At 36.7% G+C, this 71,488-nt stretch overlaps 8 protein-coding genes, 1 long non-coding RNA gene and 1 other non-coding gene across 11 annotated transcripts in view; 5 read left to right on the plus strand and 5 right to left on the minus strand.

Moving 5' to 3' along the window:
* The first annotated feature begins 21,510 nt into the window (after positions 1-21,510).
* Positions 21,511-23,095, plus strand: LOC113274596. The gene is made up of 2 exons (XR_003323094.1): positions 21,511-21,710; positions 22,068-23,095. It is a non-coding gene; the product is annotated as an uncharacterized LOC113274596 (long non-coding RNA).
* A 3,056-nt stretch (positions 23,096-26,151) lies between these two features.
* LOC113273424 (hydroxyphenylpyruvate reductase-like) lies at positions 26,152-27,183 on the minus strand. The gene has a single exon (XM_026523142.1). It carries the CDS (start codon positions 27,091-27,093, stop codon positions 26,152-26,154), a length of 942 nt encoding a protein of 313 aa, XP_026378927.1. The 5' UTR covers positions 27,094-27,183.
* Positions 27,184-27,978: 795 nt separating this feature from the next.
* LOC113273425 (egg cell-secreted protein 1.2-like) lies at positions 27,979-28,629 on the minus strand. Its single transcript, XM_026523143.1, has one exon. It carries the CDS (start codon positions 28,596-28,598, stop codon positions 28,122-28,124), a length of 477 nt encoding a protein of 158 aa, XP_026378928.1. The 5' UTR covers positions 28,599-28,629; the 3' UTR covers positions 27,979-28,121.
* A 586-nt stretch (positions 28,630-29,215) lies between these two features.
* LOC113271821 (UPF0481 protein At3g47200-like) lies at positions 29,216-30,662 on the minus strand. The gene is made up of 2 exons (XM_026521745.1): positions 30,087-30,662; positions 29,216-29,920 (listed from the first exon to the last, which is right to left on the minus strand). Exons 1-2 carry the CDS (start codon positions 30,660-30,662, stop codon positions 29,216-29,218), a joined length of 1,281 nt encoding a protein of 426 aa, XP_026377530.1.
* Positions 30,663-32,252: 1,590 nt separating this feature from the next.
* Positions 32,253-32,760, minus strand: LOC113273426 (egg cell-secreted protein 1.2-like). The gene has a single exon (XM_026523144.1). The coding sequence runs from the start codon at positions 32,712-32,714 to the stop codon at positions 32,289-32,291; it is 426 nt and encodes a 141-aa protein (XP_026378929.1). The 5' UTR covers positions 32,715-32,760; the 3' UTR covers positions 32,253-32,288.
* A 563-nt stretch (positions 32,761-33,323) lies between these two features.
* On the plus strand, positions 33,324-33,395 carry TRNAC-GCA. The gene has a single exon. It is a non-coding gene; the product is annotated as a tRNA-Cys (tRNA).
* A 132-nt stretch (positions 33,396-33,527) lies between these two features.
* On the minus strand, positions 33,528-37,043 carry LOC113273427. Its single transcript, XM_026523146.1, has 2 exons — positions 36,405-37,043; positions 33,528-34,510 (listed from the first exon to the last, which is right to left on the minus strand). The coding sequence occupies exons 1-2, from the start codon at positions 36,710-36,712 to the stop codon at positions 33,775-33,777; spliced, it is 1,044 nt and encodes a 347-aa protein (XP_026378931.1). The 5' UTR covers positions 36,713-37,043; the 3' UTR covers positions 33,528-33,774.
* An 884-nt stretch (positions 37,044-37,927) lies between these two features.
* LOC113273428 (sugar transport protein MST6-like) lies at positions 37,928-49,232 on the plus strand. 2 transcript variants are annotated; one of them, XM_026523148.1, is made up of 2 exons: positions 37,928-39,430; positions 49,200-49,232. In XM_026523148.1, the coding sequence occupies exons 1-2, from the start codon at positions 37,928-37,930 to the stop codon at positions 49,230-49,232; spliced, it is 1,536 nt and encodes a 511-aa protein (XP_026378933.1). The 2 variants fall into 2 exon arrangements, with proteins under 2 accessions (XP_026378933.1, XP_026378932.1); XM_026523147.1 differs by lacking the exon at positions 49,200-49,232 and having other exon boundaries at positions 37,928-39,657.
* An 18,219-nt stretch (positions 49,233-67,451) lies between these two features.
* Positions 67,452-70,353, plus strand: LOC113274597. Its single transcript, XM_026523984.1, has 4 exons — positions 67,452-67,711; positions 68,400-68,454; positions 68,857-69,217; positions 69,989-70,353. The coding sequence occupies exons 1-4, from the start codon at positions 67,487-67,489 to the stop codon at positions 70,008-70,010; spliced, it is 663 nt and encodes a 220-aa protein (XP_026379769.1). The 5' UTR covers positions 67,452-67,486; the 3' UTR covers positions 70,011-70,353.
* Positions 70,354-71,212: 859 nt separating this feature from the next.
* LOC113274598 (5-amino-6-(5-phospho-D-ribitylamino)uracil phosphatase, chloroplastic-like) overlaps positions 71,213-71,488 on the plus strand; it is a 1,973-nt gene continuing 1,697 nt past the window's right edge. Inside the window, exon 1 of the mRNA XM_026523985.1 lies at positions 71,213-71,372. The gene's annotated coding sequence lies outside the window, so the exon portion shown is untranslated. The remainder of the gene's footprint in view (positions 71,373-71,488) is intronic.

Here is a 71,488-nt window from a genome sequence, read left to right on the forward strand (position 1 = left end):
AGATGAGTTAAATGCCAAGAAAAATATATAGAAATATGCACTTTTTAGCACTCATCATACCCTCATTCCCATACTTTTTCAAAAATGGTTCTTCAAGCAGGATGGAAAATTCAAAAGAAATTCGATAGAATTCAAGCATAATTTAAAGATAGAGGTTTTGCAATATATATTCCTCCCAACTCAAAACCTACTTCTGCTCTCAACCCCAGATGGTTTTTACTTGATAACTGGAATGACCAGAATATCATCATTTCAGTCGGTCAAATTCTCGCTGGTCTTCTTATCCCTCTTTATAATCCCCAGATTCCTTTATTTTATAGGATTCTTTCGGATGCGAGATTCTCGCGTGCGGTCTTCCAACTGAGTGGTGATAGTATCAGAATTATGGTAAAGTACGCTCGGCGTGCGGCTGGGTTAGAGTCCCTCTATCCCAAAAAGGTTAGAAAAGCTGAGTATGCGGATGTAGAGATTAACCCCGAGGAGTATACAGTAAAGAATTTTTTCCCTCATTATAAGATTGTTATTATGAAGAACGAGTCATCTCGCTGGGGTGTTCGACTGCAAAGGAAGGACGTCATCGCATAAGAGAATATGATCATGCGAGATGTCGATTTCCTGATACCACTAATAATACTGCATGATATTCGAAGGACGATCGCTGGAACGTTTTCCCCATCATCATGAAAGTTCCTTCCATTGTTGGTATTCATGCTGATGGATCAATTAATTCTCTCCTTGAGGGTTTTCCCGCTTACAATCCTGGGGAATTCAAATGGACTGAGAGAGAAGTTGTGATATGTTATTCATAACTCCGCTTATTTACTTTTCCCTTATTTTCTTTTCATTATTCATTTCATTCCTCATCTTATTAACCTTTTTGATTTCAGATTACCAAGTTGAAGAAGAATCCAAGGACTTTTGGGAGTTTGTTCGTATCTTTTGTTCCTCTTGTAATTGTCTATTCTTGTAGAGATTTATAGCCTAACTGACGAGAAATCTTCTTTATTTCGCTCCCTTCATCCTCCTGTTGATGATGATATTCTCCTTGATTATCTTAACGCTTCTCTTAATAACTTTGCTGATGACAAACTAAAATACCTTTCTTTGGAGGAGCTCAAGGCGAAGTACCGACTTCTTAATATTGATCACATGAGTGCTTTGTCTACTCGTAATCATTTTAAACGTCACTTCTTGGAATCCAAAGAAAGGAATAAAGCTTTATAAGCCAGGATTAGTATTCTTGTTACGGAGAAGGATGAAGTTGCTCTTAGAGGCGCAAAATATTTGAAGTAATTTCAAGAAACCATCATTCAAGTTCAAATAGAGCAGGATCTAGCTATAAGTGAGAAAGACGCACTTGTTGAACGAGGGGATTTGATCCGTTCTGAACTTCTTATAGAGAACGATGCTGAGTCTGAATGGGCATCTAGGGTTTTAGATAATGCCAGAAATGATTTTGCTGTAAATGTTAGTCTCGAATCTAATCATGCTGCATTGGTTAGAGATATCATGTCTATAAAAGAAGGTTGTTTATAATTCTTATTCCTTTATTATTTCTTGATAAGGGTTCTTATGCGGTCTTTTCTTCGCATAGGATGAGAAGAAATTATGTGATAAGATTGAAAGCCTGGAGGCAAAGTTTGCCACTCATGATTCTAAGTATCGCAGGCTCAAGAAAAAGCTCACTACAACCGTTTCCAACTTGAGTAATGATGTTGTTCGCGTTCGTGATGCATCTATTAAGAAACTTTGTGCGGATCATGGAATTCCTCCTTCAACTTATAAATTCGCTGAAATTCCTCCAAATGAAGAAGATTCTGATATCTTTGACAGTGAAGGAGAATATGAGTATGAGGAGATTGAGGAGGAGGACAACGATTCTGAGGTTGAAAAGATCAATGAAGAAGACACAAATGGAAAATAGTTGATCTTTCTTTGCACTTGTAAATCTTTTACCAATTTCTTATATATTAAATTCCTCATGTGTAAACTCTTAAGCATCTGAAGCTTTTTCAATGTAAATTCTCCTTGTCTTGCACCTGTATTTGTAAAACTTCAAGTATTGTTCTTTAAATCTCTAATGTTTCGGGGTTAATCCAATGATAATAATCATGTGCATTTTTATGAGGGTATTGTATTCATTATCATGTGCGTGAGTCTATCATATGGAGGCGACTAACTATCCTCTATATGCTTGCATTCTCATACTACAATTAGTCGTTTTCGCGGCCTCTTATCCTTCTGCCGATATGGCTTATGGTTACAAGACCGCACCCTAAGTGGGGTTTCTTCGGATCGAGTGCATCATAGTCAAGACTTGTCAAGAGCGGCCAGGTATGCTCCAGACGCCCAGGCACTCTTGACTCAACCGTGTACCTCGGCGCCTTGATCGATTTTATGCACTCCTTAGTAGAGAGCTTCCTACCTTAGTCTTTCAACTAAGGCGCTCTACTGGATGGCTTTTGTTTCACCCCAAATCTCCATGACTCAGGCTCCATGGTCGGTGTAGCTTTCACCTGAGCCATGTTATCTAGGTTTTCTCAATATGACGCGTGTTAGGTATTATTATTGCCTCTTGTTATATGTGAACTACGGTGCACTCCATAATTGGATACCTAGCCTACCTAATTAGAGGTTTTACGTTTGTAGCCTTCTATTAAGGTCTTATCATAAGGTCTTATTTTTGCCTTTTTGTATGACATCATCATAAAACTTTCATTTGCATTCATACTCTTGATCAATACAATGGTTTCATCTTCTTTTTTTGCTTATTCGCCCACATGATTACTAATTTTGAACCATCTCATAACCAAGATGAATTGTCAGTCTCTTACATATTCTGTACTTTATTGAGTTCGCATATGCTTTTTAATACATTTTCTCGCATACGTTCTTCATTTTCTGATGTGCTACGACTGTCGCACGGATCATATTTCTGCAAGTACACTTGGTTCCATAGCTCATCAGATGGTGCTCCTTCATTCTCTCCTGCTAATGCATACATCCCATTTTCAACTGCCTTCTTGATTCTGTATGGCCCTTCCAATTTGTTCTCTAGCTCTCTCTTATTGTTTTTCTGATAAGGCGATTTTTGTCTCAATACCAAATCTCCATTTTTGAATTTTCTCATGGTAACGCATTCACTTTCTTGTGCAGTTGTTATCGCCTTCACTGAAGTTGTTGTCATCTCACTTTCCTTGTTCACAACATCCACCATTAATCGCTCACTTCTCTTGCTATCTTGTATCTGTTGCTTCCAATTTCTTCTCTTGCTTGCGCGTTCTTGACATTTGTCGACATCAATGTCATGGCAAGTTTTTTCATTCATTTGGATCTCCTCTGATTACTCCAACACCTTGATGTAGCGGGAACTTTATGCATTGATGGAAAGTTGAAGCCACTCCTAGAATACCATGCAACCATGGCCTTCCTATCAAAGCATTATAAGGTGATTCTACGTCAACAACGCAGAATACTATTTCTGTTGATATACTTCTTAAAGGAATTTTCATCTTTACCTCTCTCTTTGGCTTGTTGGATGTCCCGTTGAAACCATAAGTTTTGTATGTTGAGGGGATTATTTCTTCATCTCTACCACCCATACTCTTGTATGTGTGATAAAACAGAATGTCTACTGAACTCCCAGGATCTATCAGTATTTTGTTTATAGACCATGTGTTCACATCCTCCTCTTCATCGTCATCATTCTTTACCTTTGAATTGATTTCTAACTTGACTACCAATGGGCTCTCATGTTGTTCTCCTCCTCCTGGTACTTCTTATGCATTAAAGGAAATAGGCTGCTTCTGCCAATCTTTCAACGGTGATATTTTCGCGAGGTTGAGTATCTCCCTTCCATCATTATCTCTCGCATGAACTCGTCTTAATACATTATCATGGAAATCTTCTATGTTCCTGAATGAATGTATTATCGAATTACAATACAAATTCTTCGCCTTCGCTCCAACCTCTATCACATATGTATGCCTTCCTGCCTCTCCTTCTTGTGCATGCCCCATAGGTGGTGGTGCTGGTAGATTTTGTGTTTGTTTCACTAAGAAGTGATCTAACTTTCCTTGATCAATCATTCTTAGTATGATTTTATTTGTGTTTATACAGTTATTACTTGTGTGACCATGGAAACGATGATAAGCGCAGAAGTCGTTACTCCTCCTCTCTGCTGGCGGGTCATCTCCCATATTTGGTGGTGCTGGTATTTTTTCCATCCAAATTATTGTTTCCCATATTTTATCAACCGTGGTGTTTAGATGCGTCATCTTTATATGCTCCCAAACTACTCTATTGCTTCCTTGGCCTTGGTTATAATATTGCTTTCGTTCTCCATATCCTTCTGCCTGGTAATCGAGTCTTTAAATCTTATTGTTTCCTCCGCGACTATTTAACTGTCTTTCTCTTTCAAATTCTTCTTGGTCCCTACTTCCCATAGCCACCAATTTTTGTTCTTCTTCCACTATCTGATTTCCATTGCTCCCCTGAGATGTACTCGTGACAACATTAGTTGTTCTTAAGAGTAGGTTGTTGTTTCCTGCGTTTGTAATCGTTACTGGATAAGATTCCATCTCTTTTTTCTTTTCTTCGAGAGCGACGTATTCCTCTTGATACTCTCGTAATTCTGCCATGGTTATCGCATCTTTTATCCTAAATATCTGGATATATAGCAAATCAATTGCGAATGGTGCATTGATGAAGGCTAATATGAGGCTTCTCTCATCTACTATTCCGACCATCTCACTGCACATGCTTCTCCATCGTGTGGTTAACTTTCGCAAACTTTCATTGTTTCTTCTATGTAAGCTGAACAATTTTTCTATCCTAGGTCTTAACATATTATTGCTGATGTAATTTCCTAGAAAGATGTTTTGTAAGTGATGAAATGATCGAATAGTACCCACTGGTAAACCTTCAAACCATTGCAGAGCTTCTCCATTTAGGCTTGCAAGGAAATATTTACAGAGTATCGCATCCTTTGCTTCCCATTGCAAGAGAGATCTGCAGTAGGATCTTATATGTTACACCGCACATGTGCTTCCATCAAAGATGTTAGTAAATGCAGGGAAATTACACTTAGGCGGAATGACTGCACATTGTATTCGCCTATCGAATAGTGTTCTTCCAGCTTCTTTTATCACTTCATCCAGTTGTCGTCTGCCTCCATCTGTTCGCGCATACATCATTTCTATCATCTCTGCTAATTCTTTGAAAATTTCCTCATTCGTGATTTGGTCTTCATTTTGCTGCATAGGTATTTTCAACCTCGCTTTCCTTATTCTGTTGTCATGATTATTTTGACGCGTAGCTTCTTGTATCTCTCTCTCTTCGGCTTCTTCTCTTATTTGTCTGCGTCTTTCTCTTTCATTCCTTGCATGTATCTGTGCGATGTTATATCTTGCATCTTCTTCTTCGCGTTCATGTTGATCTCTTATCATTTATCTTCCATGCAATATGATTCTTCCTTGTTCTTCATCATCTTTCTCATACTGGTCATGGTGAACGCGATGCCTCTCGCCGTGTCGTTCGCGTCTATTGCCTCTGTTATCTTCTCGCGCGCGATACTCTTCTCCATGTTGTACGTACCGGTCATCAACTGGTTGTTGTTCTATATGATGATCACCGCGTAAACCTTGCAAGTCTGCATTTGTTAGAGCATTGCTCGGTCGAACTCGCATGTGTTGCTATCTCAAGCATGTTTGTCAATGTTAGTGATCAAAACTATAATTCTTGGTTTCTAATCTACTATTGCTAAGGTCTCGTACTAGGATAGAAAGTGTAGTTAAGATCAAGAACTCCATGGAAATCATCATACAAGACGAATGACTACTCAAGGAACCGGTGGATCTTCATCGACTAAAAGGTATGTGGAGACTTGAACTTATCTATCACTCAAAAGTCTATTTATCTCATATCTTGAGACAAAAGTCGTTTTGTTATATAGACTTAGATTATACACATTTCCTATTTCGAGCTGAGTTTATCTCGCCTATCTATTTATCGAAATATGTGTTGGTAAGCTTTCGCTTTAACCAAGTTCATCTTTACCTAGTGACGAAAGTCATGACAAGTTTCAATCACTTTGGAAATTGCTTACTTTGACGAAAAATAGTTTGTGAATAACAACTATAGAATATCAACGTCCTCTAAGAATGTTCCAATTATTGAAATGAGAGTTTAGATTATATAACCATTGGAGGATACCATCATTGTTGTGGAAACACATATATGTATAAGTCCTTATTCCTTGAACCGAAGTTTGCGAACTTTGTTGATCAAGAGAACCGGCATGGTGGAGTGAGCCAAGTCCGCAAACTTAAACTTGCTCAGAAGACCGCTGTGGTATGTAGGATCTTATCTCATCTAAGAAGTTAGTTTCCAAGGATAAACCAAGACAATTAAAGAAGAGAGTATGGTCGAATTGTTTTGATAGACAGAGGTCTGTGGATTCCTCTCAAGAGGAAAATGGTGGACAAATTGTTGTTCACCGCAACGCAACTTGATTGTGTTGTTTTGAAAACCTTGTCTCATGTGCCTGATCAAAAGAGACAATGATTTTGTACCTATCAAGCTTTAGGAAAAGTTTTCTTTCTTCTTTTCTTAGTGTTTGTTGTTCCCTGTCTATCAACAAAGGAGGGTTATTATCGACAATTCTACTCTTTACAGGGTTGTGAGTTGGACGTGTACGAACATGTTTAAAGGTTTCGAAACCCTACATTATTTTTCCTTCCTCAAAACCTTTTTTTATCTCAAGACTACTTGTTGAGTTCAATTTGTGTTTTCCTCTCACAAACTCATTCGTATGGATACTCCAAGGATGATGTCTTCTGATGGAAAAGATGTTAATATGATTGTTAAGCCATCAATCATGAAGGAAAAAGAGAAATCTCTGTTACCTCCTACCTTGAAAAGAAAAAGAAGGAATGTGAGGAATCCAAGAGCCGTTCCTTCAAACTCTCAGAAGTTTTCTGGTGTTCTTGAAGAGTTGAAGTAGATGCGAAAGGAGATTCAACAAATAAAGGCTTTTGTGTATAAGACTCATGAGATTAAGAAGGCCCTGGTTCTAAAACATCAGCCGAGAAGGTTTATTGATATAAACTCCTACCTTAATGAACCTTATGTCCCAATGGCTGTTGACAACAAGGAGTTCGGGGACGATAAAGAATTCTTCAAAGGTCTTATTGCCTAGTAAATCTTCTATTTTCTTTTTTTAGAAGAATAACTAGTGTTTGGAATAGCCATTATTGTGATTATACATAGCTATGTCCAATGTTTCATCTTCATGTTTTTAGATTTATTGGTTTAAATTCTAAATTTGTTTGGAAGATGATTTTTGCAGTATTAATCTTTATGGTTTATATATTGCAAATTTGTCATGGGATTTGTGTGTTTACGTCCGTGAACTATGATCGTCCCATACCTTGTCAAAAGTAAAGTCTTTCGTATGTCGATATGCATGTATTGATAAAATAATGAATAGACTTTTGACAAATACAAAAGTTAAGCCTATTATGTCAATTATTGATGGAAGATATGTTAAAATATTTTGTTTGCAATGACTATGTCTATTGATTGTCGTCATGCTTATAGTGATAGAAAGTAGAATGAATCCTTGTGTATTTCGTAGTATTGATCTTCCCTGATCCATATTTTATGTATTACTGTGAGGCTCCGTAAAGTGTCTTATGTTGAGCATTGAATGACCAAGTTGATTATTCTTATGATTAGCTATGTTGTTGTTTTGTGAGGTTCTTTATGTCGAGCATATTTAACTTAATTAATCATCTTGTTTGGTTATTTAGTTGTTGTTCCGTAAGTTTTCTTATGTTGAGCATGACCAATTAAATTGATTACTTTTGTGATTAGTTTGGTTGTGTATTTCGATTAGATTAATTATGGGTTTTCTTTTGATTAGTCTAATTGTTTGTTTTTTAAGTCTCCATAAGTTCACTTATGTTGAGCATTTGTCGATTAAATTAATCATGGGTTCTCGTGTGGTTAGTTAATTGATTATTTTTGGATTCAAATTCATACTTGTATGTGATTCGTTATGTCCAAATAAATCCTTCTTTTCTTTCGAAATTAAGGTCGCTCTTGTTTTTTTTTCGGGAATGACATTTTATGGGGGAGAGTTATTAATTGAACTTGTGCTTAATTGCTAAATCTTTGTGGGGAGTGCAGCTGTGGAATATTATAGGGGTTATCTTGTATCTTTACAAACTCCTTGATGAATGCATTTTGCTTCGGATTTATGATTCCACCTAAATAAGATGATATATTTTTACTTTCTTTTGGTCAAGAAATTTCTCTTTCGGAAATTTCATTAGGATCCCGTTCTTGTACCTTTGCCAATTTTATTGAAAAAAGGGGGGGGGGAATTAATATGTAGTTCACACTACAAATACATATGGTTTTCGGATCATTATGTAAGGGGGAGTGGTTTCCATGCGAGATGGAGTATTGACTAAGGGGGAGTGATACATATCACCATAGTATTGTTTTTGAAGTTGTGATACAATTGAACTTTGACGCTATGTAATGATACTGTGACACTGTATAACAATGATTGAGAACTCTTTTTTCTCTCGTCGTTATAGCTATGGATTTTCAACAACGATGATGCTGAACTTACAACCTTTGGGATCATTGGAGTACTAGGAAGTGACGAAGATTTCAAGTAATGTTGAAGATTACGCGTATGGAATAGGATCTACAAAAGTTAATTTATTTATTTTTTTATTCCGTATGTATTGATAGTTTTGTCACTAAAATTGACAAAGGGGGATATTGTTAGAGCATTGCTCGGTCGAACTCGCATGCGTTGCTATCTCAAGCATGTTTGTCAATGTTAGTAATCAAAACTATAAGTCTTGATTTCTAGTCTACTATAGCTAAGGTCTTGGACTAGGATAGAAAGTGTAGTTGAGCTGAAGAACTCCATGGAAATCATCATACAAGACGAAGGACTACACAAGGAACCGGTGGATCTTCATCGACTAAAAGGTATGTGGAGACTTGAACTTATCTATCACTCAAAAGTCTATTTATCTCCTATCTTGAGACAAAAGTCGTTTTGCTGTATAAACTTAGATTATACACATTTGCTCTTTCGAGCCGAGTTTATCTCGCCTATCTTTTCTCGAAATATGTGTTGGTAAGCTTTCTCTTTAACCAAGTTCATCTTTACCTAGTGACGAAAGTCATGACAAATTTCAATCACTTTGAAAATTGCTTACTTTGACGAAAAATAGTTTGTGAATAACAACTATAGAATATCAACGTCCTCTAAGAATGTTCCAATGATTGAAATGAGAGATTGGATTATATAACCATTGGAGGATTTAAGCATTGTTGTGGAAACACATATATGTATAAGTTCTTATTTCTTGAACCGAAGTTTGCGAACTTTGTTTATCAAGAGAACCGGCATGGTGGCGTGAGCCAAGTCCGCGAACTGGCAGAAGTTCTTGTCCCGAGAATTTCTGCTGGAGTTTGCGAACTCCATCCGGGAACTTAATTCCGCGAACCCAGTCCGCGAACTTGAGTAGGTTATATCTAAAAATAATTTTTGTGAACTTATTCTTATATAAACTAAGGAATGCAAATGCAAACCATGGCTATATAGTTCATGAACCGGTTCGAGTGAATCAAATCGTTTTTGCTTCGATTGTGTCTTGTGTAGTTACATAAGATTTCCTTACAATTGAACAACTCTCTAACTAGTTCATTTGATTCACTTGAACTAGTTATGGTGAGAAGAATACGGTTGATATGAAAGTGATCATATGGCTAACCATTTGGTTGACTATTGTTGAACCAACAAAGGTACAAGTTTGGGTACGGTTACACAAGCCTAGAAACGTGCATTTCATTTGTGTGTAACAAGCTAGTTTTCGATCTAACGGTTGAAATATATTAGCTTGAATTTAAATCATGTTTTCATCTAACGTTGAATATTGAATGCTTTCTTACCAAGCTAACATTGATTGCAAACCCTGATTTGAAATACTATATAAGGGAGAACTCTAGCAACTAGGAAACCTAATCCCCACACCTTCTATGTGATACTAGTTGTGCTAATCTAGAGTCGATTATCCTTTAACCTTTGGTTTCTTCTTCTAAACCAGGTTAACGACTTAAAGACTTCATTGGGATTGTGAAACCAGACCGATACTACTTTATCGTAGTTGTGTGATATGATCTTGTTGTTTCTATAGTACGAGTACAATTGTAATAATTGGCTTGAGATTGATATCTCTGATAGGCAAGATATAAGATTAATCACAAACACTTCGTCTCATTGTTTGTGATTCCACAATATCTTTTTTGGCTTCGTCGATTAGGATTATTGTGATGTGATTGATAATACTAAGCTGTTCTTCGAGAATATAAGTTCGATTTATCAATTTTTTCCTGTTCACCTTGATTTATCAAAAGACGGAACAAAACTCGTAGGTATATTTGTGGGAGACGAATTTATCTATTATCGTAGACTTTTCTGTGTGATACAGATTTGTTTATTAAAGTCTTCGACTTTGGGTCGTAGCAACTCTTAGTTGTGGGTGAGATCAACTAAGGGAATCAAGTACGTAGTATCCTCTTGGTATCAGAGACGTAGGAGCATAATTGTACCTTGGATCAGTGTGAGATTGATTTGGGTTCAACTACAGTCCAGACAGAAGTTAATTTGGAGTAGGCTAGTGTCTGTAGCGGCTTAATACAGTTTGTGTTCAATCTGGACTAGGTCCCGGGGTTTTTCTGCATTTGCAGTTTCCTCGTTAACAAAATTATGGTGTCTGTGTTATTTCTTTTCCGCATTATATTTTGTTATATAATTGAATTATCACAGGTTGTGCGTTGTTCAATCAATTAGAATATCCGACATTTTGGTTGTTGACTTAAATTGATTGACACTTGGATATTGGTCTTTGGTACCATCCAAGTTATGTCTCTAGTATTTGGTAAAGACTCGCAGATTTCTATTTGGTTGAGTATATATCAAATCGAGAGATTGAGATATAAACTTTTTGATATACTTTTTATCTAGATTGAGTCTGTCTGTATAGTTGATTCTCTAGAAAGTATATTGGAGTTTGTCCATACGAATCGTTAAGCGTAATATTGGGTGTGGTTTTTGTACCCCCACTTTTTCAGCATTTATCTGGAAGTTTTCAGCAATATTATCCACAGGTGACGCTTGTATGATATTTCTTTTACCAGATTGGTTACGCCTGGATGTACTCCTGCTTGTTCTTGACCTTGAGCTTGCACGTGTGGTGCTTCTTGATCTCTGCTCTTGCAATCTTATATTTTCTTCTCTTAAATCATTATTCTGGCGCGTCAAATTCGGACGCTCTTCATCTTCCCTTCTTCTTTCCGCAATCAACCTTTGTTGATTTCCTCAATTGTCATTTCTTCTTCATTTCTTTTTATTAAATAATGGAGCTCCACTTCTTTCATCTGCTTCTTCTGTTGAATCTGTATTTTCGGTATGAACGCTTACTCTATCATAATCGATAAGATTTTCTTGCACTGGCTCGTTTTGAATCTGAGTTTGATCTTGACCTCCTCTATTATTTATTTCTCCCATTCTTGAGGATTCGGCGATTTCGCTCCTTCTTCTTCCAGCGATTATTCTACTCCTCCTAATTGCTATTGCTTAATCTGCTGCAGTTGTTTGTCTCACCATCTTGTTTATCTGTGAAAATTTGTTTTGCTATTCAAAAATACTCTCTTAAGAACCAAAGATTTATCTAATGAAAATTGTTTTTCTTGACACTAAAGGCTATTGACTGAATTTTTTAGATCTAGACTTCCAAACTTTTCCCAAATTATGAATATCTTCTAACTTATTTTTAAGAACTTCCACCGACAGGATACATCATTCTAAGCTGATTTCTTAAGGTAGGATGAAATCCTTTACTCTCTCCCTGTTTCTGGACGCCAAAATGTAGTTGCAGGAAATCCTACAACCACACCCCTACTAAATTCTACAAATCAATCTTAGTGAACTCCATAGAAACCACAAGAATATTCATTAATATCTTCCAATTGGATAGATAGTAATAAGAAACCCCTAACTTGGGAAGAAAATAACCTTTCTCTTTCCTAAATATCTTGTCTAAACTCTCCAAAAAGCTCTCCCCAATACAAGGTCGCTCGGCTCTTTATATAGGGATTTACATAGTGGATGACAGCTAATAAAGCCTTTATTTTCGGATTTGTCGTGCGTTAATAACGCACGATTACATTGACTCTTATCACACAGACTCTATAACATCGCACGGTTCTTCACACTTTACTCGTGATTAAGCTGACGTCATGTAATCCGTCATTTGGATAAGCAGTACGTGATCGTTTTCGCTCAGTCTTGATGATCATTATTTTAATCTACAATGCGATAAGATTAAAATATAAGAACACTACAAAAGGACTCAAAACAAGTAGATAAAACCTAGTATTAGCCCTTCCGGGGTATCATTCCTTAATTATATCTATCCAACCACTGCTGGGGGAGTACTTTGTCCCACGAAAAGTAATTGAGGTGGAAGCATATTATCGGGTGAAGAAATAGGTGTAGTCGAGTGTGAAGCATCACAATAACCACGTAAAATGTCACCCTCTTCAGCAGTAAAGCCTACAGGGGAATACTTGGTCCCATAAAAAGTGTCTGAGCAGGGGTCTGTACCGGTGGAAGCATAGTAACGGGTGAAGAACGAGGTGTAGTCGAGTGAGAAGCATCACAATAACCATGTAAAATGTCTCCCTCTTCAGCAGTAAAGCCTATGGAATTAAGCATGGAAGGCCTACATTCACGAGTTATGATACAGATGGCTCTACAACACTCAATTCCTAAATACATCTCTCCATCCATGAAGAAAAGTATAATTTCATTAGTGCACGATCGTAACTCATATAGTGCGTTCAAGCATTCAGCCATTCCAACGCCCTCATCTTCTCCATTGATACGAGCTGCTAAGTTAAGACCAACTGAATAACGAACTGTTGTTTCCAAGTCCCTAACACCGATTACTGTTGTAGCATTGGCCATAAGAGCTGAAATTACCAATACAAGAAACAACCTTCCATTGATGAGAGCCATTGTTTAGTCTGGGAGTGTGATCAGTTAAACTGGAAAAATGCAAGAGATGAGAGGCAGTGTGTGAGGAAGTGGTGTTTATAGGTTGGATTATATTTATATAGAGGAGAGTGGGGCATGCTCCCATTATTGTGCTAATTGTAGTTGCGGAAAATCCCACAACTACACCAGATGAGATGATAAGAGCACAAAGTCTAAGTCATGGAGATAAACTTAGACATTAATGATATTATACACCACTTGACACTAATATGATCTTCATACAAGCTTTGTATTGAGGATATGATGTTCTTACAAATATTACAAAAATTAAAATGTATGACAATGGAGATGATAAGTAAAAGGTTAAACATTAATGGTTTTTTCTCTCCTTTTAGAAGTTCTTGGTTTTATTACTTGATTGAATTCTCTCCTTTCTAAAAACCGCCCCTCTCTCTTTACCATGTGAATCTATATATAGAAAAATGCACCAGTAGAAGACAACTATGTTCACGTGCAAGATCTCTGAAGACGGATTTGATATCAGTTTATCTTATTCGCCAGGCTTCTGAGAGTTGTATGTCGCATTGATGCTTCGCACTTTCTCTGATCAGTGTCGCTTCATTCTTGTCGTGTGATTATCTTTCGTGCATTTCTCCTTGTTATCGCATAATTACTATTCGCCTAGTTTCCTTCCTCTTCATGTTGATGGTTGTCTTAGCTAGGGAGAGATTGCGGGTTTGCTCTGTGCGATATTTCGCCCCTACATTTTGCCTCTTCTCGCGTTGTTCTTCTGTTAGTGGAATAATGCGAGAATTGTTGGTCGATGCTTCATATTTGTTTTTATCTCTTCTTTGTATGACATTTTTCCGGTTTTTCCGCATGATTATTTCCACGTGCAGTTACTTCTCCTTTTCTTGATTGACACATCTAGGTTTTATTTTGACCGGTTACGGCTGTAGTCGGTTCGCCTGTTTTAATAAATACCTCTGAAGAGAGAGATTTGTCTTCATCTTCTTCATTTTATTCTTTCTTCTTCTCTGCTCTAAAAGGGACCTATCTCCGTAGAACTTGTTTATCTGTAAGGTTTGTCACTATGCTAAGTGAATCTTCTATTCCTTCCTCCAATGAATCGTCTCCTTGATATGTATGTGTTTTTGCTTGGGTTTTTAATGATTCACTCGATGTTTTCCGTATCTCTGTTATTTTTGTTGATGCTAGTGTTCTTGGTATTTATCCTTCTTTTAGTATTCCCATACCTAAATCTGTTATTTTAGACCCACTCTGTCAATGCCTCCGGTCAACCCTGCTGGTGATCAGAAAAAGGTTGCGAAGAAGAGTTCTTGCAAGCGGAAACTTTCGCCTAGTAGGGAGGATCCTTCTCACAAGAAAATAGGTTTGCGCAGTAGTGCTCTGGTACATATTGTAAGTCCATTAACATTGATGCATGTAGCTGTTATCGCGCCAGCGGAAAGTGAGATGACAGATAGTCTTTTTCATAGACCTCTCTCTTCGCTTGCCCATGATCATTCCCCAGAGGCTTCTACTGTGTTTTGTTCCACTCCTGATATTGTCGCCAAAGGGGAACAAGCTGCTAGAGTTACTGCGACCAACACTGCTGCTGAAGCTTTACAATGGTCGGATTTGATTTCCATCGCACTAGGTTTGTCACCTCAAAGGACTGGGACTGAGTCTCCCCAACTTTCCAAGCGTGACAAACGTACTGTCATCGCGTTAGAGGTTAATTTTCTTCCATCCCTGTTCGCTCCTCATTTTCTTTGGTTGTGATGCTTTGGTGTTTTGTAGGAATTTCACCGTCGCTTGGTTGAAGTTGAAGAACTTTCTAAGGATGAGGAGGTCATTGATGATTTAAGGAAACAATTATCCGAGCTATCTTCTGGAGTGAATGATGTCACCAAGCTTCGTGTGAAGAATGAAGAGCTTAGAGGTGAGGTTCTTTGTGATGTTATGATTCCATGCACATTTTGCTTTCGTACTATCCTTCTTGATTTTAGATCTTTTGCGCTTAAGATTTACACCGAAAATGTATGTCCGAGCGATATGAGTTTGAATTTCCGCGAATGAATGATGCTCGTGGTGAATGCGACGCCCTCAAAGCTCAAATTACTCAGTTGGAGAATGATCGTTTGAGTCTACATGATCGGGTAGTTGGTCTTCAAATAGACAATTCTGGTTGGCGTGCTCATTCGGATCAGCATTGTTCCTTATCTGTTCAGCTTGCCAAGGATCTAGAGGTGTCGAATATGTTGAATAACACTCTTTCTTGACGAGAATCACACCTTATCTGATGACAATCGCGGTCTGAAGGATAACAATCTTTTTTTTATGGTGCATACTATAGGCTTACTAGAGATCGTAATTTATTATATATTTCTCTTCAGTTTCAAAAGGATATATCAAATGATCTGGCGTCGAAGTTGGCGAAATTATCGAAGGAAAAGGATTAAGTCTGTCGGAGCAGAGACAAAGCTTTAGAAGATCTTTAGTTATCTCAAAGTGCTAACCATCTTCCTGTTATTTCACATGATCTTCGCGTAATTATTTCGCGAAACAAAGGTAGTCGCGAAGGACGCTTTAAGTATTGCCTCAGTCTTGTCTTTTCTTCAATTATTTTAAAAATTCTTTCTCGCAGAGGAAGTAGTCGCACTGAAGAAGAAGGTTGCATATTCTCAGGAAGGCTTGACTAAGGCTCTTAAGGAGCGGGATTCCGCCTCTCGGAAATTCTCTACGTCTTCTTCTTTAGCAGTTGGGGTCTCGTAGGGACGCGACGATTTAAGAAGGGCTAAGGAGAAGATGGAGCATTTTTATTCGGTTTTGGATCAGGAGTTTCAGTCTTTCATGGAAGGGGTTGATAGGAATTATTCCAAGGAATCCCAGCGTCGTACGAATGAGGAGTCTCAACTCGCGGTCAATTGGGTTTGCGAGAAGCATGGTCTCCCACGCGAAGTGTATCCTCAAGTTCCCGTTAGTGATGACGAAGAAGAGGAGGTTTTGAACGCGAAGGAAGGTGGTGAGACGTCTAGTCCTGTTAATGTTGGCGATGGTGGGGGGAAAGGTGGTCATTCTCATACTAGTGAGTATGCTTCAAGTCAAGAGGTTATTGGTGGCGCCGATACCCCAGCTCAAGATGTCCATGTGCTCGAGGTTGTGAACCCTTCTGTGGATGTCTTAGATGTGGTTCCTTCATAGATTTCTTGCTCCTCCCTCTCGATGTACTTAACTTGTTTTTGGTTCTGAGTGCTCCCATGCTTGGGGCGGAAAATTTGACTTGGTTGTTCTGTCTCTTTTTGTTTTTGCATCTTAAGTTAGAACAAGTAATTTTAATTCTGCTTAGCTTTGGTGTGTTTCTAAGTGTTTTGACCGAGGAGGTGGGAAGCATGCATATTTTAGTATTCCCATACTTGCCTCTGCATTCCACCTTCGAGGGAATGTGAATTCTATTTATGAGAATCTAATCATAATATGCCTCTAGAATGTTAAAAATCGAAGGTTAGATGTATAAATAGGGGTTGCCATGCTTTTGGGGTTTTGACGTATTTATGCGAGGTAGATCTTCATTGTTTGTATCGTATGGTATGATGATATAAGTATTTAAATATTTCCGATCATGCTTTGGTTACTAGAATATTTAAACCTGTAAACTTGGTATACTTAGCTTGAGAGGAGTGCGCTTTCTGCCTCAGTGTATCTTTCCCATGCCTCAATTTCCTGTCACGCTCCTTAGATAGATTGCATTCGTATGAGCTTTATAGGTCTTAACTGCCTCCTAAGTAAGGTCTTACTTCCTTCCCCCACATATAACTTTAAAGGACTTATGGTCGCCTTGGGTAGGGTCTTCAACATTGGGCGACGAAATCTCAGTTCCATGTGCTCTTGTGAGTCATTGGCCATCGATCTCCCCTTAATTGTGTTAGTATTCTTACCTCCTCAGGTTATTTCTTCGACAATATACCAGGCCTTAGATACTCCCGTGAGTAAAAAGCCCCAACACATTGCTGTCTTTGACACAATTCAGCTCCCTAGTGGATGGTGTCGTCCATTTATATTCCCCATGAATCACCCTTTCAAGGAGGTCACCCCTAACCATTTCAGTTGGGATCCTCCCATCCAGTTATTCAACGACCAGTATTGTCGCAATCCCATGCTTTTCGCCTAAGTGGCTTAATACACATGAGATCACACCCTAAGTGGGGTTTCTTTGGACCGGGTGTATCACATGTGCCAGACCTTCTTCTATCTCAACTGGTCTTCTTTTACACCCCATACTAGAGATCTTATTCGATGGTTGGTTCGTTCTCAGTGGCCTCCAGTGGATGGGCTTTTCTTTCACCCCAATATAAGTAAATTTTCCAGGATGCCCCAGTTATGACGCGCGTTAGGGATTATGGTCGCCTCTTACAAATTGTGCAGTCCTCCGGTCACACAATTGTGCGAACTAAGTTGACACGCTACAACCGTAGTCCCAGCCTCCCTAAGTAGAGCTTTTACATAGTAACTTGCTTCCCCCTATTGAGGTCTTACGAGAAAATGTTGGAACTTCACCGTGTATCTTTTGATTCGCCTTTAGCTTTCTTGCTTGCTTGCTTGTCTATGGAAATAACTTTGCTTCGTATTAAAGTTTCTACAAAACATGCTTTCCTTGTCATCACGCTTCATCTTGTTTGTCTTTTTAAGTGGTGGTTTTTGCACGACGCATCTCAGTGTTTTCACCTTTAGTCATTGTTTCCTCAAAATCAACTTTAGTCTTCTGTTGTTGTTGATTCGCAACCTTTTCCTTGTTTTTTTTCTGTGGATTAGGTGATCGTTGATGTCGTGGCTTGAGGTCTCCTTATACTGCATCTTTCTTCTTGATATTAAGTCTTGCAGGTTCTCACCTTGCTCTCTCTTCAGGTTGAATAGTTTGTTTCTTCCTGTTTTGAGCAAATAAAGCTGGGCATGTATCTTCACGAACGATTCTTGTAGTGCGACTTCAGTCTTCTGCTGATGTTCGTGCCCGTTTTTTCCATTTATTTCCATCGTCTTTTCAGGAGATAGATTTTGATCAATCCCGCGAGGTGCTCTTACTTCACCGCGTTTCAATATTTTCTTTAACTTTCGCAAATTTGAATTCACGGTAGTCGTCAGTTCATATCCGAACTGATTTGGCGTAGTCAGCTAAAGATTTCTACTCTGGCCTCCTTTGTTTATCTTACAATTACCTTCTTCTGATTTTATCCCATTGATCATCAATCTTTCTTCCCTTTGTCGTCTTTCACATTTTGTCTCTGCTTCTCTTTTAATTTTTCCTTTCCTTCATACTGTTTTGCATCCGCTTCATTACACCTTTTTGCGTTGACACAGTCTCCCACGATTTCTCCAATTCCTGGTGGGATGGGGAATCAAATTCGCCTTTGAAAGGTTGATGCGACTCCCATAACCCCGTGAATCCAAGGCCTTCCAATGATGGCATTATATGGCGATTCTACGTTCACTAAACAGAAAGTGACTACCGTTTCCAAGGTTCCTGCGGGAATGACCAAGGTTATTTCACCTTTTGGTCTTGAGGCGACACTGTTAAATACGTAGATCGTATATGTGGAAGGGATCAGGTATGAGTCTCTATATCCCATTTTTCTGAATGCATGATAGAACAATATATCAACTGAACTCCCCGTATCCACTAGGATTTTTTTTATCGTTCATGGTCGCCCCTTTTCACCTTCATCTTCTTCCCACTTGGAGTGGGGTTGCATAGTCATGGTGACTACCAGAGGGTCAGAATGCATTCCCACCCCTGTTTCTATATCCTCTATCGTGAAAGAGATTGGTTGTATCTGCCATTCTTCGAGTACGCGACTCTTGGTCACTAGGTGTATTTCGATCCATTTTGTAAACTCGACTTAAAACATTATCGTGGAAGTTGCTAATGTCTTTAGAAGAATGGATGATTGAGCTTATCTGCCTCGAGTTCTGTCAGATCTCAATACGATGGATAACTGCTGGTTGAGGTTGTGGTGGTGCCCTTGGTAGTTCTCTTTCCTCTAGTGTTGGTTCAACTTTCCTTTCTCAATCAGTTCTAATATGAATCTTCGCACATTTTCTACAGTTGGCGGTGGTGTGACCGTGAAATCGATGGTATACACAGAATTCACCAGTTCTTGATCCTCTTAGGGGTTCTTGCCCGATATTCATTGGTATTGGTATTTCTTGGGTTGATATGATCACCTCCCAGATATTTTCTATCGGGTGTTTAGCTTGGGTCGCATTACGTCATCAAACGGTGGGTAGTTTGATGTTCGCTCAAATCTTGGGTTGTGATTATATCCAGCTCTTCGGTCATTGTTGAACCGACCTCCCTGATTATCGTACATTCTCGCTGGATATTTGTACGCGTGGAGCCTATCCCCATATTCTCTTCGAAACCATTCTTCATCCTTGCTTGACAGGGATACTTGTTTCGCGGTACTCCTCATGGTTTCCTTTCTATGTCAAACATTAGGGGGGTTCTCAACATTATTCGTGGTATGAGCATCGCACTTCCTCCTTTCGCAGCTATAATGGCTGTTAAACAGGTGTTCATTTCCCTCTGTTTTTCTTCCAAAGTTATGAATTCCTACGGATACTCCCTCAATTCTTGCATATCAATTTCATGTCTGATTCGGAATATCTCCACGTACAAGAGATCAGTGGGTATAAAGCGTTGACGAATGCGAGAATTAAATGTCGCTCAGATACTTCCCCCGCTGACTCGGTGAACATGGTTCTCCATCGCGTGGTCAGGCTTCGCAGACTTTCTCCGTGCGCCTTCTTCAAGGTAAGTTCGTTCTCAATCCCTGCCTTAGCGTGATTGTTGGTTATATAATTCCCTAGGAATAATCTTTGCAACTGCGCGAATGAAGTTACAGAGCCTTCTCTCGGATTATGGAACCTTAGTGACGCCTCCCCAGTCAGACTGTCTGGAAAGTATTTGCATAACACCACCTGATGTTGGGCCCATGGAATTAGTGTTAGGTTATAATCTTTCATATGTTTTACGACATTCCCGGTCCCATCGAAGATGCCAGAGAATGTGGGCAAGGAATAATTCGCAGGAATGGGGGCTTGCAGTATTTCACGTGAAAATTGAGACCTTTCTGCTTCCTATATTGCCTCAGCTAGATTCAGTTTTCCTCCTCCTCGCCTACTATTGTTTTTCATTGCCGCTTTCAGTTCTTCGACCCGTTGTAGTATAGTTTGATTCGCGTTAGATTGCTCTCATTCTCTTTGCATGATTGCTTCTAATGCTCTTTGTTCTATCACGCTTCTTTCTATGGCCATTCTAGCTTCTCGCTCCAAACTAGTTTATCTTCTGCATCTATGGCTTTCACGCTCCGAGCTACTTCCTCTTCTTCCATCATATCTCAGTGTTTCTTGCTCTGGATTTTCTCTCCTTTCGTGATTTCTTCTCATTTCTCTTCGTTCCTGCAATCTTATTTCTAAATTGCGTGCATTTTTTCTTTCGCGTACTTCTAATTCGTACTCGACATGATTGTTTTGTATTTATATTTACTCACTATGGTGTCCTCTACTTCTCCTTGATGAGATTCTACTTATTTGAGTTTCTGTTTCACCAGTATGAGTTCGCGCTTGTATGTTATCATTTAACCGGTTGTTTTCATTTGTTAACAAGATGTTCTGTCTCTCCAAGTTTGCTCGTTCTTCCGCTAACTTTACGTATCTTGCTATTCTTCGTTCAAGTCCTTGCCTCAATTATCTTTCGATTTTCTTGTCTTGTGCGAGGCGCTCTCGTAACCGTTGAATGGTGATATTATATTCATCACAGGGATTCTGACCTCTTCCTTGCGTCGCCTGATCTTCATCTTCCATAGTCTCAGTATCAGTAGTATGCACAACACCTTCTTCATAAATAATCCTTTCATCATTGTTGTTTTGTTGTGTCGGGTTCCGAATGATGGTGTCATGGTTTCATTGACCTATCTCTATGACAGAGACAAGGCTACGGTTGCGGTTTTGCCGTTCTAAACCTCGTCTTTCTCCAGCGGCTGAAGTTTCATCCTCGCCTGTAACGAACCGTTAGCATGTCAACGCTATTTGACCAGTCTAGAGATGATCAAGATAAGATTTAGCCGCTAATGACTCGACTAGTTAAATATGAACATTAATTTATAGGGATTAATCTTACTACCATCTAGATACAAAACTATTACCATTAGGTAGATCTCGAAAATTTATGTGAAATGGACTACTCGAACGTGTTATTAGGATACCGGACGAAGAAGATATCATCGGATAAGTATGAAGTGAAAAATAATAATTTTTCCTTAGACAAACTTGGATGCCCTTATCCAAAACGTGGGTGCCTCAGTAATTCTCGTTTTCCTTATCATCAAAACATGTCGAAGAGAAAACATTTCTCTTATTCTTTTTTTTTTTCTTCTCCTTCTTTCTTCCTCTTTTATTCTTCTTCATAATCTCTCTGGAGATTCTGAGAGACATTTCTGAAGCCGTGAAATTAAAAAAACAAAGTTAGGGGAATCAATTATCTAGTTTGATAAATGAAGAAAGGGCGATTTTTTATGAATCTTTGAAGAAGAAGATGGTTTTAATAATGAATCGAAAACAGGTAATTTAGGTTTCAAATTGATTGATGTTTCTTTCTGAAATCGTTCTATTTTGATTAATTATAGAGTGGGTTTGTTGATAATTGAAGTATAGAGTTGTTGCATGAAGTTTAATTTTGAGTTCATAGGAAATTAGGGTTTCTGTTCTTCCCCAATTTGGAATTAGGGTTCCTGAGTTAGAAATTGGAGATGTTTATAAAGATGTAGATGTTGTTGGTGGAGGTGGAGAATGAAATGAGTTGGTAATGGTAGTGTTTTTGTAATTATTGGTGAACCTTAGATAGAACCCAAAAGTTAATGGAAGAACACATGTTATTATTGTGTGTAGTTAATGAATTGAAGACGTTGGGTTGATGCAGATGGTGTTAGTGAGCTTGGAACTGTGATGGTGGCCTGGTTCAGATTTAAACAACAGGGAAGCTGCAAATAAAGCTGAGGTTGGTGGTGATATTCAGGGGGTTAATGTTCTTGAAGATTTGATTAAGATGAATGAGTTTGTGTTGCAGTTGGGTTTGAGTTATAGTGTTTCCGTAAGGAATTATGTAACGCAACTGAGGATGAACTTTAGGTGAATGTTAGGTGGTGGCAGGGATTGGTGTTGGTGGTGCCAGATGTAATGAAGTTGTCGTGTTAGTTTTGAAGATGCCTGCGCTTCTGTAATTGTGATACTGAGATGATATGAATGATGGTTTAATAGAATATGAAGAACTTAAGATAAGGTTGAGCTACAGAGAGTGAAGCTAAGAAGATGACAGTGCTAAGAGTATTTCATTTGATTGGAAATTGTTGGTGGTAAGAGTTTCGGGTCTTAAATGAATTAAAGATAAGAAGAAGGTGGTGGTGCTGTCGTTATAGGTTGGCGATGGAGATTATAGTGTTGAGATTGCACTTGATATAGGTTGGAATTGCTGGTTGAATGCAGTGAGAGTTAAGAAGAATATGTTGCTTGGAATGAGAACCATAATTGCAGATGGGCTCTCAACAAAAAGAATTAATCTTTACAGTTGATGAATGGTTTATGTGTAACTGGGGAAGGTAAGCTACAGTTGTGAAGAATTGAAGTTGTGTTTTAGAAGAAGAATTGGACTCAAGACGAAGTCAGTATTGATGGTGGGGGTGCTCTTATCGTAATGGAGGTGGTATTGTTTTAGAATGGCGGTGTGGTGTTGAAGTCCATGGGATTTGAATGAATGTTCTTCTATAGTTGAATTGACAGATGCTATAATGGTAGATTAAGCTTGTATTTGAGTTATACGGTTTGGGGTATTTGTTTTTGTATTGCTTCATTGTTTGTGAAATAGAAGTTTGGCCTTGAGCCTTTCTGTTCTGTCAGATTATTTAGAGAATTGTATGGGATTATGATATGAGCCTTTTGGTTAATTTCTTAGTATGCTTGTGAGATTTTAACAATTAGTCTATATTAACAACGATCGATTCAAAGGATGAACCAGTGGATTCTGGATTTCAAGGTAGGAGTGTGTTTTCCTTCAAAACAGGTGGGAACTCTGTAACCTTCTTGTAATCATTAAGTTCATTTTCATATGCGAGCATGATGTTCCATTACTTCTTACGAGCATATTTGTGTGTAAATGATTGGGTATGTTGTGTAATATGCATTATGTGGATTCTCCAAATGTTATATATACATTTAGGCTCATTATAGCCCAGATGAGGCAATATCGTTATATAGGGGAATATTACCTTTTATAATTTCTTGTGAGAATCCATTCTTTTGTATATTATGCTTGATTGCAAAACCTTCGTGACTTATGATGGTAGTTATTGAATCATGGTTTGTATGGGCACTCTGTGTGTATGGCCCTATCATTCGAGTCTAGAGTTACTCTGCATTAGCCTTCTCCAATGAGTCTGGCGAGGTCTGAGTAACATATTTTTGGTTTGTTCTAGTTTCACTTTTGTAGATCATCTGGTGGTGGTATTTCACGGATATTGTTATTATGGTACGCAATATCTGAGGAGGTAGAATTAGAATGACCTTTCTTTCATGTATGTTATATTACGATGCTTGCTGATTGCTGAGTGAATAATTTGATGTGTGTTTGTGTGAGTTCCCCGCGAGGAGTGACTGTGGTTTCCCCACAGCTCCTTGTTAAGTCTTATAGCCCAGATGAGGCAATACATAGCACGGGAAGTGCATATAATAGCTATCTAGAGCGTAAAGCGAAATAGTATTACTTTTTATTTTATAACCTAATTTATGTCGTTAATGACCCAGATGAGGAAATAGTATATCGAGGTATTTGGGGAAATTACTCTTACACATATTATGCACGATGACATGTTTTAAATTACTACTTCTTAGAAATGTGAAGCATATTAGTGATTACATGAGAGTTACATGATTTCGTTGAGCCCCTTTTTGGGATGATGTGCTCATTCGTCACACTTCAGTTTCAATATTCAGAAGAAAAGGCGCACGTGAAGATATTCGTTTCCGTAGCGTAAAGTTTCAGCGAATTGAAGATGTTTATTTATATTTTATATATGTGTGTATTTTCTCTGTAAACAACACATTGTTATGTTTGTATCACATGAGAGATCTTCATTTATACTGTATCACAGTGTATGGGTATGCTATTGGGATTAGCTTTTGTAGTCGAAAATCTTAAGATCGTTAGTCTATATTTTATGCTTCAATTAGTTTGTAATCCTTTTAGCTAAGCAGATTTAGTACTTGGGTCGCCACATCGCCTTTGGTTCCTATTCTACTGGATACTAGGTTGCTCCTTCACGTAGCAATAACATGCCCTGCTCTTGATGCGGTTCACACCATTTTGCTGACAAGGGGTATTGGTGAGAGATTTCTGGCTGCTGAAAAGGACTTTGTGAGACTTTCTTATGGATTTTGGTGAAGGAAACTTATTGGAGCTTTCTTATCAGGCTTTGAGAAATGAACGATTCTTTGCCTAAGGCTTTCTTCAAACAAGACAATGGTAAGCTTACCGGAACTTCATGGTGATGATGATTTTTTAAGTATGAGACTTCTTTTGAAAATAACAGGCTGGTTTTTGGAGAATGATAATTTCTAGTTGATTTAATAGCATGTGAGGATAATCCTCCTTGTTTCTAGCGCCAAAATGTAGTTGCGAAAAATCTCACAACTATACCCGATGAGATGATAAGAACACAAAGTCTAAGTCATGGAGATAAACTTAGACATTAATGATATTATACACCACTTGACACTAATATGATCTTCACATAAGCTTTGTATTGAGGATATGATGTTCTTACAAATATTAGAAAGATTCAAATGTATGACAATGGAGATGATAAGTAAAAGGTTAAACTTTAATGGATTCTTTCTCTCCTTTTAGAAGTGGTTCTTGGTTCTATTACTTGACTGAATTCTCTCCTTTCTAAAAACTGCCCCTCTCTCTTTACCATGTGAATCTATATATAGGAAAATACACCAGTAGAAGACAACTATGTTCACGTGCAAGATCTCTGAAGATGGATTTGGTATCAGTTTGTCTAATTCGCCAAGCTTCTGAGAGTTGTCCTTGTCTGTCGCATTGATGCTTCGCACTTTCTCTGATCAGTGTCCCTTCGTTCTTGTCGTGTGATTATCTTTCGTGCCTTTCTCCTTGTTATCACATAATTACTCTTCGCCTAGTTTCCTTCCTCTTCGTGTTGATGGTGGTCTTAGTTAGGACGAGATTTCGGGTTTGCTCTGTGCGATATTTTGCCCCTACACTAATAATGGGAATTGATTGTCTGATTAATTGGATTCTAACGCATATTGAGAGAAAATGAATGGATTTGGTATTTGGAGAGTAATCGTGGGTCTGATTTAACGGGAATCAATGTAATTAAATAAATTAAAAGTTTAATGCATGTTGAGTCAAGGCTGTTAAAATGTAACCTTCAATCCAGTGAAACTTGAATCGATTTACTTACTTGGTTTGAGGCTATATAGTACCTGTCTCACTGTTTTAACAGACTCAACCCCAGTATTTGTATTTGTATTTGCTAAGTTGGTGAATGCTTTGCCGACCGAGTCAAACCACGATTAAAAAAAAATACTCTTCTCTTTAGGGAAGGGAAGAAATTGTATTATTAACTGAGATAATGCAGTCAGCTTCTAGAAAAATACAGGAATTGAAATTAGTTTGGAAAGTTGAAACAATTAACTAGCCCCGCAAATCAATATTAGAGGGGTGATAATCTTTTCGAAGGGTTATATGGGAACAGATCGCGAGCTTAACATTTTGGGACGTAGGAATATGTTGAACACAGCACTTTCTTTTGTTGAGAGTTCTGATTGAAAATTTAATTAGTGAAAAACATTGATAGGCACACATTCAGAAATCTCAATTTATTTTAAGCTTCACCAAACTGAGAAGACACTAATTTGTGCATCAACACACTTAAAATGTACTGTTAACATACACACACCGTAACATATAGAAATATCCTCCCTCAAACCACTGGAGTCAGCAGAGGCTTGTTTAGAAAGTGAGCTTCCAAATTCATAATCACAAGTTTGCCCATATCCACACGAGTTTCCCATGTGCCACTCCCAACATGTGGTTGTAGCACCACATTGTCGAGGGCAAACAACTGCTCTGGTACTTGAGGTTCCACCTCAAATACATCGAGACCAGCCCCACTTAAACGACCTTCAACCAATGCAGAAACAATCTCAGCTTCATCAATGTGAGGGCCACGACCGATGTTGATGAGGACTCCCTTTGGACCTAGTGCGTCTATCACTTCACGGTTGACAATATGACGGTTTTCTGCGGAGAGTGGACAAGCAACCACGAGAATATCACAGTTGGAAGCCAAGTCCAAGATGTTTGAATGGTAATGGTATTTTGAATAAGGCTTTTCGTTTCTGCTGTAGTAACTTATAGGACAACTGAAAGCTTCGGCTCTCTTGGCAATAGCTGAACCAATCCTTCCCAAACCCAAGATACCTACTCTTTTGCCACTGAACTTTGTAGTCATTTTGAAGTCACCTAGTTTCCACAATCCATTTCTAACATATCGGTCACTCTGGCAAATTCTTCTCAAAGTAGCCAACATCAAACCAATAGCTAGATCAGCAACATCTTCGGTCGATACGTCGGGTGTATTAGTAACTCTTATTCCTTTCTCTTTACACTTAGCTAAATCGACCATATTTAGACCAACACTAAAACTCGAAATAATTTCCAATTTAGGTAATGAATCGATCAATTCTTCATCAACACCAGCATTTCCTCCACGTACTATTGCTCTAATAAAGTTGGAATTCTCTTTGAGAAACACTTTCTGATCAGGGAAATTCCATAACCTGAAGAGCTTAAATTTCTTATCAAGTGCTTCTTCCAGTAGGGTACACTTTGAACATAGCATTAGAACTCCAATAGTTTCCATTTTCTGGATTATTGCAGATCAAGAAAACTTGGGATACTACTACTCTTCAAAAAAAACTACCACACTACTTTCATCACAATGTTTTTTAAGGATAACAACACCAGCATGTTCGGACAGCATAGAATGTCAAATAATTATTTTTATACACGGATATTATGACTCATCCGGTATATTCATGAGGCATATTCATAAAATAGGAAGAATCGCTGTCATCAAAGACATGGACTTCTTCATCTAAAATGCATTATATATCCCCATTGGGAAACTACCACACTACTTTCATCACAATGTTTAATCACTACTGCAAAGTTTGACGTTTTAGAATCTAGGTGTATTGCTTAGATTAATCAAATTTAAGACGATTTCTTGTCAAAAGGCACAAAAACCAGACAGCTTTTGCTTAAGATTTGGGGTTTGATGTAAATAGTGAGAGAAACACACAAATGAAGTTGTGCTCGAATTTACTCAAACATGAAATATTAATAAGTGAACGACAACCAAGAAACTTCACAACATATGCACCTACTCAGCTACTGCTGCCGACCATAAGCTTATTTATGATTAATAGAGTTGAGTACAAACTAGAACAAACAACTGAATGGAAATTCCGAAGAAGTCCATCTATTTGGAGAAATTTAACAGAGACGCGTAAGACTGGATCAAATTTCTCAAACTTATTATGACGTTTTTTCAAGTCAAAAGGCATAAAACCGGACTGATTTTGCTTCAGATTTGAGGTTTCAAGTAAATAGTGAAATAGATATGAAGTAGTTCATATTACGTACTCAGACATGAAAAATTACACAACAAAGAAACAAGTTAACAACATAAACCTTTTCAACTACTATTGCCATATGATTATTCATGATTAAAAGATGGGAGGACTACAAAGTAAAACAAACGATCACTCCTAATTATGGCACCAAATAGATGATGAGCCTAACAAGTAACAACATAAGCAAAACCCATTTGTAAAGGACTTAATAGAAAAATAGATAGGTTCTCCAGGTATCATTAGTTCCTATCTATCAGGCGACCACTGGTGGGGGAGTACTTGGTCCCAAGAAAGGTGACTGAGCAGGAGTCTGTACCGATGGAAGCATAGTAACAGGTGAAGAACGAGGGGCAGTCGAGTGTGAAGCATCACAATAACCACGTAAAATGTCTCCCTCTTCAGCAGTAAAGCCAACAGAAGTAAGCATGGAAGGCCAACATTCACGAGTTATAATACGAATAGCTCTACAACATTCAACACCAAGATACATCTCTCCATCCATGAAGAAAAGAATAATTTCATTAGTGCACGATCGTAACTCATATAATGCATTCCAGCATTCCACCATCCCAGCACCACCGTCTTCTCCATTGATACGAGCTGCTAAGTTATGACCAACTGAGTGATGAATTGTTGTCACCAAGTCCCTGGAAGCTACTACAGCTGTCGTATTGGCCGTAAGAGCTGAAATTACTAACACAAGAAACAACTTTCCCTTGGTAAGAGCCATCGTTTTGTCTGAAACTGGAAAAATGCAAGAGATAAAGAAAACACTGTGTGAGGAAGTGGTGCTCGAGGGTTGGATATATATATAGATGAGAGTGGGGATGAAGCCATTATTGTGCTCATATGGGGCATTGATTGTCTGATTAATTAATTGGATTCTAACGCATATTTTAGAGAAAATGAATGGATTTGGGAGAGTAATCGTGGGTTTGATTTAATGGCAATCAACGTAATTCTAAATAAATTAAAAATTTAATGCATGTTGAGTCAAGGCTGTTAAAATGTAACCTTCAATCCTGTGAACCTTTATCGACCTACTTACTTGTTCCGAGTCTATACCTGTCTCACTGTTTCAATAGACTCGCCCCAGTATTTGTATTTGCTAAGCTGGTGAATCCTTTGCCGAGCCAAATATATTTTTGAACCGGACTAAAGTACGATAAAATACCTATTCTCTTTACGTACGAAATTGTATTATTATGGTTTACATTATATGCAAAATTTACAAAAGCAGTGCGTGTTGCGGCTCTGGTTATTACAAGCGCGGTTAGGTAAAAGAAGACTTGTTGGGCTAACAAAACAGGGTATACGCTCCTGTGCACAAAACCTTATATTATCTTCTTACACTTTTTTGTCGCACCTAGAAGAGCGAACAGTGTAAATGGTTTGCACAACAGTAAGGGCCAATAGAATAGCAGCTGCTACTACTGACATAGTAGTCCATGGATTACTAAAGTAATTTTCATAAAGATTCGAAATCCAAATCCTGCACATTCTCCAGCACATGACTGATCTTCGTTTGCAATACTCATTCATCTTCTGAAGTGCAACAATAGGTTCAGATTCCACATTGAACATTCCTATGTCCTTGGTGAAAACCTGAATAGATTTAAGGACAGCTTCGTGGTCTAAGGGACCAACTATAATCCCTTGACATCTTAGCAACGCGACATCCTTGACCGACTGAACAAGAGTTTTAATGAGGTAAATGAAAGAGTGAAACTTCAAATCTTTGCTCACCCAAACTTCGAATGCTCTCATATTCAGAAATGGGTTTTGGTGATCGTCGTGGATCATGATAGGAGGAAGGGTTAAGATTGCTTGTTTGTCATCGAACTTGATACTTTTATAGCCACCAACCCTTCGGAATTGTATGCCAAATTGGTAGTACAGCTCTGATGCTGAATATCCAGTAGGTAATTTCATTCCTCTCTCCAGTTCCAAATCTGGTGCCTCAAGTACTCTCTCTGCATAGCGGTCAAGAATGTGACGCCGTGGACCTTCGTTGTGGCACAGCATCATATCTGATATGGTGTCGTGTGCATCCTGCATTCAAGAGTGCAAACAAAAACGCACATATCAAATAAGCGCTGTTGTAAAATTCTATTAGAAACTGCAATAATGCATTATTGAAATCGCCGAGATGTTGGAACCACATTATTATAAGATGAACTAAAGATGGAAACTGCATATGTATGTTACTGCTTCTCACCTCATTTGGACGTGCCACGGACAGTAAAGTTGTAAGAACAAGATAAGGAAGTTGGTTTTCAACTGTCAACAAGTCTTTAATTGCAGAATCATAGTTAACAATCTTCCCTTGAAAGCTGAACATGGGATCACTGCGAGCGTAATCATCAATAGATACCTTTGTACCAACAGCCAAGAATTCAAGAAGGAAGCATCCGTCGACAATCATGAGCTCAATGAATCTCCTATCATCATCTTTCCATTCTTGATCCAGCTGCGCGTAAGACATCTTTAATTCATCCACAACTTTCATAAGTTGGTCGATGTATGTCTGAAGAGGAACGCCTGATCTCTTGACGAAATGGATTAATGCTCTTTTCTTGTGAACTTCCATTGGCATCAAATGAGGTTTACCATAATGGTATGGACCTATAGCCACTACTTGTGGTTCATACATTTTCACATTCCCCATTTTGAGAGATGCAGGTAATTTGAAAATGGGTTGTTTCTCTTCTTGTATTATGAGTTCTAATTCTTTGTAAGGATCTCCGGCTTCCAAATCAATATCTGCTATCGATGACCATGCAGCTTCTTCCATATTTTTAATTCTCCTCTGTCTCTTAATCATGACTATTAGCAGCTAATTATCTTTCAACTAAAAATTTAGGAAGACATTATATAGGTTGGTAATTAATAAAATTAATGTAAATCTTATACAGTAACTTGAAATATTTTGTTGGGTAATATACCTTGCTTTTTCGGAACTGAATATTTAGATTTGTGTTTTTTTTTTCTTGTTAAGGGATCATGCAGAAAATAAGTGATGATAAAAACCATAAGATTTCCATTTTCAGCAAGTTACAATCCGAGTTCCTTTAGTAAAGGTTTTGAAACTCTTTAATTCTTTGCTTTTATTCTACTCCTGTCCAAAAGAAAAAGGAAACAAAATCCTAGAAGTACTATATATACTCAGGCATTAGCTGTGGATTTGATTTATTTATTTCAAAGTCTATCAGAACAGCTACCAGAATAGTGACAATCTTGATGTTTACTCTCCTATTTGGTAGGTTCTTTCCTCATGCTTTACATTGAAAATTGAACAACTATTTCCAGTGTGTTCAAGCTCAATCTTGCTTGCTACTGTTTTTCTTTATCTTCAAAGGTCTCAACTACTAGTAGTTTTATAATGTCTTTTTCAAGCACTTTAGCTGTGACAGAAACTAGCTAGGGTAACCCAAAGCAGTAACCATTCTGTACACATTCATATTCATAAAAGGCACACAAAAGTAACGGATTTCGGATTATATAATTTGTCTTCAACTCTTCGTCACCAAATTATTTTAAGGTTATATGAGAAAACCTAGTTAGTTGATCTTGCAGCAATCAATGAGAGACCGAAAAGAGAAGAGTGCAGAACAACAAAGCTCAAATGCTTTCAGATAAGATTTAGGTTGTTGTTTGTAGATTGGATTTGGAGGCAGGAGGACAAGGATTGCTTGTTACGCGGTTAACAAATTTGATACCCGACTGAGTACTGAACTGCAAGTCAGAAAAAATGCTTACTTAACTAGTCGCTACTTTCAGCATGTGCTAAGCTAGTGGGTACTAGCCGATAGATAGTTGCTTGAGATCCTTGGAGTATGCCCTGGGTTTTCAGATTATATGATCGATTGTAATTTTTGTTATGACAGGAAGAAAATTGTAGTGGAATCTAGGAAGTTTTACTCGTCTCATCTTTTTACTAAAGCAGTTTGTTACCAAATCTGGTTTGCAAGTATCTGCTATTGATTGATTTTCTCAAACCCACAGACGATTTTTTTCTTCGAAAGTCACCAACCAAACAAGACTGATTTTGCCTCAACTTTGTGGTTAAATGTAAATAGTGAAACAGACATAATAAAGCTGTTCATATTTACGGCAAAAGAAAAAAAGTGAATGATAACCAAGAAACTTAACAATAACACAAACATTATCAACTAACGTTACCATAAGCTTATTCATGGAAAGAGAATAAGAACACTACATATAGTAAATTAAAGCAAACAATCACTCTTTATGACCTCAAACAGAGAAAGACCCTAAGAAATAACAAAACATAATTAAAACCTAATCGAAGGACTTGAAGCCAAATAGATAGTTCAAGAACTAGTCCTTCGAAGTGAAGTCCTACGACCACCATAGGGTGAGTATTTGGTCAATCGAAAGGTGACTGAGCAGGAGTGAGTTATGCCGGTGGAAGCATAGTAACCGGTGAAGAACGAGGTGCAGTAGAGTGTGAAGCATCACAATAACCACGTAAAGTGTCTCCCTCTTCAGCAGTAAAGCCTACAGATGTAAGCATTGATGGCCAACATTCACGAGTTATGATACGAATAGCTCTACAACATTCAATACCAAGATACATCTCTCCATCCATGAAGAAAAGTATAATTTCATTAGTGCATGATCGTAATTCATACAGGGCATTCCAGCACTCAACCATGCCAGCACCGTCTTCTCGATAGATCCGAGCTGCCAAGTTATGCCCAGCAGGGTAACGAATTGTTGTCGCCAAGTGGCCCAAGTCCCTGGAAGCTAGTACTGTTGTTGTATTGGACATAAGGGCTGCAATGACCAACATAAGAACCAATTTTGCGTTGACGGGATCCATAATCTTGCCTGAAAAATTAATGAGTTTGACAAGAAATATGCAAGAGATAAAGAGATCCGACTGTGTGAGGAAAAATGGTGCTTGAGGTTGGGTATATATAGAGGACAGCGGGATTCAGCCATTATTATGCTAAATAGTGGGCTTTCATTGTCTGATTAATTGAATTCTAACGCACGTTGAGAGGAAGTGAAAGGACTTTGTGTGTGAGAAAAAAGAGTAGACGTCGTGGGTCTGATTTATGAGTAATTAAATCAATTAAAATTTATTGCATGTTTTAGTAAAGACTGTTCAAATGCATGTAACTTCCAGTACATGAAACTTGAATCGACTTACTTTGTTATGTCGATTTATTCCGTTGAGTTGAGTGTACCGTACATGGTTTACCTAAAATTGATGAATTTAAACACGATAACCAAATCTGATAACCAGTCTCAAAATGACCTCAAATTTGTCTGGTTGTTTTTTATCCATGCGACTCTAAATGTGTTCCAAACGCTCAATATATCTGCTTATTAGTCCAACCGCTCATTGTAGTCTAAAATGAGCATCACGTAATATCTGTTCTCTTGGTTTCGTAATTCAAATTGTTAGCTTGAAACACACAACGACGGGTCCATAGCTCAGTGGTAGAGCATTTGACTGCAGATCAAGAGGTCACCGGTTCGAACCCGGTTGGGCCCTTTTTTAAATTTTTTTTTGTTTTTTTTGTGTGTGTGTGTTTCTTTTTTCTTTTGTGACTATATTGACATCCATGCATTTTTTATTTTTTTAGAATATATACTCTGATCAAAAAAAGACATTGAATTTATGGGAATTTCATGTTTACTGTAGTATACCTCTTTGCATTCCAATATTTCATCAAAGGTACAAAGTTGGGCATTCTTGTCTAGCACTAAAACCTTCTTGATGTGCACTTGTAGATCATTTCTCAGTAAGCATTTTCAAAATAAAAATAACAAATTAGGTTCTAATTGCTCTTTCCCTACGACTGAGAACTTATAACCAAAAGCTTTACTCGACAGTCAATAATATCCGATAGAATCTGAATGTTGATGCTTCTTCATAAACAAAACGGGATTTTCAGGTTCGCTATGTCATTCTTCCGTTCATTAGCTTCAGCCAACTCCTTCAAACTGGACCATGATTTCCTCCTCCTTTTATTCGAAGATGTTGAAACTTTTTCTGCTTCTGTGGTTGCGGAGTTGCTTTCATTTGCAACCTGTTTATTATGAGACTTGGTTCTCTTTCTTCGTTTAGAATCTAGCAATAGCATTGGCGCTTTATTCGGTGGAGTTACAGGGGTTTTTTCACTTGCAACATCTTTACCAGTCACTGAATTCATCTCAGGGACCGTTGCTTCTGACATTTCAATTGGGATATATTCTGAAGGTACTAGCTCTTCTGCAATCTTGCCTCTCTCATTATTGCTTTCTGTAGCTTTTTCAGAACTTGAACAAATCTGGGCAGCAATATTTTCTTTAAATCCTGTCACGTTTTCTGGACAAACTATTGCCTCCATATTCGTCATATCTAACTTACCTTCATCCACTTTAGTTTTTACCAGATTTAATCGCTTCTCATCAGATTTAACTTGTTTCGGTTTTGGAGGTAATATCTCTTTCATATGACTCTTCGAGGTCCCTCTTTTCAGGTTTCTATGTGAACAAAAGTTGCATGTATAAACAACATTGTTTTGTGGCGGAACACTTGAGGATTTGCGCCGTTTCTTCTTCTTTGATCCGTTCTTTTCGATTCTAACAGTGCAGTTAGAACCTGGTTGAAGAATCGATTCACATCTGTGGAACAAGAACAACCAATTAAAAATCGAAAATGATTATAATATATCATCGAGTATCTTTTTCTAATGAACATGGAAGCCTCGCAAGATTATTTTTATGCAGAACAACACAATCACATGCATGGTGCAAAGGTTGCAAGAACAGCCCCCTATCTCACTTGAAATCAAATTTGTAATGAATTACAAGAATTACATTTAAAGCAGAAATACAAGAAATCAAATTGTTGATGAATCTTAGTTCAAGATGAGCAGCCTCTGGACAAGTGTTAAATCTTGCTACATCTTGGATATTCTTCGGCAACAATGTAACCAAAAGCAATGGATGACAAATGTGAAACGTATTTCAGATGAAACAACAAGCACTGAATGAGAATGCCTTGGAGCACCATTCTTCTTAAATAGAAACAAAGTCGGGAGATTTCAACCTTAAACTACATCCACGCTGAACAAACTAAGCACATGGCCAGCTGAGTCATTGAATCAAACAGGCAAAACAGTGCCAGTGCAAGCAGTTTTATCATCACAACTACTCTATCGGATGTGTTGATTCACTATTCCTCTAAAAAATGGAATCCAATTATTGAATCCACAGACACTATTTGCTGCATACAAGTTCTAAGAAGAAACATATCACTTCTTAGGAAAACCTTCTTCAGCCAAAAGGCAAAAACAGGTTTGGGTTTCCAGGAGTTAAAAGTTTTCAGCATAGCCGTGCTAACGAAAATGGCCTGGAGATGGATCACTAAAATGCAAGATTTATGGGCTCAAGTTTTGAAAGCAGGGTATTATAAAGATGGAGATTCCATCAAGCATTCAATTTGAATCACCAGGGTCTTCGTAAGCAGCAACATTTTAGATGGAAAACTCTAACAGGCCACCAAATCAATGTTTTGTATGACCACTGGATTCCTAGTATATCAGCTCCACTTCTTCAAGAACATTAAGCCAGTTACAGTCAATATCAAAGAGTTCAAGAATTGATTCATCATACATCTAAAATGACATGGCTCGAGCTATTCTCCAAACACATATTCCTACTCAAGGTCATAATACACAAAGATTGGAACTTGCTTCTTCATGAAAATCTACTATTAACTGTACTTATAACAGCCTACATCATCTACAATAAAAAAACACAACCAGCAGATTTCGGCAACAACTCCTCCCCCCACCCCCCACCCCCCACCACCACACACACACAAAAAAAAGGACTGAACGAGCAGAAGCTTTAGCCGTTTTAGTTGCTGCCAAGTGGTGTTTAGAATATAAACTATGCAAACTTGTATTTTGGTGTAGATAACAAACAGCTTATGCAGACTATAACTACTAGTAAGGAAAGTTCTTACCACTGGCTTATCGAAACAGTAGTGTGCAGGACTGTCAGTACTTTCTTAAGTCTGTCAATATATGATCCTCTAGTTATGTAAATCGCTGTTGTAATGAACCCAGCTGGCTAAGCAGGTAAGAATGTAGAAACAGATTTGTAACGCACCAAAGTTTTTGCAACATTATTTTACACATTACACTCAGACTCCTTGACTCCGTGCAGTGGTTTTCTCTACCTAATATATATATTTGGAACCAATGTTACACATTCAAAAGACAAATCTCAAGACACAGCCAGAAGATTTCGACAAAAACACCTTCTGGCAACAGCTGTTGCACATCATATCAGTTTACACTCTGACTCTGCGGCTCTGCCACTCCGGCTTTCTCTATGTAATATATCTATTTGGAACCCATGTTGTGTACAAATCTCATGAAATTAAAACATACAATATAACAACCCAAAACCCTAGAATTTATAATCAAACAAATCTTCACAGAGACATTTTATCAAACACATGATGTTCATCATCTTAAAAGTAAACCAAAACAAAAGAAGGTCATACCTCTGGCAAAGAACCAAGGAAGAATCAACAGGAGTACCCAAAGATTCACAAGAAGAAGCTAATATTCGTCCAAACAAAGCACTTAATGAAGGAATTGAAACATCAGCAGCCCATAATCCCAATTTCTCCAAATGTTTGGTTTTCAATGTTGACCTCCTATCACTATTACTAGTATTTGAAGAACTCCCACCAATTTTATTCTTCTGATTGCTTCCATGAATTTGTTGTCTAAGTGTTAAACCACCACCTTGATTGCTGCTGCTTCCATTAACAAACCCTCCTCCTTTCTTGTTTCCACTCTTACCCATCTTTACAAAATTTCGAAAACCACAAAAAGAATCACCGAACCTCAACAGAAATATATGTAGCTCTTCGAGGTGTAAGTGCAGTGTACGAAAAAAGGTAAGTATGTTGAACGAATCAAGGGAGAACAAAAACTATTATGTCAGAAGTGGGATTTGAACCGCCAGAACTTGAGTCTGGCGCCTTAGACCACTCGGCCATCCTGACTTTGATGTCTGATTTTTTTTTTTTGATCGGACAGTACAAGTTACAACAGTGTCAGTCTCTGATTGTGACTTGCATAATTCCCACAAGGCTTACAGACAAGACCATAAAATGAGTTACTAATTATAGCCATGTCAAAACTAGGTGTTGAAGTTCTTGATGCAAGTAGTGATATTATGCCAAAAGATGGTAATGGTTCTGCTTCAAGTCCATTTGTAGAAGTTGAGTTCGATCACCAGAGGAGCAAACACAAACCAAGTATAAAGATATTAGTCCAGCATGGAGTGAACAACTTGACATTAAAAGGCCAAGACAAGCAGAGCGCACCCCTTCATATCTCTATATCCTATAGACTAATAGACATCTCAAACAGGTCATCTATACAGCTCCATCAACGTTTTTTTCCTCATATTTATTATTTTTACTATTAATTATATCAGGATAATTATAATTATTTTCTCATGGAGTTATTATCCAAAAAACAACATTTTTCCATTTTTAGTTTGCTTATCATCCAACCAAACCACAATGAGTTGGCATTTTGTGCTAATAAATCTATTTCAGTTTACTTATCACGAATGTAACCAACTTATCATTTATCTTGTAATAGAGAGAAGGAATACAGCTATGAGATTAAAACATATATCTATACAATCCACTTATCCAACAAAACAATTTAGGTAAAGATAGGATTTAAGGTTAAAAACTAGTGATCCAAGAGTAGTCGTACGAAAATGGATAAGTATTGATCAAACAAGATAATGGCTATTTTCAGTAAAATTTTAGTTATGAACAAAAACAACAGCTAACAAGGACTAATTTTAGATGGCATTTTCATGATATATAAACAGTATATGAGGTTTCAAATCCTCATCGTCATTGTTAATCATTCAACAAATATCTTGGGTGTTTCAGCCGAACTACTAAACTGTTGCTTTCCAAGATTCTGTTCCATACAAGTTTGGTCGGGAGAGAAAAGAAAAAACCCTTTCCATTTTTTTTTAAATTGCAGTAAAATGGCAGGAGGTATGGTAATTCAAGCAGATACAAAGGATTATGGTGGAAAAATTACCATGTTTGTGCTCATGACTTGTCTGGTAGCTGCAACTGGTGGCCTCATCTTTGGTTATGACTTGGGAATTTCAGGAGGAGTAACGTCAATGGATGTGTTTTTAGAGAAGTTCTTTCCTTCCGTATATAAAAAGATGCAAGATGATACCGGTAAAACAAATCAGTACTGCAAATTTGACAGTCAGTTGTTAACAAGCTTTACTTCTTCTCTATATGTTGCGGCTTTGGTTGCTTCATTTGCTGCTTCTATAACAACAAGAATCTTCGGGAGAAAAGTTTCTATGCTTACAGGAGGAATTATATTTTTAATCGGTTCGGCCCTAAACGGTGCTGCCACGAATGTCACGATGCTTATCCTCGGCAGAATATTACTCGGTATAGGTGTAGGATATGCCAACCAGTCTGTTCCAGTTTATTTGTCCGAGATGGCACCTGCAAAACTGAGAGGAGCCCTTAACATGGGATTTCAATTAGCTATCACAATCGGAATATTGGCAGCAAATCTGGTGAACTACGGTACAGCCAAGATCAAGGGTGGATACGGATGGAGAGTTTCATTGGCTCTCGCAGCTGTACCAGCAATCATAATGACTGTTGGTGCCATTTTCCTTCCGGACACTCCAAATTCACTCCTCGAAAGAGGTCATCAAGAGAAGGCTAAAACCATGTTGCAGAAAATCCGAGGAAACCAAGAAGTTGAAGAAGAATTTCAAGACCTTATCGAGGCAAGCGAAGCAGCAAAGAAGATTGAACATCCATGGAGGAACATACTTCAGCCAAGATACAGGCCTCAACTCATCATGTCAATTATGATTCCGTTCTTCCAACAGTTCACTGGTATCAACGTCATCATGTTTTATGCACCAGTCCTCTTTAAGACTATAGGCTTCGGTGATGATGCGGCACTTATGTCCGCCGTTATCACTGGACTCGTCAATATGTTTGCCACTTTTGTTTCCATTGGCACAGTCGACAGAGTTGGTCGAAGAATGTTATTCCTCGAAGGTGGAATTCAGATGCTCATCTGTCAGATCTTAGTAGGAGTCATACTCGGCATGAAGTTTGGTGTAGAAGGTGTTGGATCCATGTCCAAGTCCAGCTCATATCTGGTATTGTTCTTGATCTGTGCTTATGTTGCGGCATTTGCATGGTCATGGGGGCCCTTGGGTTGGTTGGTTCCAAGTGAAATCTTCCCTCTAGAGATCAGATCAGCAGGACAAGCCATCAACGTATCAGTCAACATGTTCTTTACCTTTATCATTGCCCAAGCATTCCTTACCATGCTTTGTCACATGAAGTTTGGTCTATTCTTCTTCTTTGGCGGATTCGTCTTGATAATGACTCTCTTCATTTTCTTCTTCTTGCCTGAGACAAAGAATGTACCAATTGAAGAAATGAACAATATATGGAAAAAACATTGGTTCTGGGGTAAATATATCCCCGATGATGCTATCATTGATGTCCACCACACATCCGAGAAGGTTTCCGATCACTGATCATAGTATTGCATTGTCCACCTATGCGCTTTTAGTTTTCTTCAACTGTTTTCGTTCCAGGCTTTCAAGTTTAAACAGTTGGTGCATGCAAGCAGTTGACGGCTAGGTTGGGAGTTGAATAGACGAAAAAGAAGTGCACTGCAAAGGAATGTAAATGACTCTGAGAAGTCTGGACTAGGTATCGGCTATTTATGTCAAGCCATGCGAGATGTACTATCTGTTGTTTTGTACTTTTTCTTCTCATAAATTTAGATGGACATCATCTCGAACAAATTTGATTGTTTCCAAAAGTCATATCGATTGAATACAAAAAGTAACTTATTTTCCTTCAAATCCAACTGACAAATTATTTTTAACTTGTGGATTATAATTACAAATTCAACTCTACCCAAACCGTAATAATTCAGGTGGTGACATGATAGAGTTTTAAGGCTTGGTTTTGATTCCTAAATACCACCAGTTAATTAATGACATTCATGTTTTAAGGTTGTTCTAAAGTTCATCTAGAAGAAACGTAATAATTCCTCATTGTGTGTGTTGTGTAGCATAACTCTTGTTCTAGCTAGCCTTTTGAAGTTATTTCCTATGAAGAAACACTTCTTATTATTTCTATTTTGCAATTGTTGGTATTGTTAATCTTTTTCTTTCACAGCTCTTAGTTCGAAAATTATTAATAAAGGCAGGATCAATAGTAAGAACCACATGGTCTTGCAGAGTCATTCATTAAGAAAGAGGCATTCACCAAGATACGAAATCTAGAGTGCAATTCCAAATTAATTGTTACTCCATATAAGGAACACGTTTTTTTAGCTAGGTCAAAAATTCATTAAAAGCCTCAAATAATTACAACCTTGGTATATGGCGGCATGATTTAGTAGAGGGGCGTCACTGTGATGGTAATGTCCTTTTAGTTGGTTAGGGGATGTCCTAAAGGAATATAAATTGACTAGATTACCCTTTTCACCTTAGATCAATCAAAATCAAATCAATTTTTTTTAAATCTAATGAATCAAAAAAAATCAAATCAGTTTTTTTTTTTTCATCTTCTCTTCTCCTCCATCAACTGTAACCTCCATTAAAACTGGAAATTTCATCGTCTTCGATTAATCAGCGATTCGAAAATTAATCAAGTGTAATGACTTATATGAGGTATATTATGAAAAATCCAGTTAGGATTTAGTTTATTTTGTTCGATTTAAGTTTTATTTCTATCAGAAATTAGGATTTTGGGTGAAAATTGAAATTCAAATTTCAGGGTTTATCTGAGCTACGGTTGATTTTAACTCTATTACGAACCGTAACTGGAGAATTTGATGTTGTTACGGTTGGTAATAGTTCAATTACCAACTGTATGTTCTTATATCTGAAAATTTTCTTCAGTTACGGTTGGTAGCTATTTTTGGTTACCAACCGTAACTCAGTTACGGTTGGTATCGAGCATTTAGTTACCAACCGTAACTGGTTTATAATTGGGTTTTTCCCCAAATTTAACCAGCTACGGTTGGTAGTTCATCTTTTACGAACCGTAACTATGAATTACGGTTGGTTACGAGCGAAATGCCAACCGTAATTAGTTGGGACTAATTTAGAAGTATACCTGGTCATTTTCAGGTATTGGGTTTTCACTTTGTTGGTTAATTTCTTCAATTGATTGGGTTTGACCTTCACTTTGGGTTAAAACTTCTCTACCATCTCCAAACTTTATTTTTAAACTCTAAAATCTGATTTTGTTTTGATTTTGAGTTAATATAAGTGAATTTAATCATTAACATTAAACTTGATTATCATCATACGAGTGAATATGTAACAGATTTCTTGGTTGATAATAAAACACGACGTCTTTCTTCTACGAAATGTAAACTTTACGAATTTTTGCAGATACTCTAGTGAAAGAATGGCGGCAAAATGCCAAGTATTTATGTTGTTAATCTCTTTGATATATTGGTTATATCCCTTTGGGTTAATATGATGTGTATCATTTGGTTCAGATCATCCATATGTGAAAAGGAAACTCAGTCTCGTTCACATTTGTTTTCCAAAAGATTGTCAACCGTAAGTAACTAAAGTTATGGTTCTTTATATGCATATGCATAATTCCTCTAATATTACATGAATAAGTTTGTAATCAATAATTGTGTTTTTTGTACGGAGAACTTATCCATTCAACTTGGTGCACATAATGCGCAATTTGAATCAGGACTGGATCGAGAGGATAGTTTAAGAAACATTCTTCATCTTCAAACTAGCATAGATCCCCGAGAGTAGGATAGATCCCAAGACCAGAGCATTTTTGCCTTCTTTGATCCCCAAAACTAGGATGTTTACTACTCCCTCTGTTTCAAAAAGACCGTCGTCTATTCCATTTTCGTCCGTTTCAAAATTGTGTCCAGCTTCTATACCCTTAATTTTCTTATATTAATAAAGTTATTTTTAACGGGACCCGATCTAAAACATTAAATAAATTTGTATAATTAAGAAAACCAATATATATTTCATTCCTTTTACGAGAATATATATTTAGATCCAAAAACTAAATTCCTTATAAACTTTATATATCATAAATTCCTTATGCGTGTCACGGTACCTAAAATTAATTGTTGGTCTGACAATGAGAATATTATTTTTTTTGGGCCTGCGCCTAATTTTCCCATTTACAAAAGAAGCTTGGACGAAACCAAATCCGCCTCAATTTACAAAAGGAGAAGGCTCTCATGGACAACCAACTCAATCGATAATAACTAACTCCCGGCCTTCCAAAGTGAGGATAAAGCAAGTCCTACCATGAAATAAAATTCAGGTGGCCCTAGTGAAAAGGCGGGGTCTAACAACCACACCCAATATATTTTTCTTAGCAATCTGTATGGACTAACTCCAATATACTTTCAAGAGAATCAACTAGACAGTTAAACTCAATCTTAAGAAAAGTATATCAAAGAGTTATATCTCAATTTCTCAATTCAATATGCAATCAAACAAATAGGAATTTGCGAGCCCGATTGAATATAAGAAATAACTTGGACGGTATCAAAAACCAATATCCAAGTATCAATCAATTTAATCAACAACCCAAGGTTGGATTCACAATTGATTGAACTTACGCACAACCTATGATATTTCAATTATATAAACAAATACAATGCGGAAAAAAAACAGAGACACCAGAAGTTTTGTTAACGATGAACCGCAAATGCAGAAAAACCCCGAGACCTAGTCTAGATCTGAACACTACACTGTATTAAGTCGCTACATACACTAGCTTACTCCAAGTTAACTTCAGACTGGAATGTAGTTGAGCCCTAACCAATCTCACACTGATCAAGGTACATTCGCGTTCCTTATGCCTCTAGAACCACGCCGGATTCTGCGCACTTGATTCTCTAAGATGATCTCACCCACAACTAAGAGTTGCTACAACTCAAAGTCGAAGACTTGATAAACCAATCTGTCTCACACAGAAAAGTCTATTGAATAGATAAATTTGTCTCCCACATATATACCTATGAGTTTTGTTCCATCTTTTGATAAATCAAGGTGAACAGGAACCAATTGATATACCTGACGTACTTATATTCCCGAAGAACAGACTAGAAATATCTATCACTTCATAATAATCTTAATCGCATGGTATCGACACAAGATATTGTGGAATCACAAACTCTGAGATGAAGATGTTTGTGACTACTTTTTATCTTAGCTGTCAGAGATTAAAACTCGAGCCAATCTTCGAGAAGATAGTACTCAATCACGATACAAAACAACAAGATCAGAACAGGGAAATACATATAAAATAGATGGGTTAGGCTTCACAATCCCAATGAAGTCTTGTCGTTAACCTACTGGGTTTTAGAAAAACCTAAGGTTAAAGGAGAATCGACTCTAGTCGCAACTAGAATCATACATAAGGTGTGGGGATTAGGTTTACCAGTTCCTAGAGTTTTCGCTTATATAGTCTTCAAATCAGGGTTTGAAATCAATGTTACCTTGGTAACAAAGCATTCAATATTCACCATTAGATGAAAACCTGATTAGACTCAAGCTAATATCTTTCAACGTTAGATTGAACTTAGCTTGTTACACACAAATAAGAAGTGACTTCATTTAGATATGAGTAACCGTACTTAAACGTGTGCACCTTGTTGCCTCAACAATAATTGACCGAAGTTATCCATATGGACACTTTCATATCAACTATGTTCATCTTAACCATAACTAGTTCTAGAGTTTTTCAATTGTTTATAATCTCATAGAAGTATACAAGACACAATTGAAGCAAAATCGATTTTGATTCACTCGAATCAATTCATGAACATTTTAGCCACGGTTTGCAAAATATTTCATTCCTTAATATTTAAATGTATTAGATCATGAACAAACCGATTTTAGAACATAACCTACTCAAGTATGGAAACGGGTAAGCATACCTAAGTAGTCGGGCTTGGACTGTGTTCGCCAGTATGCAAACTACTGTCGTTCACATCCGAACTCAGTTGAATATAGTGCGCGTACGGGTACGCATACCAAGGTTCCCGGACTTCAACTGACTTCGCCAGTACGCATACGGGTATGCATACTATAGCTCCCGGACTTCACCTGAGCAACCAGTACGCATACGGGTATGCATACTAGATTACCGGTCTTGGACTATACATATGTAAGTACTCATACTTTGTTTATATCCAATAATTGTTAATCGTTATAAACTCCTATTTCAATCATTGAAACATTCTTAGAAGACAACAATAGCTGTCTCACACAAACTATTAGCGTCAAAGAAATGTTCAAGTGATTGAATGATCAATACGAAACATTCCGAGCCTACATCAAATGACTCTCACAAAAATCATGTAAGATGTTACCATACGATTTTCACATGATCATCTTTTGACTTTCGTCAAGAATATAAGATTAACTTGGTTAAGGCGAAAGCTTACCAACACATATTTCGACAAAAATGTGTAAACGAGTGAAACTCAGCTCGAAATATCAAATGTGTATAATTGAAGTCTATATAGCTATACGACTTTTTCCTCAAATAGGAGATAGAGTAGATATACTTTTGAGTGATAGACGAGTTCAAGTCTCCACATACCTTTTGTTGATGAAGTTCCACAAGCTCCCCATTGTAGTTCTTCGTATTCAATCGATGAACGTCGTGAAGTCTAATGCTCAACTACACTTACTATCATAATACGAGACTTAGCTATAAGTAGACTAGAAATAAAGACTTATGGTTTTGACAACTATACTTGACAAACAAGATTGAGATAGCAACGCTTGCTCTAACAATATCCCCCTTTGTCAATTTTAGTGACAAAACTATCAATACATATGGATTACAAAATAAATAAACTGTGTAGCTTCTCTTCCAAATGCTTAATTTCCTTGGTTCTTCAACATTACTCGAAATATTCGTCACTTCCAAGTACTCCAGTGATTTTGTACGTGTCCAACTCAGCATCATAGTTGTTAAAGATCCGTAGCTATAACAACATATTAAAACAAGATGTTTTAGTATTGTTATACAGTGTCATAGTATTATTACACAACATCAAATCCAATTGTATCACAACTTTGACAACAATACTATGGTGATATGTATCACTCCCCCTTGGTCAATACTTTATCTCACATGAAAACCACTCCCCCTTACATTATGATCCGTAAACCATATGTATTTGTAGTGTGAACTACACATTAATTCTCCCCCTTTTTGTCAATATAAATTGGCAAAGGTTCGAAAACTAGTGGGATCCTAATGAAATTATCATTGAGATTCTTCATGACCAAAAGAAAACATATCAACTTTGTTTAGATGCAATCATATAGTCGAAACTAAATGTACTCATCAAGGAGTTAATAACGATACAAGTAAACTCCTAAAATATTCAACAGTCGCACCCCCCCCCCCCCCCCCACAAAGATTTGGCAATTAAGAACAAGCACAATTAAGAACTCTCCTCTATAAAATCTCATTCCCGAAAGAACAACAAGAGAGACCTTACTTTTACAAGAAAGAATGATTTCTTTGGACATTAACAAATCACATGAAACATGAATTTGTATCCAAAAAACTCAACTAAATTAACCACAAGAGAACCCATGATTAATTTAACCGGAAATGCTTACATAAGAGAACTTACAGAAACACACAGTATTTGATGTGGATCAGGGAAAGACCAATATTGCGGAATATTCAAAGATTCATTGTATTTTTCATCAATATTTTCATAAAGACATATAAAAGACTTAATCTTTGTAGACAAAAGTTCATCCTATCTTCATCAATATTTGCATAATGACATAATAGGCTTAACTTTTGTTGTCAAAAGTTCATTCTATCTTTTATCAATAAAGACATATGATATACTTAACTTTTGAGCATATATGGGACAATCACAGTTCACGGACACAAACACATATCCCATATCAAGTTGCAATATACAAAACCATAAAGATTAATATTGCAAAATCATCTTCCAAATAAACTTTAGATTTAAGTAAATAAATCTAAAAACATTGCAAGATGAAAATCGTTGGCAATAGCTATGTGGACTCACAATAATTGTTATTCCAAACCCTAGTTATCCTTCTTAAAACACAAGAATAAATTCTCATAAAAAGTTTCCTAGACAAAATAACGAGAGATAAAGATTTTAATCATCATCGGAAACCATCCAAGAGGCTTGAATCCTATACATATCTTCTTTCATCTCGAAAATTTAATGGCAATCACATGTAATTGTTCTTGCACGTGTTTTACCTTGGAATTGATCTTACACACACCCTTGTGAATTTGATGAAGAAGACTCAAGGTGGCAGGATAACAAGAACCGTCAAGGGAATCATATCTTTTCCTTTTACAAGCATTCTCCTTCATACGTTCTAAAGTAAAAAGACGAACACGTTTGGGAGTTCCAATGGAGTTGCCAATAGGAGCAATAGAATATGCTCGACAAATTTTCTCAATTAAGCAAGGAAAGCCTAACTTCTTGTTGGATGACGTCAATGATAGCATTTGAAGAATGATGAATCCAAAAATATCAAGACTTTTAGAACCTAATTAAAGGAAATAGACTAACTCCAAAAACTCACGACTCCATCAGGAATTCTCAATTGTGGAGGTACAAAGGTTAGATATACCAAGTTTTCCGAAAGACATCAAAGCAAGACTAATATAATTAGTAGCAAATTTTCCTTTGATCCAATCAACACTCTTGCCACAAAGACCATTAGAAATGGTTTCATAAGATGGTCTTTCTTCCCTTAGTCTAGGAAGGCGAAAATTACCCAAAGGAATTTTGGTAATCCTTGAAATCAACTCTCTATTAACAAGAATTTTTTCTCTATTTATCATGGTCTTGAATTCCATGTCATCATGATCAACATCATGGATGTTAGCATAGAAGATTCTGGTGAGAGTGTCAAAACATTCACCAAGACCATTAAAGATGTTTCCAAGATTAAATTTTTCAAAAAAAAACAAATCTTCTTTATGACCACTAACCACATCCAATTTCTTTTCTATAATGAAACCACTAGAAGAAATTCTTTCAAATATATTATTACTAGAATCATTGACAAATCTAATATAATCTTGATTTTGAGGTATAGTCATGATAGAAGATGATGTATCCAAGTTTTTTGAAACCTTCTTTGAAACCTTGAAATTTCCCATGAGACCCTTAATCACTTTTACTCTCCAAAGATGAATTTTAATGGAGATGATACATGAACCCTAGAAAAGTTCACGTACGCGGACTAGAGAAGGAAGAACAAGGGTACGCGTAACATACTTCTTATATACCAAAATATGGGCTTGGACCCATTCATGAATCGAGACCCATAAAAGGAAAGCAGTATTTCTTAAAGCATTCAACAGCCAAGGTTCGCACACTGAAAGGATTTGTATTGTGCAGTAAAAGGATACTAGAAAATACTATATCACATTAATTAACCTTGGATAAAGAATAAAACTTGTCAAGGAATTTTTCCTCAGAGAAAAAAGATTTGAAATAAATTTAACCAAAACACAAACAATAATCAAATCGTTACTTTCCCCATATCAAGTTATATACAAATGTAGAGCCGATCTTGTTACCAAGAGGCTAGATGTGCAGAGAGATTCTCATACAACTTTTCCGGTTGATATTTGTGAAATGTACCAGAAGTATAATCATAGTAATGATGATACTCAGGGTTAATAGAATTTATTAAATATTTTTCTTATGACCAAGGAATGACGTTTTCCGATAATTAGGACCTATACCGACATCACCAGAAATCTTTTTGTCAATTTCACATGAGTTGGTAGTAAGCATTGTACGTACATCATGAGTACATGATTTGAAAGGTACAGAACTTTTATCGGAACGATTCTTTTCCTCAGTTGAATTAAGTTTCTCTAAGAATTTAAAAACGCTTTCAAAATCTCTAAATAGATCTTTATCCATTGATCCATCCCGATAGTATTCCTTAAAAACTTTGAGGTTTGACCACGTTTTATCGAATGATTTTTCTTAGAATAGCTTTTATTTTTTATTTTAGACTGTTCCTCATCATCTAAGTTTTCCAAAATCTTAGATGGAATGAGATTATCATGAGAGACCAAAGGTCTAATGTATGATAAGTTGTGAACAGTTTAAGAAATTCTGGCGTGCGTTATAGATGCCTAGAGAAAATTTCCCATGGAAGTTTCTCATAGGGACAGGCTTTAGGGATCAGTCAAACACAAACTTATTAGGTTTATAGTGATTGCCTGCTCTGATACCAATTGAAAAAGCGGTGGTCTAACAACCACACCCAATATTTCGCTTAGTAATCTGTGTGCACGAACTTCAATATACTTTCAAGAGAATCAACTGGATAGTCAGACTCAATCTTAAGAAAAGTATATCAATGATTTATATCTCAATTTCTCAATTCAATATGCAATCAAACAAATAGGAATTTGTGTGCCCGATTGAATATAAGAAATAACTTGGACGGTATCAAAAACCCATATCCAAGTGTCAATAAATTTAATCAACAACCAAAGGTTGGATTCATAATTGATTGAACTTACGCACAACCTGTGATATTTCAATTATATAAACAAATATAATGCTGAAAAGAAATATCACAGACACCAAAAATTTTGTTAACGAGGAAGCCACAAATGCAGAAAAACATCAGGACCTAGTCCAGATCTGAACACCACACTATATTAAGCCCCTACAGACACTAGCCCACTCCAAGTTAGCTTTGGACAGGAATGTAGTTGAGCCCTAACCAATCTCACACTGATCAAGGTACAGTAGCGTTCCTTACGCCTCTAAAACTACGCCGGATTCTGCGTGCTTGATTCCCTTAGATGATCTCACCTACAACTAAGAGTTACTACGACCTAAAGTCGAAGACTTGATAAACCAATCTGTCTCACACAGAAAATTCTATTGAATAGATAAATCTGTCTCCCACTGATATACCTATGAGTTTTGTTCCGTCTTTTGATAAATCAAGGTGAACAGGAACAAATTGATATACCGGACTTATATTCCCGAAAAACAGCCTAAAAATATCAATCACCTCACAATAATCTTAATCGTATGGTAGGAAAAAAAGATATTGTGGAATCACAAACGATGATATGAAGATGTTTGTGACTACTTTTTATCTTGCCTATCGGAGATTAAATCTCGGTCCAATCTTAGAGAAGATAGTACTCAATCACGATAGAAAACAGCAAGATCAGAACACGCAACTACAGAGAAAATAGTTGGGTCTGGCTTCACAATCCCAATGAAGTCTTCAAGTCGTTAACCTACTGGGTTTTAGAAAACCTTAAGGTTAAAGGAGAATCGACTTTAGTCGCAACTAGTATCACACAGAAGGTATAGGGATTAGGTTTCCCAGTTGATATAGTTATCTCTTATATAGTCGTTAAATCAGGGTTTGCAATCAATTTTACCTTGGTGACAAAGCATTCGATATTCACCATTAGATGAAAACTTGATTACATTCAAGCTAATATATTTCAACCGTTAGATCGAACTTATCTTGTTACACACAAATGAAAAGTGACTTCATTTAGATATCAGTAACCGTACCTAAACGTGTGCACCTTGTTGGCTCAACAATAGTTAACCGAAGTTAGCCATATGAACACTTTCATATCAACATATTCATCTTAACCATAACTAGTTCAAATGACTCAAATGAAACTAGTTCTAGAGTTGGTCAATTGTTTATATTCTCATAGAAGTATACAAGACATAATTGAAGCAAAATCTTTTTTGATTCACTCGAATCAATTCATGAACACTATAACTGATGAGTGCCAAATAATGTATATATTTATCCCTTTTTGTTGGCATTTAACTCATCTTTTGTGCAGTAATTCTTCATTTTATCCCATATTCTGTATTTTCATTGTTTTCAAGAATAAATATTTTTCTTACTTAATTTTGCATTTTTAGGTAACAAATAAAGTTTGGATGAATATCAGAGCGGAAAAGAGCAGAAAAGTAGTGAAAAGCCGGAAGAAATTACGCAAGGAAGACGCAAAGAATGGAGCGAACGTCCAAAAAGCTAGGATTGGGCTCAAGAAGGAAGAATTGTTCTTAAAGAAGATATGGGCTTGGCATACCCAAGGCCAAAAACCCTTACCCAAACCCATTTTCTATATCCATACCCGCCTCCATTCTCAGCCGTTAGATCGGATCCATTTCATCATCCAATGGTCGCTTCTTCATCGTTCATCAAAATCTGAAGTCCCTGCAAAACACCATAGTACCTAAATTCCAAGCCTTCGGATTAGATCACATTTAGATCCTACGGTCGCTTCTTTGTCTGCGCATCAAACCTCGATACTTCCGCGTAACACTACAACACCTAACTCCATCTGGTGTCGTCAATTTTGTTGTATCTCATAATCCAACGGTCGCCACATACCTCTCCATCGTAGTCGTTCGATTCAATCTATATGGGATCATCCAACGCTCTTTACTTGCTGTTCATCAAAACTCGCTACACCCGCTCAACACCCTAGCAACCGAACCCTATTACCCCAAAACAAACGGACCCTTCTTCTCCATCGGGTTCTTCCTCTCTTCTTCCCAAACAACAGAGAGCTGCTCTGCAACTCCATCACCTCCACCAGCTACACCTTCTTCTCGAACCACACCACCACCACAACCATCCGACAACACCATGATCTCCAGTAGCGCCACCCGACAACAGCAGCATCCTATCCCCCTAAGCCTAGCTGTTGTATCTAACCCACACGCATCTCACTGACCTAGATGTGGGTTTGATGCAACACCTCGATTTAGGGCATCAGAAGAATGGAGAGGAGCATAGGGAACAATTGCAGAGCATGAGTCAGCGTCGAATTGGGTAAATTTTATTTTGGGAACCCTAATTTTTGGGATTTGGGGGAAACCCTAATTTTAATGTTTGGGTATAAATTGAGGGTTGGGTATCACTGTTAAAGGTGTTCTTGGACTAGCCAAGTTACCAATTAGGTTTAATTTCAATTTTTGGTTTAATTCCAATTTCAATTTCAACTGTTAAAATTTTAGGGTTCTTAATTTAATTCAATTTCAATTTTTTTTTGCTTTGCTGTTAGTTCAATTTACCTTATGTTAATTTCATGTTCATTGCATTTCATTTCAATTCCAATTTCATGCTCAATGTCTGTTAATTTTAGTGTTTGATGTCTGTTAGTATAATGCAAGTTTTAGTTTTAGTGCTTGATATCTGTTTAGTCTTTCAGTGTGGATTTAATGTATGTTTAGTTTTAATGTCTGTTAGTATAATGCAAGTGACTGTTAGTTTTAGGTTTACAATGTTCAAATGACATGTTTTGTTCACTGTTAGTGGTAGAAGTTTAGTTTAGAATCCATGGAAGTTGAGCTCATTGAGAAATGGGGGGAATTTAGTGTCCAATGTTGCTTGTGATTGACTGTGCTGTTAAAAGACAGTCAATTCTAGGAGCAAAACAGTGGACAAGCTTCTTCTCCTCCCATTCCATTTGTATGTCTAGGATCTTGCCATTTTATTTTTGTATCTTGTTCTTTCTTTACTCTTTGCCTTAGGCTAACTGCCTTTGTGCCATCATTTCCCACTGCCTTTGGCCATTGGTCATTGTTTTTGCTCTAATTTTCCACTGTTTTCTTCCCCTTGGCTTGCTGCCTTTTTCTCGCTGCTGCTGCTGCTTTCTTTCCCCTGCTGTGCAGTACTGCTACTGCTGCTGGTGCTCCTAGGCCTGCTACCTGGTGCTGCCAGTTCTCCCTTGCTGCTGCCTCCTGCATCTGAGTTTCTGCAGCTGTTGCTGCCACTCCACTTCTCTTGCAGCTGTCTGCCACCACTGCTGCTGCTGCTTCCTCTCCAAGGCCCAGACCACAGCTCAGATTAAGGCCTAAGGCTCAGTTCACTACACTGAGCCCAAGCCCAAATTCAAAATCAAAGGCCCAGTTCACTGTTACAAGGCCCAGTGCTATTCAAAAACCTAAAGCCCAATTCACAGTCACTGTTAGCCCAAGGCCCAGTGCAATTCCAAAGGTTAAAAGCCCAGGTTCATAGCTAAAAAGCCTAGCTCTAGTTCACGGCCCAAATCATTCAAAGGCCCAAGGCCTAAAGCACTTCATCATTACAACAAACCCATTAAGCCCAATTTACTCAAAGGGTATTCAAAGCCCAACAATAGCAATTTTAGAGCCCAAAATAGCTAGAAACTCCAAACACACCCAGTCTCTGTGGATCGACCCGTACTTGCACGAGCTACAACTGACGACCGTGCACTTGCGGTATTACTGTAGGCCCGTTTTATTACGCTTAATTTTACACATCTCCGGGACCACCAAGTTTTTGGCGCCGCTGCCGGGGACTTGGGTCTGTGTTTTTTATTAGCTATTTTTGCATTTCACTGCATAGCATTTGCATCTGCATCTGCTTCACTTCATTTGCTGTTGGACCTGCTGTTCTGAACCTGTTTTTCCTCTGATGGGACGCCACCAAGGAAAAGAACCAAAACCCAACTGGGTTTTTGCAACAATATCAGAGCAGCTGGGCTGTGCTTAAAAGGTAACCCACTTAAGAGAACCCGAATTGTGGGCTTCCAATTTTTTTAATTGTGGGCTTGTAATATTAAAGCCAATTTTTGGGCTTCTCTTATTTTCTGTTGGGTTTGTAATAATTTATTTGTGGGCTTGTTTGTTTAATTTGTGGGCTTGTATTTAATTTTTGTGAGCTTGTTTAATTTGGACTTGTATTTTGTATTCTGGGTTTTTAAACCCAGCTGAGCTTGTAACCGATCACGCTAGGTTAACTCGTTAGTGGGTCGAGTACCCAAATTCTAGGCCGAGAGTTTGGACTCAGTTTCACCAAACGTTTTCAAACCAGCTGAGCCAAAGCAAACACAAAACCAACAGTGGGCTTGCTCCCATTCAAAAACCAAATTTTATTTTCTTTTCTTTTTTTTTTAAAAAAAAAAAAAAAAATTACTTTTCTCCCATTCAAAAAACCAAATTTTACTTGCTCCCATTTTTACAACCAAATTTTTTCCTCTTTATCCCATTAAAACCAAACTTGCTCCCAAAATTTTAAAAAAAAAAACAAAAAAATGTCTCCCACCAAAACCAAATTTTTCCCAAAAATCCAAACCCATTAAAAACCAAATTTTGAGCTTTGTAACATAGTTACTTAGGTTTTGAGCCAATCATGTCTAGATTTTGGCCTGCTTCGGGGAGTGGAAACAAAACACTTAGAGAACTTGCTTACGGGCCAAATTCACATTGTGATCCTCCCCCATTCCATGATGTCAATAGTTATAGGAATTATAATGGACATTTTCAAAGTCCCGAGCCGCAATACATGAACTCTAATGACTATTCATACATGCATCATTCATCGCAACGTGAAAATGAACATTTTGCTAGTGCCTCACTCACACAATCATCACTGATCGATCAAATAGAAGCTCGAATCACAGCTTTAGAAATGCAATCACATGAGGAATCTGTCACATCTAATTTTCTTAGGCAACCTGAAATCTATGCATGTCCCGCATGTGGTAGTTTAGACCACCCTGTTGAGAATTGTCATATTTTGCATAATTTTAGGCAATCTACAGAAAATCCAAGGTATGAAATGCCCATAAATTGTGAGAATGGTAGTCATTGGGACCATAATCAATCCTTTGAGGGTTGCGATCAATATTTTGTAAACCCTAATGACCATGCACACATGTACCAATTACCACAATTTGAACATGAAGAATTTTGTACCCCCATGAATTTAGACTCCACCACAGAAGCTTTCAGACTCAGTGAGCAAAAATTCGATAGATCTACATCACGAATTCATGCATATTTAGATCAGATTTTGCTTCACCTACAAAAGGAGGAAATTCATGAGGAAATGTATGTTGTCCCTAATGAAGTGTCTAGTCCCATTCATGTAAATAATGTTGAATATGAACCTAATTTAGAGGAACATGAATCGACTAATGACACCACCACTGTTAATGAGGACCAATATGCATGCTACCATGATGATGATTATGATGATTATGATGATATGTTAGAATAACATGAAAATATTGTGGAACCTGTTGGTTCAATAACATATGGCTTCTCGCCCTCGACCTTCATGAATGTTGTTTTTTCTAATACTCATTGTAATTCATATGATTTTGATATTGACATGGGATTCGTACAATTATTTTGTGAAGATGAGCATGACATAGGAATAGTTGAATCTTCTGTAGACACTAATATGCCTGAAAATATATTTGATGTGTCTGATTCTCTACCTAGGTCACATTGTGATATTTCTCCTGATTTTCCGATGCATAAGAATAAATTTGTTGATGATGTTGATGACTCTGATTGTGATCTTGCCAATTTGATTGATGATTGTGAGAATGACGTGACATGTGTAGATGAGTTAGGAGATTTTGATTTGATTGATAATGATATGCCTATTCTTCTACCTAAGTCACAATCTGATGGCCTTCCACCCAACCTAGATTTGGTTTGTACCGATATTGTAAAACCAATTTTTCTGATAATGCCCAACCTAGGTTTGGAACTGTGTGCTTCCCAAGTCCTCTTGGACTATTTTGCTTATAAGTATAATACATTTGAGGAACCACAGTTGGAATTAGCATGTTTGCCCGTCCCTAGCACAGTTCATTTCGAGCTAGACCTTGTGCATGATGAACCCCCGAAACTGCGCGATTTTGTTTTCAAAATTATATCTTCTGTAAAATCCAGGTTTGGGGGTAGCTCATTTTGTTTCACAGCTTCACTTGCATGCCTATCATATTATTATTGTGTGAAGCTGTTGAAACCTCTACACTTTTTCTTTTGGGTTGATCCTCAACTCTTTAGATTGTTAGTGTATGGTGAATTTTTTGTATATAATCCAGTAGATAAAATTTCTTAAAAACCCTTTTGTTCCTTTTGTATATATTTTTCTAAATCCAATATGATCTCGGCTGACATATGTTGGATTCTTGCCTTGAATAACGGAGTTCTAATATTGCTTTCGCCGAAATCGGGTATTCTCTTTCCTTTTTCTCTACTCAACATGATCCTCTTCATATGTTGTATTATAATTTTTTCCATATTTTGAAACATTGAGGACAATGTTTAGTTTAGGTTTGGGGGTATAGAGTAGATACCACGATAATATGCCATAATTGAAAACAAAACTCCATCTTTTTGAAAAAATTGAAAAATTCCAAAAAAATTGAAAAATCAAAATTAAAAATTAAAAAAATTAAAAAATCATAAAAATGGAGCTCATTTACCTTGAAATGTTGACTCTTGTGCAAATATTTAATTATTAGGAGTCTTAGTCTAGATATTTAGGCACCCTGATTCTAGCACAATTCACATAGTGATAAGAAATTTGCACGCGCACGATCTACCAATACATGTATGGCCTCGATCTTCAAGGTGTTTGATAGGAAGTTACGATTGCCAATCACTTTAGAATACTGAACGAAACTTGACTAGCTTGTTCTTTGGTTGGTTGGGATAGAAGGTGGAGGTTACATTAAGAAAGACAACCATCGAATTTAACTGGGTGCATCAAAAAGGGCTACCTCTTGCAAAGTGTCATGTAATCTTTTGTTTCCTTTTGTATTTGTATCAAAAGTGTTTCCTTATTCAAAAAAAAAAAAAAAAAAAAAAAACGATGTATATATTCAGGAAGAAAAAAATATATCAGAAAAATACAAAAAAAAATCAAGTATTTATCAATTCCATCCTCTCTTGTTCCAAAAATAAAAGAGAGTAGTAAATGTAAATAAGAGTCATGTAAATCGTCATTTTGTTGTTTTATTGTAATAAGCAAGGAAGGGTGTATGCCATTGATGTACAACGCGAGTAATTGTGAAATACCTCCAACTCATTCACAATTCTCGTAAAGTCCGGACAGCTAGCTAGATTTCGACCTTGGTTCTTAGCCTGAGAAACTATCTCTTGGTGATTAGTAGTCATAACTTCAGATCTTTCTTTACACATGTGTAGATACACTTTACACTCTTATCACATGTCTTTATTTGTTATCAGTGCTAGGATTGTGCCTTCGATAGCTAGATTGACATCTCCATTTTGCTGTGAGCTTAAACTGTTTTGCACATGTCACATTTGATGGAATCTGAGCTTATATTTTGACCTAGAACTTTGTAGGTACGTTCTAAGCAAACCTTCACGAGACTTCACTCGTCCACTAGGGACACTTAGTGGTTTAAAAGGCTTAGTGCATATGCTAAATGCATTCGAGAAACCAGCGACAGTGGTATAGGTAGGATTTCCTTAGTTTTGTTTTACTTGAGGACAAGTAAAATTCAGGTTTGGGGGTATTTGATGAGTGCTAAAAAGTGCATATTTCTATATATTTTTCTTGGCATTTAACTCATCTTTTATGCATTAATTCTACATTTTATCCCATATTCTGTATTTTCATTGTTTTCAAGAATAAATATTTTTCTTACTTAATTTTGCATTTTTAGGTAATAAATAAAGTCTGGATGACTTGCGGAGCGGAAAAGAGCTGAAGAGTAGTGAGAAGCCGGAAGAAATTACGCAAGGAAGCCGCAAAGAATGGAGCGCACGTCCAAAAAGCTAGGAATGGGCTCAAGAAGGAAGAATTGTTCTTAAAGAAGATATGGGCTTGGCATACCCAAGGCCCAAAACCCTTACCCAACCCCATTTTCTATATCCATACCCGCCTCCATTCTCAGCCGTTAGATCGGATCCATTTCATCATCCAATGGTCGCTTCTTCATCGTTCATCAAAATCTGAAGTCCCTGCAAAACACCATAGTACCTAAATTCCAAGCCTTCGGATTAGATCACATTTAGATCCTACGGTCGCTTCTTTGCCTGCGCATCAAACCTCGATACTTCCGCTTAACACTACAACACCTAACTCCATCTGGTGTCGTCAATTTTGTTGTATCTCATAATCCAACGATCGCCACATACCTCTCCATCGTAGCCGTTCGATTCAATCTATATGGGATCATCCAACGCTCTTTACTTGCTGTTCATCAAAACTCGCTACACCCGCTCAACACCCTAGCAACCGAACCCTATTACCCCAAAACAAACGGACCCTTCTTCTCCATCGGGTTCTTCCTCTCTTCTTCCCAAACAACAGAGAGCTGCTCTGCAACTCCATCACCTCCACCAGCTACACCTTCTTCTCGAACCACACCACCACCACAACCATCCGACAACACCCTGATCTTCAGTAGCGCCACCCGACAACAGCAGCATCCTATCCCCCTAAGCCTAGCTGTTGTATCTAACCCACACGCATCTCACTGACCTAGATGTGGGTTTGATGCAACACCTCGATTTAGGGCATCAGAAGAATGGAGAGGAGCATAGGGAACAATTGCAGAGCATGGGTCAGCGTCGAATTGGGTAAATTTTATTTTGGGAACCCTAATTTTTGGGATTTGGGGGAAACCCTAATTTTAATGTTTGGGTATAAATTGAGGGTTGGGTATCACTGTTAGGGGTGTTCTTGGACTAGCCAAGTTACCAATTAGGTTTAATTTCAATTTTTGGTTTAATTCCAATTTCAATTTCAACTGTTAAAATTTTAGGGTTCTTAATTTAATTCAATTTCAATTTTTTTTTGCTTTGCTGTTAGTTCAATTTACCTGATGTTAATTTCATGTTCATTGCATTTCATTTCAATTCCAATTTCATGCTCAATGTCTGTTAATTTTAGTGTTTGATGTCTGTTAGTATAATGCAAGTTTTAGTTTTAGTGCTTGATGTCTGTTTAGTCTTTCAGTGTGGATTTAATGTCTGTTTAGTTTTAATGTCTGTTAGTATAATGCAAGTGACTGTTAGTTTTAGGTTTACAATGTTCAAATGACATGTTTTGTTCACTGTTAGTGGTAGAAGTTTAGTTTAGAATCCATGGAAGTTGAGCTCATTGAGAAATGGGGGGAATTTAGTGTCCAATGTTGCTTGTGATTGACTGTGCTGTTAAAAGACAGTCAATTCTAGGAGCAAAACAGTGGACAAGCTTCTTCTCCTCCCATTCCATTTGTATGTCTAGGATCTTGCCATTTTATTTTTGTATCTTGTTCTTTCTTTACTCTTTGTCTTAGGCTAACTGCCTTTGTGCCATCATTTCCCACTGCCTTTGGCCATTGGTCATTGTTTTTGCTCTAATTTTCCACTGTTTTCTTCCCCTTGGCTTGCTGCCTTTTCCTTGCTGCTGCTGCTTTCTTTCCCCTGCTGTGCAGTACTGCTACTGCTGCTGGTGCTCCTAGGCCTGCTACCTGGTGCTGCCAGTTCTCCCTTGCTGCTGCCTCCTGCATCTGAGTTTCTGCAGCTGTTGCTGCCACTCCACTTCTCTTGCAGCTGTCTGCCACCACTGCTGCTGCTGCTTCCTCTCCAAGGCCCAGACCACAGCTCAGATTAAGGCCTAAGGCTCAGTTCACTACACTGAGCCCAAGCCCAAATTCAAAATCAAAGGCCCAGTTCACTGTTACAAGGCCCAGTGCTATTCAAAAACCTAAAGCCCAATTCACAGTCACTGTTAGCCCAAGGCCCAGTGCAATTCCAAAGGTTAAAAGCCCAGGTTCATAGCTAAAAAGCCTAGCTCTAGTTCACGGCCCAAATCATTCAAAGGCCCAAGGCCTAAAGCACTTCATCATTACAACAAACCCATTAAGCCCAATTTACTCAAAGGGTATTCAAAGCCCAACAATAGCAATTTTAGAGCCCAAAATAGCTAGAAACTCCAAACACACCCAGTCTCTGTGGATCGACCCGTACTTAGTTGAATATAGTGCACGTACGGGTACGCATATCAAGGTTCCCGGACTTCAACTGACCTCGCCAGTATGCATACGTGTTTGGATACTATAGCTCTCGGACTGCACCTGACCAACCAGTACGCATACGGGGTATGCATACTAGATTACTGGTCTTGGACTACACATATGTAAGTATGTATATTGTGTTTATATCCAATCATGGTTAATCGTTCTAAACTCTCATTTCAATCATTGAAACATTCTTAGAAGACGACAATATATGTCTCACAAAAACTATTAGCTTCAAAGCAATTTTCAAGTGATCGAATGATCAATACGAAACATTCCGAGTCTACATCAAATGATTGTCTCACACAAATCATGTAATATGTTACCAGACGATTTTCACATGATCATATTTTGACTTTCGTCAAGAATATAAGATGAACTTGGTTAAAGCGAAAGCTTACCGACACATATTTCTATGTAAGCGAGTTAAACTCAGCTCGAAATATCAAATATGTATAATTGAAGTCTATATAGCTATACGACTTTTGTATTAAATAGGAGATAGAGTAGATAGACTTTTGAGTGACAGATGAGTTCAAGTCTCCACATACCTTTTGTTGATGAAGTTCCACAAGATCCCCTTAGTAGTTCTTCATCTTCAATCGATGAACGTCGTGAAGTTTAATGCTCAAATGCACTTACTATCCTAATCCGTGACTTAGCTATAAGTAGACTAGAAATCAAGACTTATAGTTTTGACAACTAAACTTGACAAACAAGATTGATATAGCAACACTTTCGAGTTCGACCGAGCAATGCTCTAACACCTAGCTAAATTGGCAGCGTACTTCGAGAACCCAATTGCAATCAATTGGAATTCTGTCTTTGACTTTTTGGAACCTAACTTTGAAAACATTCAGGAGAAGGAGATCCTTGCATGTGTTATGTACCATATGAGGAATACATGGACTGTGAAATGAGTTCTTTTCTTTGGTTACATTATGACATCATGAAAACGATTCTTAACCGCTTCTACATACAAAATAACTTGGATCATGCTACTTTTATCTGAAAGTAACTCTGAAAAACATTTCACTCCAATATGAATTATACAAGACATTTTTTTTCTGTATATCTCTTGCATTACCATTATTATGTTCTCCTTCTACATCCAACAGAAAACGCGAATCGATTATCTGCTCAATGATCTGGCAATACATACATATTATAGAAGTTATGGATGTTTAGACCATCTTTAAACATGTTATCAGTTGTCCTCTTTCTTGTAAACATATCTCTAGAAATAAGATCCCATAGATATAGACATCACCTTGGGTTGGCACTTTACCACCCAGTCCATATTATGTTTAACGCAGGACAGAAATTAGATCTTAATCAAGATCACGTAAAAATTCACAATGTTATTAATTATAATTGAATTACTTGTAAATACTAATAACAGTTATAGCGCATGCATTTTATTTTCTTACCAGGAGAAATATAACCAATGAAGATCTTTATTGCAATTGAACTTGCATCTTGTTCATTCAGCTATAGGGAAGAACTTGAATGATTGTGAAGGAACTTAGCAAGGAAAATATCACCAACATGGGCAGTCATTTCATCATCAAGAAAGGACATTGCTTGGTTTCAGATTACAGTGAGCAATCAGTAATTGACAATCATGGTGAAGGTAATATATTCAATGCAGAAGCAACATCAACTGCGATGTTTAATCTTCTTTCCAGATTCAAATTCTTCACATGTAACTAATTGTTTTTTTTGTTGCGTAACTTTCATCTAGATCCCCATAATTTAGAAATCTTATGGTAGGGCTCGTGTTTGTTTGATAAGAGATACAGACCTAAATGTCTAATGCTAGAAGAAAAACTTGAAATTAAAAAAAGAAAAAACCATCGCCGCTCGCTCAGATTATGTAGAAGCCCTCCCAGAGATGAGAGCATGGAAGTGGGCTTCAAATTTACAAATGGAACCTCCATAAAATCCTGTTAACAACTTTATTTTGGGAGAAGTTTGACTTAATCATATATTTTTTTTGGACAAGTTGGACTTAATCACATTTAAAAGAGATTGCAAGGGTTAAGTACAATAAGGTGACTTGGATTTTACTAGGTGGCTTTAATCAAGTCAGTTCTCAATCATAAGAAGAAGAGGAAGAAAAAGAAAAGGAAAAAATAAGAGCTATCTTATGCAGAGAGAGGGGAAAGGAAATTCTTTCAAAAGAAATTTGTGAAAATTCGGAATAATCATAGGAAAAGAAATTTAAGTATTCAAGAGGACTGGACAGGGAAATGACTAATGTTAAATGGTTTAAACAATATCGTGATCTAAATCTAAAAGTTTTGGACCAAGTGGGATCGGATCATTGTCCTCTGCTTTTAAACTTTAAAAAAATAAGAATAATGAGTGTGCATCTTCTTAAAAATGAGAGGATATCTAGTACACGCACCACCAACTCTTTTTTTCGTGAACATGTTGCATTGTTCCTTGTATGATCAATCATACAGATCCTTAGACTCTAGATGGATTCAAGAATAGTTACGAAGTTCATTTGAATCCACCGACTAAGAAATCTATCAATATGCAAAAAGGATTCTAATTGAGTGCGTGCCTATATTAATGTATACCATGTTCATTAAAAATATAAAAGGTTTAGAAAAATTATATTATTACAAATTACTCCTCCCTTTGAAAAAATAAATAAATAACAAACTTAGTTTGATTAGCTAAAAGAAAAAGATAAATCGAATCTCCGGTTCGGGTGGGAAAAAAAAACACGATCGAAACCTTGAACTGGACCAAGTCAAAAAAAAAAGTCAATCTTAAGCTCATGACTAATGTTCACGATGTTTTTTTTCTTCGTATTATAAAATATCAAAATATTTATATTTATCTCGTAAATTACGATTCAGCAGAAAAAGAAATGTGAGAATCTCAACTCAATTTTCAAAATCTCAATTCAATCCCAAATATGGGTAATGTAATCATTGATGAAAATACTTGGATAAGAGGGTAACCACATTTGCTTCATAGTGACCTTATTTATTCATGTCTTTTTGATGAAGTTGAATGTTTATTTGCATAAGATACCATATGTGCTTACGTTTATCTTATATTCCATAAGCCAAGTGATATGTCTCATGTGCAGCTTTCTGATAAATTAAAAATCATGTCTACAGTAATAATAACAGCAATAATAACAACTTGAAAATCATGTCTACAGTATAATAATAACAGTCGCTTCTCCACAACATTTTCACTTTCATAACCCTCTTTTTAGTATCTTCATTTCATGAGAACTCAACTAAACCAATACCAAAAAAGACCATTTTTCTTCTGAAGAGATTATGTTGTTTCATTCCATGAACTATATCAACTAGTTTCATCATGAATTGCAGAACGTTTCCCTCGATGTCCAAAATTTCCTATACTTAACCAACTATCAAGCATATTATTTGGAAAACATAATATATATATTAGCTCTGTATTATCAGTATTATCTCTTCAAAAAGATGAGCTTCTTTCCAAACATAAGTAAACATCCTTGGTAACTTTAAGTTGTCTGGGGAAAGAATCAGTTATAAGCGTCCCTTCACGGTGTATATTTGTTTGTTTGAGTCACATGGATGGTCATCCAATCCCCAAGTTCAACTATCAACCCATCACTTCATAACATTTATTTGGTCCTATTATGTTCATCTTGAATTAACACAATAAAATATATTTTTTTCCTTTAATTTATACAAACAGTGTGAAAGATTCGTTATTACGAGAAGGATTATACTTCTAGAATTCTGATATGAAGACCATTGTATAAACTCATATATTTTGAATGTTTTAGTTAAAAATAAAGATTAAAGAGTGGCTAGGCATTGGTGATAAAGAAATTATCTACATATTTAATTCGACCTTATCCAATGTAAGGGATAAATCTAAATCCATCTTGATTATTTCGACGGAACCAAACTAATAAAACCTATTTTTTTCCTTAGTTTCATGGAGATCATGTAAAATCCGCAAAACCACTGAGAAAAGAGAAACAATTACATAATGAAATATATACTTAAAATAATATCTTAGATACAAAATAAAGTAAATAAACAAATAATATCTTAGATATAAGGATGAAAACTAGATTTATGTTACAAAGATAATAATACGTTTGGTTAGATTTCAATGCCATCTCATTCTACTTTTTCCTAAATAGATATCTCAGAGTTAGCCAATTCAGCATCGACATGAGAAGGAAGAACTCAATTATCCATAAAATGATAATGATTTTGAGATTTTGGAGCTGTAACAATAATTCTCTTCAACTACCTCAACAGTCTACCTTCGAAAAACCCTAGAGATGTCACTTAGACTGGAAATCCATGGTCAGAAGATAAATGTTCATCATTCTGCATCCATTGGAAATTCTTTATTCATACTAGTTGCATATTTGGGTTCAACTAGAGCACCTTTATTACGTCATGTAAATGTTCACCACCCTGTACAAAAATCGATACTCCAGCACTCCCCAGTTAAACCCAATTGTTTGTTTTGTCATATTGTATCTTTTATGTTTGTTACATGCACAAACACGTGTATATATGGAAAACTTATTACGGCTTGCGAAGTCGTTTTGTTCATATATTTCTTAACACATTCTACTCTTTTTTTTATATAGAGCATACATTTTCATAGTTAAGTTATTAATTTTAATATAAATCTTAAAGATATTAAAATAATATGAATTATTTATCAACTATTGTCAATCAAAAAAAAATAATGATACATTGTGTCATATAAGTTAGGGTAATATCCATGGGGAAAAAAACTCTACTATAATCTTTTTTCGAATCTATGAGTACAAAGCTAGCATTTTAATCATGCATGATCTCGATTATGAGACAAAGCTAAAGAAGTATCTAAAAAAAATATTTCAGACATATTGAATGTTTGTGAGTGATGAGATATATATCATAATATATATGGTAATATTTAGTATTGTATGTTTATATATATTAATATCTTATATAGAAAACGTGTAGTTATTAACTATGGACCCTTTTTATTACTAAAGTCCTTTTTCTTATTTTCTTACAAAAATTATGAAACCAAGTGTCACCCTGTATCTTGACTTCCTAACTGAAAAACAATTCTTTCGATATTCATTTTCTCTAGTGCTGTACTCTTTTTTTCTTTTCTGCACATCTGCACCACCTAGCTCCCGATGAACAAAATATAACGGCTATGACACTTCTGATATATAAACATCACATTTCAATGCAGGTTAGTCAATTCCAAATTCCAAGTTACATATCTAATTATTTTAATTTTCAAATCTTAATCACCAATTTTCAACTCATACATTTGACCGAAATTACAGTCTAGTGCAAATCTTAATACCCCAAGTTACATATCTAACATTTCTTTCTATTCCCAAATTACATTCTAATTCATTTAAATTTTGGAATTTTAATCACCGATTTCGAATTCATATTTTTGGCTAAAAATTTGAATTTTGCATCCCAATTTTAGTAATCATTGATTTCAACTTCTTATAAGCTTACAAGATACTTATGTTTTATAACACGTCGTTCATATTTGGTGTGGATGAAGGTGCATATTTCTAATATTTTGCCTTGATCAACCCAGATAAACAAATAATTGTAAAACAAGAATTATACAATTGTTTGAGTAATGCTCAGTTGAACCTACAAGTGTTGGTATGTTAAACTTGTTGTCAATGTCAGTTAACCAAAATTATTTTTTGATTTTGGACTGATATTAAATTTTGCTAGTTGATTATCAAAAATCACCGAATACCCTTGAAGATTGAAGACTGAAGATAACAAAGATATTAATTAGCAAGAACTTTATCAGTAAAGGTGTGTGAAGACTGACTATCCTATGTACTTATTATGTCTACAATTTTATTTTCTGAGATAATGTCATTTGAGTTTATTATATGATGAGATGCAAAGAAGAATTCAACCTCATACTTGATTAATCTCAAAACTTGAACTCAAGTAATAGATGTCACAAGGGCTTATCCCATTCTAAACCATGTTTGCTTGGTACATTTTTTCAGAAACTCAAAACTAACTTGGAGTTTGCGAAAAACCTTTTAGCAGTTCACGAAATGTGGATTCTTTAGAGTTTCTTGTCAACATCGATTTTTCCTAGATTTTCGAACCAAGTTTTCTAGTTCCAAACTGTGCATTTTCTCAAGTTTCCTATGAAAATCAATTTTTTTCTTAGGGTTCGTGAAGTGCAATTCTCAACAAGTTTTATAGACATCAAAACATATGTAGTTTGTGAATATCTTTTTCATTTCACGAATGGCGTAGAACTTAAACATATTTGAACATGAAATTTTGCTTGATAGTTTACAGATCGTATGGTTAATACATGGGCCACTTTATTCAGGGTGCTTAGTTGAAAAATACAAATATGCACATTCTGTTTTTATTACAAGAAAAACTTCGTGCTTATATGATTTCATTCTTGGAATTATTCTATATTGAGAAGTTAAAGTTTGCTTTGGATTAAAGTAATTTGTAAACATGGAAAATAGTTCACGAATTGCTTTGAATGCAAGTAATAATTTCTTGAATTTTAAGCGTCCTAGCCTTATTTATCATTATAAATAGAGGAACTCTGCAGCTAAGATTCTAATCCTTGCACGTTGTATATCTTATTGCTGCAAGAGTACTCCATAATTAAGCCTAGTTTTTCTCGAGAAATATATTAGTTACAACTTTGAAGAATTAACCTGGATTCATTAAGCATCATATTATCTTTTATCTGATAAATCTTTGTTATCAAGAATTTATCTTGATCATCGTAGTTCTTTTCTGTTCTAAATTTCGTCTCTTCTGTTATACAACCACTCGAGAACTATCAGTTAATAAACTAGACTGATAGAAACTAGAAGGAGTTGGTCGTTTCTGACCTCTTTAGTTCCATAAGATTACTCTCTAAACTTGATCATTTTGATGGATCTTGTGAGGTTAAATCAATTAGGAATCTGTATAACCTTTTGAATAGATGAATCCCTAATTGTTTCAGATTTTTTTGACATCTTTTTTACCTGAAGATCCTCCCTAGAAATATATTTCCATTACCTTGATTGAAACATATTTGACGAAAATAAAATAGGTGTTCAGTTGGATGCAGGGTAACAATATTCTTCAAGAAAGTTTGTGGAGAAAACCTAGTTCAATAAAGGAGTCCAACTAGGAACTAAGCGCATAGGGTCTTAAAAGATCCAAGAGACTTATAATTGTAGCTGAATAGATTGGAGGCATATTCAGTGTCAACCAAATTCAAGACTGAAATATGATAGTAGGCTAGTGTTGGTAGCGGTTCAATACAGTATGGTGTTCAAAATGGACGAGGCTCCGAAGTTTTACTCTTGTTATATTGCAGGTTTCCTTGTTAACAAAATTTATGGTGTCTTATGTTATTTCTTTTTCGCATTATACTATTTTATCTTTATTATTGAAATAACAAGTAGTATGTTAAATAACTTAGATAGTTTTTAGCTTGATAGTAAATTAGACCATACAAGGATTTTCTTGTTGAAATCGGATCTTGAAACGTAGGTCACTAAAGAATTGATCTTAATTAATTTCGGATCTTTAAGGTTCAAGTAAATACTAGGTTACCCTTATGGATTTGTACCTTAATTAATGCATCCAAAGAGTTCGGTGTCTTACAATCTTTATTTTTTGTTTGAGTAATTTTCTTTTTTAGAAAACAAATTTTATATCCGAAAGTATAAATTTTACAAGACGTTTTTCCGTACAGTTTCACGAATGAAATGTCGGTGGTAAACTATAGGAACCTCTCCTTTTTATACATAACTAAAGATTTCTCTGCGAACATGTGATGTTTATTATGATGCCATTTTAAATGTGAATAGGTTTAATATAGTATGCATGATTTCTTATGGATAAAGAAATGAATTTCATCACGAAACACGTACGGGGTGAATAATAAGATAATCTAGTCGATCTTATTCAGATTTTTGTTGAATGAACTCTCCAATGTCCCTTTGTACTCTTATAAGATTATGACCTAGTAAGAATAATCAAATTATACATATTTTTATATTAAATTTTAATAACAATAATCACTAAAATTCGTAATTTAAGAAATATGACCGTGTTAAATTATAAAGGTCAACTTTAGAGGGGAAAAAGAATTTAAATGGGAAAGTCATCTTTGGTTGGAAGGAGGTAGTATTTATTTGTATCTTTTGTTTGATGAACCAAAGTTTTATAGCCTTGAGGTTTTCGTAACATCTAATTTTTGAAATAGTAAGTCATCTAAAATTTCTCTAAAATAGATTCACTTCTACCATTTTTCAACATTTTTTTTATCGTTTACATCGGTTTTTGCAGCATATTTCTTGATAAACTTTTTGATGACCAAGTGTTGGATATTTGGTGAAAAACCATCTTATATTTATAGAAAAATAAAATAAAATAATTTTGCTTTTAAAGATAAGTCGAAAGTAAAATTGGGTGCTTAAAAAAAAGGGGGTAAAATTGTGGATTTTTATTGAAGGGGTTTTGGTGGTGTAAGGCAAGTGTAACAAATAAAACGATAAGATTCTTTTTCTTATAAAAGTAGTAATTACCGAATTTAGATGAATCTGTATTTTCGTAAGACTCGGATTAGACTTTTTGGAAGAATTAAAAAAACCAACCATGGAAGAAGAAAATCAACAAAAACCTCCAACTCCAGTTCCGGCAACTGAACTACCGCAACCAACTGAAAACCCTAAAATCCCGACTCAAAATCCTTCTTCTCTTCCTCCTCTTCCTCCTAATCATACCGCCAAGAAGAGAAAGCTTGCTGATAATGTTGATACCAATAGTAAGTGTTTCAAGATCCGTGCAATTGTTAAAGATCTTCGCCCTAATTTCATCGAGGTATGGTTCTTTTCTTCTGTAATTTCCTTACTGGGTTTCTTCAACTTTTGATTTCATACTGTAATTGGTTATCAAGAACATCAAAAGAACAAAAAAAAAATTGGAACTTTTTACAGGTAGTGGGGTCTGTGGGGTTAGTTTGAAATTGATATAACAGTGAAATTTTACAAATTAAGCTCTAGGGTTACAGTAGTATCACCGATTAGTTGATAAATATTGGAATTTTTCACCCGAAAAACTGCTGGTTTGAGGAATTACAAGTATTTGAAGCAAAGAGTGAGCTTTCTAAGGTTTTGGTTTAAATTGAGTCTTGATTCTGTTGCTAATTTTTGGATAACTTAAGTGAAGGTTTATTTCAGTAATTGAGGGTAATCTGGTCTTAAATGGATCCAAGTGATGGGTTGGAACTGGAGTAATTTCATTTTACTTGTGTGCTTCCAGGCGATTGCAATGTTGTACTGTAGGAGTCTGTTCCTTGAGCAGTTTAAAACTTCAGTCCACTGAATGGACATTTTTAACCTATTTGGGGTAATGTTTTCATGAGTGGATTATGATTTCAAAAGTAGGAATTGAGAGCTCGTTTTTAGATACTTCGTGCAGCATATTCTGCGTATGGTTTACGATTTTCATGGCCTTTGTTTTCTTATATATTCTGTATGTGAAGAACTTAAGTTTTGTTTACTTGAAGGTTCTGCGAACTCCTGATTTCCGAAACAGTAAAGCTGCGGAAGAAATTAAAACAAGTAAGTTCATCTTTACTGCAGTGCCTTTTGGCCTTACAGCATAAATTGTTAAATTTTTTGTAACTTGTCTAAAATCTGATTAACTTTCTGTGGGCTATCTCTCAATTATTTACTATCTTGTTGGAAATATTCAATATTGTTTGACATGCATTTAAGTCTACGGAATATGAATTTTGGGCCAAAACCTTAAGAAACTTGAGTCAAGAACAAATTGAGATGAACTAGTAGTTCGTCGATTGTCTCAAGCTCTGGCTTCGGGTTGGTTGCTTGCTGCCTTATAAGCTCGGCTTTTGGACATATTTATATTACAAGTTGTCTAAATTCTTGTGAGATGTGGGACTCCTGGATATAAAATTTTAGATGAAGATCTCCTTATATTTTTGTGTGCTTTGCAACTTGCAGAGATGAACCTCCTGATAGTTTTGTATAAACAATTGGTGTCTGAGACAGTCTCAACTACAACTTGCAATTCTGGGGTTCAATCCTTGCCAGGAGAAAGCAAGGTTGAACAGATCCCCTTGGAGAAGCTCCCAGAGGAAAAGCTTGCAGCACAACCTCAACCTCCACCTCAACCTGACCAAATTCCACAAAAAGTAAGTGAACCTACATTGGATGTGAATAACTCCAACAGTGCCGTGCAAGATGTCATGTTTGAAGGGACATATGTTGTTGGGGGTTCGAATTTTGGTTGGAATTTCATCATGCATCCTGGTGGTAAACCAGTCTATTACGGGGTAACAAGAGAATCACGCAAATTAGCGAAGTAAGTATCTTTTCCATTTTCTTTCCTTGTCTTGCTGTCGTATTTGGTATGTCATATCCGATCATTTAGATCGGATATAGGGAATTTTTTCAAAAACTTACACTTATTAGTTATTAGTAGGCTATGACTTAGGAAAGAACGATGGTTTTCAGATCTGGGTTTCAGTTCTAGCCTTCCCAACTTGTTTGGGACTAAAGGCTTAGTTGTTGTTGTTGTTGTTACCCATATTAGTAGGGTAGTCATAGATCATTGCCAATAGTTTCATCGTTTGTGTATTGCTCTTCAATCAGATGCCTTGTATGGTCATTCTGACATTATAAACTCGAGATTTTCCATTTTTTCTTGACGTTTATCATGGAAAAAAGAATATGATGCGTTGAGCTACTCTGCCACTATATTGTATTAGTCAGACTGAGACAAGTCAAATTCTCCAGGCAAACATCCCCCTTGAATTTTGATTGATCCCGTCCAAGAAATTTTAAGCAGAATAATGAAACCCTTACTGAATATTTGTGTTTATTCTAGAAAGTTTGGTATAATTGTTGGCCAAGATTTCAATGACTTGGCTACATTTAGTCCTTTTGAAAATTGTCTACTTGGACTAGCCTTGTCCTGGTTTTGAGTAAGTAAGATTCGCGCATGCTTACTTGAACCTGGACAAACAAGCCTGAGCTGCAACAGCTCAAACTTGCATTGTTAGCTGAATTTTTTCCCTTTCTGTGGTCCTCATTTTTGTCTCCTACTAACTATAGATGATCCCAATTTTTCCAGGGAACCTTGCTCGGACAAGTAAAACCGTCCTTGTCCCACCACCCGGAAGTGTCCAAACTGCTGCAAGGTTAATGCACGTTTCGTCTCAGATTCAGCTGCATCGACCGCCAATTCAAGACGATTGTGCCTCATTGCACTTTGATTTCAACCCATCGATGGCGTACATGACTTTTGCATGTTTTTCTGTAGACCAAGTACGGTGGAATGTAAAGTGCAGTTCGTTTGCACACCTGTAACATTAGCTTTGATTTAGCTCAGGAAACAACTTGTAACACGACTAATGAATTTAACGGTGTTTTCTTGTAAGGTTAACTAAAACCTAATGAATTTTTTTTTACTGTTCCAATTATTGGTTCCTTCTGAAACTTTAAAAGTTTAATGAAGTTGAAATAATTGGGCAAAGTATTATTGAAGAAAAGTATTTTGTAAGAGTGTCTTAATCAAACAAAGTCATTGTCCTTAATACTTGAAAGCAAGCTTTAAATTTTAATTCTAAAACTGATAACTGATAGCAAGTTTTCTTTCTAGAAGATGAGAAGAAGAGAAGAAAACCCTGGTTTTCGTGTGTATTACGTCTACTTTTCCAATGATTTGCTTAATAAGCTTTCACTATTAAACTAATTAAGCTTATCTCATGGAACAAGTCCCATTTGGTAGACCATAAAACACCTTTATTATATTACTGGATTAGACTAGTTGCATATAATTGGAGTATGTGAAAAGAGGGACAGAAAATGTTAATGTCCGGCGTCCTATGGAGAAGCCTGTGAAGTTCTCCATAAGACTAAACCAACTTACGGAGAACTTTTTTCTAACTCAATTCACTAGTCAGATATTAATTTATACCCGACTCAGATAGCTCCGAGTCAGAGAATCAGACATTGTATCACATTTTTGAAACAAACAATGGCGTTTGATTTAGAACGAGCAATACATCGAGTCAGATTCAGATCTCGAGTCAGATCCAATGTAGCCCAAAAAGAACAAAGGCTGTTGGTTTACTGATGGATTGGCTCCCGCTCCGCTAGAAAGCTCCGACATTATCTTGGTAGTTGTCGACTAAAGCAGCTCGTGTCAATCAGGTAAATATATCCATATTAAATTAACAGCCACGTGTGGGTCAAACAAAGTAGCCTCTTCTCTCCATTACCCTATTACCGACATAGCCGGTGAAAGTCGTCTTCTTCTTTCAATGGCCGTCTCAGCTCTAAAATTATAAACCACAAAAAAAATCTCTCTTTTTTTCTTTTCTCTTCAACAAGCAATTATCACCCAACACCCATTCAAAATCTTCATAACCCAATCTTTACATTCTCGCCCCACTCTCCTCTTCCTCCTCCTTGTGTTCATCATTGGATTTTCCGCTTTGCAATTCTTTTTTCAGGTTCTTTCAATTTAACTTATGTGTAAATATATTACATAGTTTTCATTTTATCGTATATATAATTTGAAAAAAAATTCGAATCTTTACATAGAAAACTAGTTCAAAGTAGAAATTTG

The sequence above is a fragment of the Papaver somniferum genome, chromosome 4, assembly GCF_003573695.1.
Source record: "Papaver somniferum cultivar HN1 chromosome 4, ASM357369v1, whole genome shotgun sequence".
Taxonomy (NCBI): Eukaryota; Viridiplantae; Streptophyta; class Magnoliopsida; order Ranunculales; family Papaveraceae; genus Papaver; species Papaver somniferum.

Coding starts and splice junctions, on each gene's coding strand:
- LOC113273425 (XM_026523143.1), bottom strand. CDS start 28,598: ATGGCTCTTACCAAGGGAAAGTTGTTTCTTGTGTTAGTAATTTCAGCT.
- LOC113274597 (XM_026523984.1), top strand. CDS start 67,487: ATGGAAGAAGAAAATCAACAAAAACCTCCAACTCCAGTTCCGGCAACT. Junction 67,712..68,399: donor TTCGCCCTAATTTCATCGAG/GTATGGTTCTTT, acceptor GTTTACTTGAAG/GTTCTGCGAACTCCTGATTT. Junction 69,218..69,988: donor GAATCACGCAAATTAGCGAA/GTAAGTATCTTT, acceptor CAATTTTTCCAG/GGAACCTTGCTCGGACAAGT.
- LOC113271821 (XM_026521745.1), bottom strand. CDS start 30,662: ATGGAAGAAGCTGCATGGTCATCGATAGCAGATATTGATTTGGAAGCC. Junction 29,921..30,086: donor CCGTGGCACGTCCAAATGAG/GTGAGAAGCAGT, acceptor TCTTGAATGCAG/GATGCACACGACACCATATC.
- LOC113273427 (XM_026523146.1), bottom strand. CDS start 36,712: ATGGGTAAGAGTGGAAACAAGAAAGGAGGAGGGTTTGTTAATGGAAGC. Junction 34,511..36,404: donor TCCTTGGTTCTTTGCCAGAG/GTATGACCTTCT, acceptor CTTGTTCCACAG/ATGTGAATCGATTCTTCAAC.
- LOC113273424 (XM_026523142.1), bottom strand. CDS start 27,093: ATGGAAACTATTGGAGTTCTAATGCTATGTTCAAAGTGTACCCTACTG.
- LOC113273426 (XM_026523144.1), bottom strand. CDS start 32,714: ATGGATCCCGTCAACGCAAAATTGGTTCTTATGTTGGTCATTGCAGCC.
- LOC113273428 (XM_026523147.1), top strand. CDS start 37,928: ATGGCAGGAGGTATGGTAATTCAAGCAGATACAAAGGATTATGGTGGA.